Source organism: Odontesthes bonariensis, chromosome 22, assembly GCF_027942865.1.
Source record: "Odontesthes bonariensis isolate fOdoBon6 chromosome 22, fOdoBon6.hap1, whole genome shotgun sequence".
In the NCBI taxonomy this organism is placed as follows: Eukaryota; Metazoa; Chordata; class Actinopteri; order Atheriniformes; family Atherinopsidae; genus Odontesthes; species Odontesthes bonariensis.
This window is the reverse complement of record NC_134527.1, coordinates 32110155-32181794: the sequence shown is the minus strand read 5'-3', so window position 1 is coordinate 32181794 and position 71640 is coordinate 32110155. Positions and strand designations below refer to the sequence as shown.

General features: G+C 47.3%; 2 protein-coding genes across 2 annotated transcripts in view; both read left to right on the top strand.

The window, feature by feature from the left end:
* The first annotated feature begins 12567 nt into the window (after positions 1-12567).
* Positions 12568-36843, top strand: prrc1 (proline-rich coiled-coil 1). The gene is made up of 9 exons (XM_075455133.1): positions 12568-12643; positions 14603-14735; positions 14987-15379; positions 28062-28207; positions 29068-29170; positions 29260-29423; positions 31373-31476; positions 35009-35111; positions 35462-36843. The coding sequence occupies exons 2-9, from the start codon at positions 14642-14644 to the stop codon at positions 35669-35671; spliced, it is 1317 nt and encodes a 438-aa protein (XP_075311248.1). The 5' UTR covers positions 12568-12643; positions 14603-14641; the 3' UTR covers positions 35672-36843.
* Positions 36844-69005: 32162 nt separating this feature from the next.
* Positions 69006-71640, top strand: part of lmnb1 (lamin B1) — a 14040-nt gene continuing 11405 nt past the window's right edge. Inside the window, exon 1 of the mRNA XM_075455486.1 lies at positions 69006-69539. Coding sequence (XP_075311601.1) covers positions 69178-69539 — 362 coding nt within the window. The 5' untranslated portion in view covers positions 69006-69177. The remainder of the gene's footprint in view (positions 69540-71640) is intronic.

The window sequence follows — 71640 nt, the reverse complement described above, 5'->3', positions numbered from 1 at the left end:
TATCAGAGATTGTTCAAGACGACTTCCGGTCTGGCTGGCGAAGTGATGGCAGCATAGACTAACAGGTTCCCGATGGTCAAATTTAAACACGGCTTGGCTACGACTCGAAATTCCTCTGAAACGCACAAATCTAAATGCAAATGAAACAGGACAAAGATCATGCCCAGGAAAGCTAAGAAAGGTGTCACACAAAGGAAGGAAAATGACGACATGGAAGAAGATCGACTGTCGCAAGCTAGCGAACAACATGCTAGTGGACACGCAACCGCCTGACCCGGAACAGAGCCATGATGCTAATTTCAGAATTATCCTAAAACAGCTACGAGAAGTTATAAATGACTCTTGCCAGAAGCTGACCGACATCCACGAAGACATTAATAAGATTTACAAATGAGTGGAAGAGATGGAGGAGCGTATAGACGCAGCGGAGACTCGAATCCAGTCTTCAGAGGAGGTTTTGGCTGAGTTGGTGAAACTTCAGGTGCAAATAGAAGCTAAATTGATGGACCTGGAGGGGCGCTCCCGACGGGAGAATGTCAAGCCCCTTTCACACAGGAATAACCTGCGTTTAATCCGCGAACTCGACTCGCCTTTCGACCCGCGTCGGACCCTAGTCTTTTTGCCGAGCCGGGTTTGGTGTGAAAGCAATCAACGCGGGTCAGACGTGGGCGTGACGTGAGGAGTTTAAAATACAGATTGGACAGCTGATTCAGAACAACAGCGACAGGTGAGGACAAGTTTTACTCTGTTTTAGCCTACATCAAGTTTGAGACATTTTTTAATATGGCCAACTGGGGAGACAAGGAGGTCCGCGAGCTCCTCAGCCCCCGAGCAGAGGACGTTATTTTCCGCCACATTTCGGGGACGGTGAAGGATGGACCTCTGCTGGAAGGGCTGGCGAGAAAGATGGGAGAGCGCGGTTTCCCACGCAGCAAGACGCAGGTGACCAACAAATTAAAGGCCATGAGGAAAAAGTTCCATGCTGTTAATGACCACAACGGCAGGAGTGGCAGAGGGCGATTGGACTGACCATATTTTGACATGTGCCACGCCATCTGGGGAGGAAGCCACTCTGCCAACCCCATTGCCATTCAGGGCAGCATGGAGCTCGCACCTGCTCCTCTTCCCACACCACCGTCTCCTGTCCCCAGCACAGCATCCGTCGAAGATGCTAACGAAACAGCCAGCGGGACCAGTGAAAACTGCTCGGACAATCAGCTCGGTAGGTCTACATTGTTACTTTAGTATTTGCGTGTGTATGAAATATACATTTATATTATATTGACCGCTTCATTGCCAGGACAAACATGACTAATTTGAATTATTTTCTTTTTTAGAACAAGCGCCAAAGAGGCAAAAGAAAAAGCAGCAGATGATGGCTGACGAGACCCGTGAGATGATCCAAATGATGAGTCGTGAGGACGATGAGAGGGAAATGATGCGTTGGGAGGCGAGGATGGCACGCGAAGATGAGATGCGGAGAAGGAGAGCCGAAGCGCAGACAGACGAGACGAGGAGTCAGAAGGTGCAAGCTATGTCGACCGAGAAGGTAAGAGTAATCGAAATGTACCTGGGAGCGTGAGGGGTCTATTTGTTTTTGCGGTAGGTGTGCCAGAAAGCAAGTCGAAGTACTTCCGCTCAGCTCCCGGGCCGCTCCAGCAAAGTTACATAGCGCAGTTTTTCCAAGTCAGACCCCCGAAGGGCATAGGAGACAGGCCAATCGTAATATTAAAACTCATTCCAGCCGCACAGTTTTTTTTCAAGCTGTTATTTTAAGGTAGAAATGTTACATAGTATTGCTTTAAAGCGGGGAACTGTCCCTTTAAAGCGGTTGATTGTGCTGTTGAAACTTCAAAGGACTGGCTGGGCCACTAATAGCCTTGTTTCTATGGTAATTAATCTCCCTCCCCAGCTGCTGCTACACTAATTATTTGAGACTCAGGCTTCTCAGAGCCAAAAAACCTCTACGAACAGATGCTTCCCATTCGGAAACCGTAAGAGCTACGGAAAAAATTCTCGCAGAATGAGCGAGGGACGCCTTTGGACTTCAATATTCCCGCGTTTCAGATCTGTAGCACATTCACAGTGAAAGCACGGATGAGAGAAAGAAGGGCTGCAGGAGCTGCTGAGATTCTGAGAATTGGATGAATTAAAATGGGGATTTGAGGTCTTTGAGCCCCGACATCACTTTGCTCTGAGGGGCTCTGAGAGCAAACGGTCAGCCCTAGATGAAATATGAAAACATTTTATGAATCCCAACATGCGTGCCTATATTATGACAGTACATAATGGCATTGGAGCGATATTTGTAGGCGTCAGGGCGATTCGAAAATGAATCTGAGGTCAGAACTCTTGCTCTTCCCACACTCTAATGAAATGGCAGTTGCGCTCTGTGGAGGGGGCGTGGTGCATCAGCTGCAGGAGAGAGGTGTGGAGAGAGCTCAGGGGAGCAGCACCAGGTGAGTGATTGGAACACCAGCATCCACTTGGCTAATCACTCTCCTCTATATAACACAGTAGCGTGCTGGAACCAGCGGGAGAGGAGGAGAACGAACCGGCTCGCAGCACAGGAGGAGACCGGATCGAAGAGATCTGAGCTACAAGCCGAGCAACTGAAAAGAATAAAATAAAACGCCTTAACTACCACCAGGTCTCAGTCTTCATCTCAGCTGATAGAACCCGCAGTGGCTGTAAGAACGCCACATTGGCGCCTGAACGGGGACCAGCGAAGACAGGAGATGACGGAACCACAACAGCCGATCACTATGCTAGCCCAGTTGCTGGCGGAGGTCGCAGCGATGAGCCGGGACCAGGCGGCTCTCAGCAGGCAGCAGCTGGCAGTGCTGCAGGATCAGTCTGAGCGTCAGACCCAGCTGCTGGAGGTGATGGTGGAGCAGGCCGGAGCGGGAACACCAGCTCCCCCACTCGCAGCAGTCTCGCTGCACAAGATGTCGCCATCGGATGACCCGCAATCGTTCTTAGAGATGTTTGAGGCAACGGCGGAGGCATGCAAGTGGCCAGAGGAAGAGTGGGCGGTACGGGTGCTTCCCCTCCTGTCGGGGCACGCCCAAACAGCGGCGCTGGGCCTCCCGGCCGCGCTCGCGACTACAAAGCAATCAGGAGGGCAGTGTTGGATCGCCTCGGCTACTCGGAGGACCATCGCCGCCGGTTCAGGGGGATGAAACTGGGCCCCACGGACCGGCTGTTTAACTACGCGCAGCAGCTAAAGGACGCGGCGACGAGGTGGCTGCAGCCGGGGGATCTAACGGCAAGGAGAGGATGCTGGAGCAGATAATCCTGGAGCAGTTCATGGAGGGGCTGCCAACGGGGACGGCAGAGTGGGTGCGCTGCCACCGACCGGTGGACCTGGCGACCGCAATCACCCTCACAGAGGACCATCTGGCGGTCTTCTCCCGGGGCCGGGCACCGGAGGCTCTGCCAGCAACGCCCAGCCATCCCACACCAGCGCCCCGAAGGGGGCAGTTCTCAGCCGAGCCCCCGCGCCACACAGCTGCCCGACCATCGCCACCCCCCCGCACTAACCTCTCACGTCTCTTCCCACCCCAGGTTCCAGCCGCTACAGGTGCTGCTCCCGACCCGCAGAGGGTCCCTCAGGCAGCAGTGCAGGAGTGTTGGAGGTGCGGGCAGCCCGGTCACTTTCGCCGCGAGTGCCCGCTGATGGAGGTCGGCCAGGTGATCCGGGTTGTCGGCCCTCCGGCACCCTCCGCCGGTCCAGGAGGGACGTACAGCGTTCCGGTAAGGATTCAGGGGGATACACATCAGGCAATGGTGGACTCAGGCTGCACGCAGTCCATAGTTCACCAGAATCTGATTCGACCCGGGGCTTTGATAGAGGCGGGGTGGGTGGATATTAGGTGTGTACATGGGGATATTCACAGATACCCGGTGGTTCCAGTGGAAATTCGCTATAAGGGAAAAAAGCATAGTGTAAAGGCTGCGGTTAGCTCCCGCCTGGTGCACCCCCTGATTTTGGGTACGGATTGGCCTGGGTTTGATAAACTGGTGGGGCAATGTGTGGGGGTGCGCTCACGACCAGCAGGGACATGGGATATGTGCGCGGTGCTCAGTGGTGACGCGAGGTTGTCCGACGCTGCAGACGGGGAGGGGGAGCCGGCAGCGCCTCCTCAGGAGAAGCCGCAGGCTCCCGTGTTCGACTCCATGGAAGATTTTCCACTTGAGCAGTCTTGTGATGATACTCTACGCTGTGCCTTTGACCAAGTGATAAAAATTGATGGTCACGTGATGCACCCTGACACACCGTTAACATATCCACACTTTTCATTGTGCAGGGATAGATTGTACCGAGTGAGTCGTGACACTCAGACAGAGGAAATAATAACACAACTTTTGGTCCCGAAAAGCCGCCGGGAAATGGTTTTCCAGGCGGCTCATTATAACCCGATGGCTGGGCATATGGGGTATGAAAAGACACTGAACCGGGTAATGGCCCGATTCTATTGGCCAGGCATTCGGGCAGACGTACGCCGCTGGTGTGCATCCTGCCCCGAGTGCCAGTTGGTTAACCAACCGGCCATCCCGAGAGCGTCTCTGCGCCCATTACCGCTGATCGAGGTCCCATTTGAGCGGATTGGGATGGACCTCATCGGGCCATTTCACCGAAGCGCACGCGGATATCGCTTTGTGTTAGTCCTGGTGGATTACGCAACTCGATATCCAGAGGCAGTGCCGCTGCGTAGCATATCTGCAAAGAGTGTTGCACAAGCACTGTTTCAAGTGATCTCCCGAGTCGGGATCCCGAAAGAGATCCTGACTGATCAAGGCACACAATTTATGTCACGAACACTGAGAGAACTGTACGGATTATTGGGCATCAAGTCGATTCGGACCAGCGTGTACCACCCTCAAACCGACGGCCTCGTTGAGCGCCTGAATAAGACTTTGAAGTCCATGATCCGTAAGTTTGTGCACGACGATAAACCAAAACCAAATTGGGACAAGTGGCTAGATCCTCTGCTGTTTGCAGTGCGCGAGGTACCCCAGGCCTCCACGGGATTTTCTCCCTTTGAACTGCTGTTTGGCAGAAAACCACGCGGGGTTTTGGACCTGGTTAAAGAAAGCTGGGAGGAAGGTCCGAGCCCCAGTAAAAATTAAGTTCAGTACGTCCTGGACCTGAGAGCAAAACTTCACACACTGGGTCAGTTGTCACGTGAGAATTTGCTCCGGGCCCAGGAACGTCAGCGGCGGCTGTACAACAGAGGATCGAGGCTGAGACAATTTTCACCGGGAGATAAAGTGCTTGTATTGCTCCCATCTTCCAGCTCAAAATTACTCGCCAAGTGGCAAGGGCCGTTTGTGGTCACACGGCAAGTGGGTGATGTTGATTATGAGCTTGTGCGATCTGACAGGGGAGGTGCAACACAGATCTATCACCTCAACCTCCTGAAAGCATGGAGGGAGGCGGAGACTGTCTCCTTGGCGACGACAATTGAAGAGAGGGATGAGTTGGGGCCTGAGGTACCAAAGTCGACCAATCCAGCCTCGCTCCTTTGTGAAAGCCACCTCTCACCGTCCCAGGGAACAGACATAGCCAAGTTGCAGCAGCATTTTGCTGATGTGTTCTCCCCCCTGCCAGGACGCACAAGCCTTATTCAACACCAGGTTGAGACTCACCCGGATGTGACGGTGCGTTCACGGCCCTATCGGTTACCTGAACACAAGAGAAAAGTGGTTCAGGCAGAATTGAAAGCCATGTTGGAAATGGGAGAGTCCCACAGTGCCTGGAGTAGCCCCATCGTTCTCGTGGTCAAGAAGGATGGGTCTATTCGGTTCTGTGTGGATTATCGCAAGGTGAATGCCGTTTCACGGTTTGATGCATATCCTATGCCCCGGGTCGACGAGCTCCTGGATCGCCTGGGCACTGCTCGCTTTTTCACGACGCTGGATTTGACCAAGGGCTACTGGCAGATTCCCTTGTCTCAAGAGTCCAGGGAAAAAACGGCCTTCTCCACTCCGTACGGGTTGTACCAATTCGTCACACTTCTGTTCGGGTTGTTCGGGGCCCCAGCCACATTCCAACGTCTCATGGACCGGGTGCTGCGGCCGCATGCTGCATATGCTGCCGCCTACCTGGATGACGTCATCATCCACAGCAACAGCTGGGCGGAGCATGTGCAGCAGGTAGCCGCGGTGCTCGAGTCACTGAGGCAGGCGGGGCTCACGGCCAACCCGAAGAAGTGTGCAGTTGGACGGAGGGAGGTACGGTATCTGGGGTACCACTTGGGCGGCGGGCAGGTGCGTCCACAGGTCGACAAGACAGCAGCGATTGCAGCCTGCCCGAGGCCCAAGACAAAAAAGGAGGTGAGGTGGTTCTTGGGGCTGGCCGGATATTACCGGCGATTTATTCCGGACTTCGCGGAGCTGACCAGCCCCTTGACCGACCTCACCCGAAAGGGTGCCTCAGATCCAGTCCAGTGGACGGAGCAGTGCCAGGTGTCGCTTGAGAGGGTAAAGCAGGCCCTCTGCGGGGAGCCTCTTCTCCACACACCTAACTTCGCTCTCCCATTTGTCCTGCAGACTGATGCGTCGGGCAGGGGGTTGGGGGCCGTTCTGTCCCAGCAGGTGCGGGGTGTCGACCGCCCAGTGCTTTACATCAGCCGGAAACTGTCCGAGAGGGAGGCCAGGTACAGTACGGTGGAGAGGGAGTGCCTGGCCATCCGGTGGGCGGTCGGCGCTCTGCGTTATTACCTGCTGGGGCGCGCCTTCACCCTCTGCTCGGACCATGCTCCCCTCCAGTGGCTCCACCGCATGAAGGATGCCAACGCGCGGATCACCCGTTGGTATCTTGCGCTCCAACCCTTCAAGTTTAAGGTGATCCATAGGCCGGGGGCCCAGATGGCTGTGGCCGACTTCCTCTCCCGCTCGCATGAGGGTGAGGGGGGGTGAGTGGGCTGGGCCGGGCGGCGCCTAAGTCGGGTGGTGGAGGTATGTGGAGGGGGCGTGGCGCATCAGCTGCAGGAGAGAGGTGTGGAGAGAGCTCAGGGGAGCAGCACCAGGTGAGTGATTGGAACACCAGCATCCACTTGGCTAATCACTCTCCTCTATATAACACAGTAGCGTGCTGGAACCAGCGGGAGAGGAGGAGAACGAACCGGGTCGCAGCACAGGAGGAGACCGGATCGAAGAGATCTGAGCTACAAGCCGAGCAACTGAAAAGAATAAAATAAAACGCCTTAACTACCACCAGGTCTCAGTCTTCATCTCAGCTGATAGAACCCGCAGTGGCTGTAAGAACGCCACACGCTCTAAAAATTCAAATTTAGCAGATTTTGGCCAAAACTTTGGGTCGCTTGGAGGCATGCTGTGGGAAATCCGTAGCAGGTATCGACATGGCGTCTTCACTTCTGAACACAGCACGGACGTATCTACAAACTGACATTTGAATGGCGTTTCTAGGTTAATGCATGATGACACAGTAACTGCTCAAAATTTTGGGCTTTTATGATTTTTCGAGGTCATCCCCCTGTTTATTCCTAGGGGGGTTTTGGGGGGCTGTTTTTTCCTTATTAAGTCGCCATGGTAACTCCAATCTTCAATAAAAGTAATAGCCCGCGAAAACTCATCGAGCCGGTCGTTTTGATATATATATTGTTGGGATGTAGGCCCGCATTAATGTGGACGGAAGAATAAATATAGCCTACCTATAAATAAATATATAAATAAAGAGACACGTTTTCAATGTTAAATCCCATAGACTTTTGCCAACGGAATAGTAATAGGTGCCTTGCCATGCATTTGCATGGAGGCACTGCAAAGCATTGCGAAGTGCTCTCCTATGCAATTCTATGGCAGGCCCCAATAAAATGACCCTCCTTTTGTTTTCAAGATTACAGACTCAAACATGTACATATAATTTCTGTAACTTTGATACAGACAACAATGAATTAAATTCTTTATAAAAAATGTGTTTTTTATATGTTTAATTTAACAATGACATTGTAGAAAGAAGTGGTTACCATGGGCGGCGGGTGATGAAGGCTGTGCCTTCCCAAATGTTATGCTGGGAATTTTGCAAAATGTGTGCAAGTTATGACCTCAAACATGTGCCTAAAACAGTAAACTTTAAGTAGCCATGGACAACAGGTTTTCAATCAAACTATTGTAAAAAGAAGAATACTATTGCCAATTAAGACAAGCTCAAATAGTTATGTTTAGTGATAATATATCTTTGATTAGAGTTGAACAATTATTTAAAACTTTCATACTTATAGGATGGGAATAAATGCATTACAAAGTTAGAAATATTTTTCTTTCTCTTATTTAAACAGGAACAAGGAGACATTCTCAAATAAAAGATGATTTACTATGTTTTATTCATTTAAACAGTTACAATACTTGTTGCCCAAATAAATGAAGGAATAGATAAACTGGGTTAATGATAATGTGTTTGTTGTTTTGTCAGAATGAGATGAATATAAGATTATTTTTCTTTTATCGTGTTAGACAGAAATATTAAAAAAATGCGGAAGTCGAGGCTGACTGCTCACATTTGAGTTAGCACCAGGGAAATGTGACTTTCTGGAGTGTTTAGCTTCACTGATCAACTTCCAAGTTCAGAGGTTTATTTTTCTACCTTATTGTTACTGTCTAATGTTTTCTTTCAAAGAAGATTTTAATTTAATTTCTTTTAATGCAAGGGGCCTAAGAGACAGTATCAAAAGAAAAGCTGTCTTTCTTTTTTGCAAACATAAGAAGCCAAATGTTGTTTTACTGCAAGAGACTCACTCCATAGAAACTGATGAAAAGTTTTGGTCTAACCAATGGGGCGACAAAATCATTTTTGGACACGGTACCAATCGCTCTGCTGGTACTGCTATTCTTCTGCACAACTTCCCTGGGAAAATTCTCACCACCAGAAAAGACTCTGATGGACATTGGATTCTTTGTGTTTTTTCAATTGAACACTCCTTTATTATTTTGGGAAACATCTATGGTCACAACAACTTAAGCCAAAATAAGGAATTACTCTCTGAAATCAGCAATATCATCACAGAAATGAAACTTATTTACCCTACAGACAACATTATACTGGGGGGTGACTTTAATATGGTTCATGATGAATGGTTAGACCGCTGCCCCAGTAAGTTTGTTAACCACCACTATAATCCTCATCTGTGTAATTTCTGTAACCTTCACAATTTGATAGATCCTTGGCGTTCCTTACATCAAGATCAAAAAGAATTCTCTTGGTTTAAGCCAGATGGCTCAAGTAGGTCCAGAATTGACTTCTGGCTCATCTCTGACTGTTTCAAAGAACTTATCAGCGACTGTTCAATTTCCGCTGCTCCTTTATCAGACCACTGTCTCTTAAGTTTACTACTTAAACCTTCCAATTCTGTTAAACGCAATAGAGGTTACTGGAAATTCAATGCCAATCTTTTGAATTCTGATGTTTTCTGCATAGGGATAAAGAGCATTATCAGAGCCATCTCTGAGGATGAAAGTCTGTCATCCTTCACTTGGGAAAATGGGAATATATTAAATACAAAGTCAGAAACTTTTCTATATCCTTTAGCAAACTATTAAAGTAGTCTGCTCAACTTGAGGAAAATTAATTATTAAGGGAAATTTATATATGCTGCAACAAGCCCACTATGTCTGATTCAGACAAAAGGAAACTACTTAACTTACAAACTAAACTAGACAACGTCTATACCAAAAAAGCCAAAGGCGCTTATATTAGGTCAAGAGCTAAATGGATAGAGGAAGGTGAGAGAAATTCTGCTTATTTTTGTAGACTAGAAAAGGTGTGACAGGAGAAAAATAACTTAGAAACTTTACTAATAAATGGCACTGAATGTTCTGACCCCAAAACTATAGCAAACGAGGTTTTCACTTTTTACAACTCATTATACTCAAGCAACTTCTCACCAGAGGTAGCTGACATCTTTTTTGACAAAATTAAAGAACACATCCCACATATCTCTGAAGATTTCAAACTAACTTGTGATACACCTCTTTCTCGTGAGGAGTTAGATAAAGCTATGTAATGTTTAATACCAGATCGTTCACCTGGTCAAGACGACCTCACAGCCAATTTTTACAAACATTTCTGGGAGGATATTAAGGATGTTTTATTCCATACTTTGAACGAAATTATAACTAACTTGTCACTGCCACACACCATGAAACAAGGTGTAATAGTACTTATTCCCAAACCTGGTAAAGATGAAAAAAGTCTTGAAAATTGGCGACCAATTACTCTCCTTAACAATGACTATAAACTACTAACACACATCTTCTCAAATAGATTAAAAAACGGTCTTCCTCAAATAATAAGCGAAACACAATCTGGGTTTATGAGAGGCAGATCTATACATAATAATGTACGTTTGATATTAGACTTAATAGAATATAATGACTTTATACAGGATGATGGTTTTATTCTCTTCCTTGACTTTTATAAAGCATTTGACACTCTTGAACATTCATTTATTTTTCAGGCTCTAAAGCGCTGTGGGTTTGGAACATTTTTTAGGAACATAATCAAATGCATCTACCACGACACCAACAGTTCTGTCTCTCTTTCAAACGGTACTTCCCCTCGTTTTAACATCAAAAGAGGTATAAAACAAGGGTGCCCCATCTCACCTTATTTATTCCTAATTGCTGCTGAAATCCTTTCTATTTTAATTAAAAATTCAGAAATTCAGCACATGACTGTTTTCAATACTAAACTTCAAATAAGTCAGCTAGCCGATGACACCACGTTGTTTCTGAGAGACCATGAACAAGTCCCAAAAGCCATAGAGTACATAAAAGAGTTCTCAAATGCCTCAGGGTTACAACTTAACCTTAATAAATGTGAACTTCTAGCTATACACAACTCCCCCCACTCGTCTGCTGACGGCATTCCCATTAAATCCTCTGTTAAATATCTTGGAGTACATATTACAAATGATGTGAAGCTCAGTGAATCGCTAAACCTATGCACTAAATTAGATGAATGCAAATCTAGATTGGATAGGTGGTTAAATAGGGACTTATCCCTCTATGGTCGCATCTACATAACCAAAATGGAAAGTATTTCCAGATGTATTTATCCTGCTAGCTCTCTGTCCTTTCCTAATAAAATGATTAAAGCCATAAATAAATTAAACTTTGACTACATGTGGAGAAGGAAAGTCCACTATTTAAGAAAGTCATCCATGGTGAAAAATTATGAAGATGGTGGGTTACAAGCTATTGATTTTGATTGCATCAATGGCTCTTTAAAAATCAAATGGCTAAAATCATTCCTTGTTAATAACAACAGTTTTTGGTTTTGTGTCCCTAGGGAAATCTTTAGAAAACTTGGTGGTATTCATTTTCTCTTGCGTTGTGATTTCATCCCAAATAAGTTGCCTGTGAAACTATCCTCTTTTCATTCTCAAGTCCTCCTGTACTGGAATCTTCTGTACAAACACAACTTTACACCACACAACACACCCATTTGGAATTGTAGATATATCCTTCACAGAAACAAATCCATATTCCTTGGCGAATGGTTGGAGAGGGGCATCTGGTCAACAACACACCTGCTAGATGAACACGGAAATATCTTACCTTTTGATAAATTCTGTTTAAAACACAACTTTCAATGCAACCGACAACAATACAACAAGATCATGAAATGTCTCCCTCCTGCTTTTCTGTCAATGGTCCAAAACTCAACACCTTTTGTTTCTACTCCAGACCTTCCTAGTATTTTAAGAATTGGTGAAGTTGACCTTATAAGTAAAGATATTTCTAACAAAGTTATACGTGGACTATTCACATCTTAACTTAATTCCTTTTCAATGTAAAAACAATCTCCAAAATATTGACTCACATACTCTTAAAAAGCTGCGTACACTCTCTTTAAATCTACCAATCCCTCCCAAGGCAAAAGAACTACATTTCAAAATATTTAATGACATATACCCCTCAAGGGAGCTTCTCAACCACAGGTTTAATATTGACATTGACAATTGCATATTTTGTTGTGAAGTTGTAGAAAGCACTGATCACTTATTTTTCCTGTGCATGTACAGTAACACTTTTTGGAATGATGTGTACGACTGGCTATGTGAATACATTCCAGCCGTTCCTCTCTTTGACTTGAATGTAATTAAATATGGGTGCTTACACAAAGATAAAAACATAGAACTCTTGATCAACGTTGTCATCTGTTTAGGAAAATATCTCTTACACAAATGTAAATGTATAAAGACAAGTCCTGTGTTCAGCGCATTTAAAAATGAGTGGTCTTTATACAGTAAATCCTTAAAGTGTATGAAGAGTAAAAAGAGCAACAGGCTAATTGAAATAATGTGTAGCCTTGATTTGATTTAATGTAATGTAGGCCCTCCTCTCTCTCTCTCTTGCTATTATTTATTTTATTTTATTTCATGTTATATTATTTAATTTATTTTTTTACTGTCAATATGCTTTGTTATTCATGAAAACTGCCAAAAAAAAAAAAGCTTCACTGATCAAACAGGCTTTAAACGTTTCCGGATTACCAGTGGCCACCGAATGGCCACTGGGAGGAGTCACGCGCGAGCAGACGTGGCAACATGTGACGTCATCATAAGTGGTCGGCGGTTCATTCTTCATGGGTGAACAGAGCAAGTTGAGCTAGCAGGTGAGAGCGAAGCTGCTTGTTGTGTGTTATTAAGCCGTTCTTTACTCTTACTGTCCGCGGAGGGGGACAAACGGCACGTTCCCTCATTCTGTCACGCTCAGTTTGATTTGAAAGTCACTCGTGCATTAGCTTCGATGTAAACTGCAGCTCCCAGCAACACTTTGAAAGTGCTTCGCTTACAAACAAAACAATGGCCATAAGAAGATGTATCCAAAGAAAGTCTAAATCAGAAATAAGTTCATTTTTGTTTTACACGAAAGCGACCGTGTAGGGACACGGCCGGGTGGTGGTGTGAGTTAACCTGTGAGTCTGCAGAGACCAGGAATCATTTAGGTTAGGGAAGATGTCTGTTAACTGACAACTATTCTGTGGTAACTGACAACTGTTTTGTGTTAACTGACAGCTATTTGTCTGTTAACTGGCAACTATTTGTCTGCATATGATGGAGGGAAGTCGGAAGTGGAGCTGCGTTAGTAGACGGGACCACCGGGCCTCCGCGGACACCTGTTCCCTCCAGTTGTGTTTTCAGGACAAAGATGTAATAACGTCGTTGAGGCCAGCTGTTGGAACAAGTTATCAGAATTTGGTCAAGTGTCGGAGCATTTACTGTGCTAAAGGTTTTCCCTTATTATCAGTTTGCACTGCTGGCCTCAAGGTTACCTGCATCTCTAAGAAGTGAAGTGAGCAGTGTTTGCTGAGCCGTCAGGGTTTCAGCTTTCATCTGGATGGAACAGTGGGAAACTTTCTCTGTCAAGTAACCAGCTTAGGAAATGGAATGATGCGATTTATTCATGTGCCTGAGCACATTTCTGACTGTAACTAATGTTCCTGCTGTGGCAACCGTCTATGCATGAGATGGTGAGAAATGATCAACTGTTTTAAATAGCTAACAGTCATCGTTCTGAGAAGAAAGAGCTAGTACAAAGAGGTAGTGTCTTTTAATGCGATTCAATTCTGTATATTCATGTAGGGCCAAATTACAACAAATATCATCTTAAGACACTTCAAAGGTACAGTCCAATTCAAGCCAAGTACAGTCCAATTCAAGCCAAGTACAGTCCAATTCATTGCGGTACAATAATAAGCCAATCAAATCCAATGAATTAAATTCCAACCAGATTTTATGCCAATGCTTTCGTGTCTGTTACAAAATGCATGAGCTGATGTTATGAACCACTCAGTGGATCTTCAATATCAATATAAATATTATTATTGGTTCTTTTAGACTTTCTAAGCTTTAGACACAGTAAATGCATGACAAGCAGACAGATGATATAACCTGTCAGTATTTCAGTAGCCTGCCTTGGGAGGCAAAGAGTCATTGTGGTGCACTGCATCTACCACCCGTGAGACTACCATTCCCTTCCTGTCAGGGGGCTCCTATCTGCTGCATCTGGCTCACACTGTGAACACAACAGACTATTGTCTCCTTGTCCAGTGAAACTCTCCATCTGTGAGAAACATTTAGTCTTGGTCGTTGACATGTCCCCGGTACTTGTGCTGCGTTATCAGATAGATTTTAAGATTTAAAGTCCTCAAAAGGATAGAATATCATGGAATCAGAAGAAACCTGCTCACCTCTTCTTGTTTGAAATAATCACTAAATGTTAATAGTGAAACAGATTTTAATACTATGTTATTGTAAATGTTCTGTTGTAAATACTGCATGCAATGAATTAATATTCACATCATGTGACATGAACACACTGCTAGCTAAAACTGAGCTGGAGGCTGAATTTCTGCACGAGGTGATAGCTTTTATTATCACCTGATTTTTATATGGAGTGTATATCGTCCAGGCCTAATCCTCTTCATGGTTTTATTTGGATCAGGGAATCTCAAGTGCTTCCTGGCGTTCCTTCTCTGAAGGCTCCCATACTTGCTTTGTTTAGAGGAAGGAAGTGAGCAGAGGTGCTGCCCGCTGATCCCAGTCTGTTTCTTCATAATGTTCTCTTGCAGCCATATTCCCGGCCAGAGTTTAACTATAGCGCTGAGAAGATGATGGAAGAAAGTGGGATTGAGACGACCCCCCCGGCCAGCCCTACACCTCTGTCAGTAGCTGCTGCGGTCCGGTGCCCCCCGGTCACCATGGGTAAGACTTGATCTTTGAAGTGTCTCTGTGTGAGAAGCTCAGGTACACTGCTTTGTATTTCACCTACTCCACTCACACAGTCATTTCTTACAATGTGTTATGTTATAAAGACAAACTGTGGTTTCATAAACCATGTCAAACTTAAACTGACTTCAGAAATGAACAAGGAGACATCCTAATGATGAAGCCTGGGGAAATGAAGTGTACACTGAGTGAGCGCTATCTGAGATGTGACTTGTTTTTTGTTTCAGGTCTGTCTAGTCCTCTGTCTCTCCCAGGCAGCAGCTCCATCTCCATGGGTTCATCAACAGGCTCTACCGCTTTCCCCTCTGTTCTTCCTCCTCCTGTCCTCAGCACCCCAGGGGTCACACCCTCGACCTTTCCCTCCCAGTTGCCCCCTGTTTCTACACTTGTCTCACCTTTCACCAGCAGCTCTCCCTTCCCTCCCTCCACCTCCCCCTCCTTGCCGCTCATGGCCTCTAGCATTAGCCCACCTCCAGCACCTGGCATGCCAGCCCCTCCCACAGGCCCAGCTGTATCCAGCTTCTCTATGAGTGCTGGATATGACATAACTCGGGGTCACGCCGGTCGAACACCACAGACACCACTGATGCCTACATTTTCCAGCCCTTCTGCCATGCCAGGTCAGAGCCTCACTTCACCTGTAACCCAGCGTTTACACATCAGCATGTGCTTCCACAGCTGATTGTTTTGGGGTAGTACTTTATTAATCAATAAGTCACATTTACTTCTCAAAGTGGTTATCCAAAATGGCTTCTCTCAGTGATTCAGTGCACTGTAAACATAGTTTCTGTCAGTTCACAGGGTATGTAGTATGTCCAACCTTCATGTGGGCTCCATAATACAATCCAAAATGACCATTTACCTGAATACTATCCAAACTTTAGTTCCTGGGATGCAAAAATGTTCCATTTTGTAGCTGATGTTTATTTCTTCTTTAATCAAACTCAACAAAAAATCATATTTATTTTCCTCTGAAGACTGTTATTAAAGGTAGGGTAGGAGATCCTGGATTTTGAGTCCAGCGAAGCTGCATTTTGAAAATACACAGGTCAAAAGTCCCAACCCTTTTCTTCACTTTGCCCCCGAAGCCACGCCTCTAGAGTACATGAACGTGCACGAGCACGAAGGTGCACGAGCGCTGTTCTGACAGCAAGCATCGATCGTTGCCGTATTTAGTATTTAGTATATGCTAACTATACGTTTAATAATGCTAGGTGCTAGCCAAGCTGGCTCTAGTTTAGCTTCCTGCCAAGCTTCTGAACGTGTAATTCGTTCACGGAGCAAGGTACGCGCACAGGGGGAAGGAGGGGGAGGGAGGAGCAGGTTGCAGTTCGATAGACGGCATCAGAATCCAATTATCGTTAACGGTCCGTTCAGTATGATTGGATACTGTTTTTCCTAGATTGTATGTTCTAGAGGCCACTAAAACTTTTCATATTTGTGTCAAAACTTTTTTTTTTTTTTTTTAAACTTTATTTTGCAGCTTTTCAATAACAGACATACAGCTTACAAACACAGACCACCTCCCTCCCCTCCCCAAGGCTCTTAAACAAAGACAAAAAACAAAAAACAAAAAAACGAAAAACAAACAAACAGAAAAGTACAGGAACAATGCAAAAATAATCAGACAGGAACCTCTCATCATATGTTGAGTGAGCTGACGTTTCCAGCGTGACCATATGTTTATAACCATGTAATACAGCTGGTGTTAAGGTACATCATTGGAAAGGGAACCCTTCTACAAATTCTATAAGGGGACTCCAGGTCACTGTGAAATTCTTGCCGGCCTTATATAACTTACATCTCAGTTTTTCTAAAGGTAGAAAAGATAGTACATCTCTTAGCCACTGCAGAAATGACGGAGGTGAATTCGATTTCCAGTTAAAAAGTATAAGTCTGCGTGCAAGCAGGGAAGCAAATGCCAAGGCGTTAGCTTGTAATTTTGAAATTTTGCAGCCTAGAGGTGGTACCCCAAAGATGGCTATGTGGTACTCAGGCGTTATAGTCTGACCACAGATTTTGGAAAATACATCAAATATCTGTCTCCAATAGTCGTTGAGAGAGGTGCATGCCCAGAACATGTGTCCTATTGAGGCGGGTTCATGGTTGCACCTTGGGCAACCAGGATCTGTGGCGGGAAAAAGTTTCGATAGTTTATCTCTTGAGTAGTGCAGACGATGGAGTACTTTAAATTGTATTAAACCCTGACGTATGCACAATGAAGAGGAATGTATACGTTTTAAACTATGTTGCCACATTTCTTCAGAAATTTCAACCCCCAAATCCCTTTCCCATGCCCTTTTAGTTTTATCCCAGGATATCGGTTTCAAGTCTCCCAACATATTATAAATCACAGATACACGTTTCTTTCCATAAGGATCCAGTCCTAGTATTGCATCCAAATGATTCTTAGGCGGTGGGAAAGGAAACGACGGAAACCTCTTACTGGTAAAACTTCGTAGCTGAAGAAATCTAAAATAATGCGATCTGGGTATATTGTGGTCATTTTCAAGTGTCTCAAATGGGATAAACACATCATCAGGGTACAAATCACCAAAGAATATCAACCCATTTCTATGCCAATATTGAAATGCATTGTCAAACCCGGATGGGAGGAACAAGTGATTACTTGCTATCGGGAAATATCTGCTATATTGCTTTAAATCAAAATGCCTCCTGAACTGCAACCAAATCCGGAGTGAGGCTTTGACAACTGGGTTTGTGAGCTGTGTATTGCAACTGTATGGTAACCCTGTTGTGAGTATTGGTATAGGGCTGGGTAGTAGTTCCATGTGAACCCAGTCTGGACCCTGCTTATTTTCATATGTGTGAATCCAATGAGTTAGTTTCGCTATGTTAGCAGCCCAGTAATACCAGAGAAAATTGGGTAGTCCCAACCCACCCGCATCTTTAGGCACCTCCAGGTACATTTTTTTCATCCTGGGATTGGAGTTGTTCCATATAAATGTAGAAATTAGTCTATCTAACTCCTTGAATCTTGACATAGGGATGAATATAGGGATCATCTGGAACACATAGAGAAATTTAGGTAGGATTGTCATTTTAACTATATTTATGCGACCTGCTAGTGAAATTGGTAAAGTTGACCATTTCACAAGATCTTGTTTTGTTTGTTCTAATAACGAGTTAAAGTTATATTTCTCCAGATCTTCTATCTTTCGGGTAACTTTAATTCCTAGATATGTGAACATATTACATTCTGTTTTAAACGGAAATTCTGAATAATCTCTGTCTGCACTATCAATTGGAAAAAGCAGGCTTTTTGAATAGTTCAGTTTATAGCCTGACAGATGCCTGAAGTTCTCTAGAATCGACAATAGTTTTGGTATCGATACCGTCGGGTTGGATATATATAGAAGCAGGTCATCCGCGTATAGCGCCACCTTATGGACTTTGCCACCACGGGAGATACCGGTAATACCCTCTTCTGTTCTAAGGGCTATAGCAAGGGGTTCAACCGCCAGATCGAATAGATATGGGGAGAGGCCACAGCCCTGTCTGCAAGACCTGTGAAGGGGGAAATAGTCAGAGATATTATTATTAGTCCGTACAGCTGCAGTTGGTGCATCATATATTATCCTAATCCACATTAAAAATGATGGTCCAAAGCCAAATTTTTCTAAGACAGCAAACAGGTACTGCCACTCAACGCGATCAAACGCTTTTTCGGCATCCAAGGAGATCACTGCTTCTACGGGTTCTTCAGACGCCGAGTGCGGGGTGTACAAGATGTTGAGTAATCTACGCATATTATAAAACGACTGTCTACTTGGGATGAAACCCGTTTGATCTGGATCGATGATTGTTCGAATTACACTGTCTATACGGGTGGTTAATATTTTTGTAAGGATTTTATAGTCGCAATTCAGCAGGCTTATTGGGCGGTATGAGCTGCATAACAGAGGGTCTTTGTCTTTTTTGAGCAGCACTGAAATTATGGCCTGGGTCATGGTTTGTGGTAATTTCTGTTGTTTAAAAACGTCCCGGTACACCTGGCTAAGTATCGGCGCTAGCTTGTCAGCAAATTCCTTATATATCTCAATTGAGAACCCATCAGGTCCCCCCGCCTTTCCGCTCTGCATTGATTTAATTGCCTGTAATATCTCATTCGCAGTGATCTCTCTATCTATCTGTAAACTGTCCTCCGGGGTAATCGTTGGAATGGTCAGCCCCTCTAAAAATTTAATAATATTCGACGGGTCGTCTGGTGGTTCTGACCCATAAAGATTCATATAGAATTGCTTGAATTGGTCATTTATTTTATCAGGGTTAGTGGTTTTCTCCCCCAGCTCAGTGCGAATTTCGGGAATAGTGTTAGCAGCTGCGGACCGTCTAATTTGGTGGGCTAAAAGCTTTCCAGCCTTCTCCCCGTGTTCGTAAAATTTCTGTTTTGATTTAAAGAATAATTGTTCAGTTTGTTTAATAGAAAGGTTATCAAACTCGGTTTTTAACAATAATTTTTCTCTGTAGAGCTCAGGCGTTGGGGCATCAGCATATTTACGATCTACCTCTGCTATACTGTGAGACAGGTCGCTCAAGCGTTGTTTACGTTTCTTTCTCTCATAAGCTGTATAGGATATTATCTGGCCCCTGAGATAGGCCTTAAGAGCCTCCCATACCGTTGTTAATGGCATATCTGGTGTGCAATTGAATTCTAAAAAAGTATCAATTTGTTGAAAGATGAATTTTTTGAAATGATCTTTAGATAGCAACAGAGGATCAAACCGCCATGTACGGCGTGGTCTGACGCACTCTGGAAAACATATATCCAGCTGTACCGGGCCATGGTCAGAAATAACAATGCTGTTATACTGGCAATCCCTGACCATAGGGAGAGTCCTGTTATCTACAAGGAAAAAGTCGATCCTGGAAAAAGAGTGGTGAACTGGAGAGAAAAAGGAGTATTGCCTAACAGTCGGGTTATCTCTCCGCCAGGGATCAAAAAGTGCATATGTGTCCATAAATGACTGAATAACTGCACCAGAGTTTGAAATCTTACTATTAGGTCTGGGATTTGATCTGTCCAGTTTTGGGTGCAGAACGCAGTTAAAATCGCCCCCCAATATCAGCTGGTTGTTGTTGGGGTCTGGTAATGTTGCTATAAGATTAGTAAAAAAAACAGGATCATCCCAATTGGGTCCATATACATTAGCTAATGTTACTTGGGTACCATACAAATTGCCAGTCACTATGACATATCTACCCCTGGAGTCACACATAGTCTGTGATGGAATGAAAGGGATGCCTTTTCTAATCAGGATTGCTGTGCCACGTGCTCTGTCATCATTTTTTGAACAGAATAGTTGCCCTATCCAAGGTTTCTTTAACTTCGTACCTTCACTTGAACGCAAATGAGTCTCCTGTAAAAACACAATATCACTTCCTAATGTTTTTATATGTGCAAACACTCTACTTCGTTTCACTGGGTTATGGATTCCCTTAATATTCCAGCTCAAAAAGCGAATATGGCCTGACTTCCGTGTATTAGACATTGTACTTCTAGAATGAATGAGAAAAATGAGAAAACAAAAAAAAGTCCCTGTCTGACTACAAATCTAAAACTAAAACTGAGCCTTAAATCCCTATGCTGATCTACTGAACCTGTCGAGATCGCACACCCCTCTTCTAGCTTTGTGCTGCTGATAACCATCTAACCTATCCTTCTAACAGGCCCCGACCAGGGCGAACATGACATAGATTGGATTAAACATTGAATGAAAATTGTTTACATATAACCAACATCAGAAAACAAACCAGGATACCTCTACATGACCCACCCCTCTTTAAATTGTTTTCCAGGTACTTCATACTGACAAACACCTCTCTATTATATGTCCCTTAAAATAGAAAATGAAATAAAAAAAAAAAATAAAATAAAAATTCAGAGTGTTATGGATACCCATTCACACATGTTTGAAAAGAAAAGGAAAAGCCACTCCATAAAGCAAACGTAAATTTGCAAATGTTCATAGTGGGTAGGAGTAGCAAAACTACCTGAGGATATCAAGTTTTTATCAAGTATCCATGAAATAAAGTCTCAGTGTTACCTGGGAGCCCGGTTGCTGTAGGCTCAATAAGAGAGAGAGAGGGAGAGGGAGGAAATCCCGGTGTTCGGACTTTTCACATTTGGACCCACCAGATCCTTCCCGACGTCTAGTCATCATTGTCCTGTGTGGTGAATCAGTTTGCAATGTCCCTTGGCCTCAAGTTGTTTTTGATATACTCCATCGCTGCCGCTGGATCCTCAAACCGTCTCTCCTCACCAGACGTGTCGGTAATACGGAGGATCGCGGGGAACCGGACACCGAACCGAACATCCCGGCAGCTCCGGAGCAGACGTTTAGCTTCGGCAAAAGCCGCTCTTTTCTTCGCCACTGTCACCGTGTAGTCCGGAAACATGCTCACTCTCTTGTCGCGTAAGGTCAGCGGTGCCGCGCGGGCTGCTGCACGGAAGACCTCATCCCGTTCCCGTAGGTAATGAAATCTGACCACGATGACTCTGGGAGGGCCCCCCTCGTTAGCACGTCGGGCACCGCGATATGCTGCATCCAGGGTTGGGGTGAAATTGAGGCCCAACAGCTCCTGCAGTAGTTTAGCGATACCCGCGGTGGGCTGCTGTCCTCCACGCGATTCAAAACCTTCCTCTATCCCAACCAGACGTGCACAGAACCGGCGCTGCCCCCCGTCAATTTCCTCTACTCTCTGACGAAGTGATGTGACCTCCGCCTTTAGCTTGTTTACTTCGTTTTCAGTGGTAGCCGTCTTATCCGCGTATGTGTTCAGGCCAGACTCCAACTCTCCCAGGCGAGTCTCCTGACTCGCCACTTCTTCGTGAAGTGCGTCTATCTTAGTGTTCAAGTCAGCTGTACTTGAGTCTATCCGGGCCAGAATCCTGCCTTCACTGTTTGCAATGGCGGTCATGAGAGCAGATAAGCTTGGAGTCTCTGGGCTCTCCTCGTCTGACGGTTCCTCGTTTGTGGACGCGGTTGCAGCCGTGTCCGAGGCTTTAGCAGAGGCCTCGTTCTTGTTACCTTTTTGTCTGGGCATTTTGTCATTCGGCCGTGTATCACAACAGATGGAGCCGTCAGTACGGTACATTGGTATTACTCAGTTGACGGGGATGAACATGGACCGTCTGAAGTTGGTTTATAACCATCATTTTTCCAAAAAAAAGTTCGCCATGACGGGAGCTCTGCACAAGCACAACCTCACATATCGCCGCTCGCTAGCGCCCCCCTCCTGTGTCAGAACTTTTAATTAATTGGTTGCAATGGGGGTGTGAAGAGTATTTCAAGCAATATATAAAAAAATGCTCCAGAAAAAGAACCCCTACCCCGCCTTTAACAGTATTGAATAGAATATGTTCTAGGGCTGGGCGATATGGACCAAAAGTCATATCTCGATATATTTAGGTTGAATATCGATATACGATATATATCCCGATTTTTTTTTTCCGCAAAGTGAGAGCTGTGAAATGCTCAGTCAAAGTCAAAGCCAAATAGGAGTAGTTTTATTGAAAACTCACTATAAAATGTAAACATAAACACTGTATAACAAAGCTCCGTAAGGTGCACATTTAAATAAAAAAATGATCTTAAATAAAATTAGCCTATAAAATAAAATAGGTAAATCTTTTTCTGAGGGCAGCATTTATATATAAAGAGATAACAAAATAAAGTGTTCAGTTTAAGAAAAACGTTTTTAAACATCAGCTTGATTACCTGTTTCTTTTTGTTAACTTAATAGCTTCTCTGAACAGTCTCAACCAGTTGCCAAGCCGTTTTCATCTCCCAGTCTTGCATGAAGTGAACTGTCACGCTCATATTAGGTTCGCACAGGTTCTGCTTGACCACATATCGCTGGTCAACGCAAAATGGGTGACGTTAGCGAGCCGGCCCGCAACGTTCTGTCTGACTTCACTATACATTTGTGGCAGTGCTTCTCGTGCAAAATAGTTGCGACTGGGAAGCTCGTATCTCGGGCCCAGCTTTTTAATTAGCTCTTTGAACCCGACCTGTTCCACTGTTGCAACAGGGACCATGTCTTTGGCAATGTGAAAGGACACTTGTTGCTTTTCTTCTCATACGGCACACAGAGGGAAAATGAAGCTTGCAGTGAGCTTTGTTTTGGGGCTGGAGCTTTGTCAGGTTGGGGACGGCTTGTGCCTGTGGCTGCTGCAGCGCGCAGTTTCACACCTCTTCATATTGCACTTTGTGCTACGTTTTTAAGTGATAAAAAAAGATTCGTAGTGCTTCCACTACTGGCTGCAATGTGCTTATGGCACTCCCTACATATAGCTTGGTTTTGTTGCTCGTCTGACAATTTGCATCCGAACCATCTCCAAATGATTGAGCCACTGCTTTTTCTTTTACCAACCAAGGGGCTCTCCTCCGTGTGCTCTGCAGGTGTTGTTGCCTTCTCCATGTTTGTTTAAGAGTGCCGGAGTGTTCCTCCCCCTCCCCCCTCTGTGCATGAAAGAGGAGGGGCGGAGCCGGAGCGAGGGAAGCAGTGCAGAGAACTCCGATCAACGGCTTGCCTGAAGCAAGTATTACAGCGCAAATTTGAACAATATCGATATATGCGATATGGTCTAATTCCATATCTTATTTAAAAATCTATCGATATATCTTAAATATCGATATATCGCCCAGCCCTAATATGTTCAATAGAAAATATAATTCTGTGTTCATAATGGTGTTGATTATTAAAGCAACAACTTCAGATCAGGAGTCAGAGATATCAACATAAAACTAGAGAGAAAGGGAGACATTTTAAAACAAAGTTAGACAAGGTTTAAAACATGCAATAGTGGCATAAAAACTTAATGATTCCAGATAATAAAGAATTACAGTAGTCCAATCCTGAAGTAACAAATGCATGGACTAGTTTTTCTGCATCACTCTGAGACAAGATGTTCCTGATTTTAACAATATTACGAAGGTGAAAGAAGGCAGTCCTAGAAACCTGTTTTATATGCGAGTCAAATGATAAGTTCTGGTCAAAAATAACTCCAAGGTTCCTCACTGTAGAACTAGAAGCCAAGGAAATACCATCCAGAGTAACTATATAGCTAGACAATTTCTCCCTGAAGCGCTCAGGTCCAAAGAAAACTACTTCAGTTTTGTCTGAATTTAGAAGCAGACAGTTCTGAGTCATCCAGGTCTTTATGTCTTTAAAGGGATAATCCGGAGTAAAATGCGCTTTAGATCAATTTACGGGATGTTGGGAGTACATACGTTGAGTTGACATCAAAATCATGTCATTCGGATGTGTTTTGAGAATTTCGATTTGACCGTTTTTAGCCAAAAGTCGTTAGCCTGGAAGTGAATGGGGCAAATCATGTCACTCACCGCTACAAAACGCTATTTTTATACCTCTTCTACAGCTCCAAACAACATAACACTTACGTGGTAGTGAGTAGAGGGTCCCTAAAGCCAAACCGAAGTGTTGCGAGACCACGGTCTTTAGCGGCAGCTGCAGCAGACACATTTCCGGAAAGGTACTGGGTTGATTAAATTCATTCTGGACTCTATATCCGACCACATGAAGACCTCGCAACACTTCGGTTTGGCTTTAGGGACCCTCTACTCACTACCACGTAAGTGTTATGTTGTTTGGAGCTGTAGAAGAGGTATAAAAATAGCGTTTTGTAGCGGTGACATGATTTGCCCCATTCATTTCCAGGCTAACGACTTTTGGCTAAAAACGGTCAAATCGAAATTCTCAAAACACATCCGAATGACATGATTTTGATGTCAACTCAACGTATGTACTCCCAACATCCCGTAAATTGATCTAAAGCGCATTTTACTCCGGATTATCCCTTTAAAGGGGAACTCCGGGGCATTTGAAGCGCGTTTCCATTGCTAGAGGTTGTCAAATACTGATAGTAGGACACAGAGAGGTGCAAATCTGCGCTCCCTGTGCGGCGATCGCGCTGTTCGGACACCCTGTCATGCGAGGCTAATACGTGGTGGCTAAGGGGCAACTGCTAACCCTTCCACGTAAAACAACAACTTGCACACTGCAGAAACGTCACACCACTTTATAAACCATCCGACAATAAAGTCACAAGCCTTACCATCAAAACCATATGCATGGTTCTCACATTACTGGCATGGGGACGTTACAAAACAACTTTATAAACAGCATGTGACTCACCGGTTGTCGGTATGCGCGCGCATGTGAAAGCCCAAAAGAGTCAATAGACGATAATCCCATATACAAAACAATTATCTTCTCTAGAAAAACTGTGTTCAAGTATTTAAAACATTACAACAATACATGCCCAGTAATATTGTTGTAATGTTTTAAATACTTGAACACAGTTTCAGCAGTGCAGTTTCTGTGCTATGATGCACTCTGAATCCTGACTGAAACTCTTCAAACAGATTATTTCTATGGAAATGATCACAAAGCTGAACTATTAGCCCTTTTTCCATCAACGACATGATTCGCTTTAATTTGATGCGCATCAAGAAGTTAGTGCGATACATGTGATGGAAAAACGGTTAAATCGCTAGAACGCCTGTTTTGTCGCATTAAATCAATTCGCTCGAAATAGGTGGTTCAGGGCTAAGTTGTATCGCTACAGAAGTGATGGAAAAGGTTAATGCGATTCAGACTAGCCACGCATGCGCAGATGGTATTGGTAAAGCGCGAGGATTCGAAGGTTGTTGTTGAGCCGCTCAGCCGCCCCATTTCACCTATCCTGTCGGTATCAAAACAGCAGCAACAACTAGTAACAACAATGTCCGATGATAAAAGAAACAACTGGTCGAGAGCAGAGACTGCTTTTTTTAAACACAATTCGGGAGGTCCTGAAGCAGCATAATTAATTCTGCTGCGGATCCTGCGGATGAAGGATCCTCCTTCTTAAAGGATAAGATCGGTTTTTTGACATTGGGCCCTTGATTTCACATTATAACATGATGTTCTACTCACCCCTGCTTGTTGTTGAACATTTGGAGCTGTTCCGAAGATATTCGCGAGGCGTCTGGCTGCTCTCTTGAGATATTCGGCCATGAAACGGTTTCCTATGGGCAAGTTTATACAGGCACAAACTATGCTGTTTATAATTTATTAATTACTCTACACTAGCACTGATAACGTGGAGGTGCGTCGCTTACTTAAAAAAATCCGGGTTGTTGTAATTTTGATTTTTTTGTCGTAAAGTGGGTGTTACTGACGTCATCGTCGTGCTACTGCCACAGACAGCCCACAGACCTGCTGCCTATTTATTCATTCGGCTAAAATTCAAAATTAGTAACCCGGATTTTTTTAAGTAAGCGACGCACCTCCACGTTATCAGTGCTTGTGTAGAGTAATTAATAAATTATAAACAGCATAGTTTGTGCCTGTATAAGCTTGCCCATAGGAAACCGTTTCATGGCCGAATATCTCAAGAGAGCAGCCAGACGCCTCGCGAATATCTTCGGAACAGCTCCAAATGACCAACAACAAGCAGGGGTGAGTAGAACATCATGTTATAATGTGAAATCAAGGGCCCAATGTCAAAAAACCGGTCTTATCCTTTAAATTTCTGACGGCTATTATAAGCTGACACAGCAGCACTAGCAGCATGTTTAGTCCTATCCTACGGTCCATAACTCTAAATAAGTAACTAGCCTAATAAATAAAACGAAAGCCGGTGGTGAAAAGGTACGCAGCCTTGAAAGTTATAGCAACTGTTATAACAGGAGGCTGACAATAACAGCGCGAGCAATTAAATTCCCGCTACCGAGCATTCTAATTCGCTACAATTCGCCACTTTTGTAATGGAAAATCATCTGGTCGAGTCAGAATAATGCGCATCAGCACGTTCCGGTGATGTCATTTTATTTCGCTAGAATCGTTCTGTTTGATGGAAAACCAACCGAACGCATCTTATTTCGCAACAAAGTAATGCGATATAACTTTTAATTCGCTACAGAATCTGATGGAAAAAGGGCTTATTTTTGCAACTATTCTTTGACTAAACTTTACCATTTTATGAAGAGGTTGAATGTAGATATATCAGTAAGGTAACGTACACAGTTGAATCAAACTACAGTTTTGGCTCTTGTATCAGAATACATGCAGCAGCAGAATCAAGTTATTATCTTAAAAAGTCCGTCTGAGGCTGTGGACTGTGAGAGAAAACATTCAAGATATCCTGCTGCCTCTAACCTCCTCTGTGGGAGATCAAGGTAAATGGAAGTTCAGCTGAATTCACTGCACAGACGCTGTCTTTGAGCTACTTTAATGGGGATTCTGTCAGATGAAGCTGCGGTTATGAAATCAGGGTTTTATTAGAGCAGAGCGACAGTCTGGAAATGCTTTAAGTGAGCTGACACGTAGTCTTAATGGGCTGACTTTCAGTCTCAGTTTCTGACAAGAGACAAAAATATGTGAATGAGAGCCGCTTTATGGGGAATTCGTCTGTGTTGATATATACTTTACTGTTTTTATAAAAACTTGCAGAAAGCTGGAACTCTGGGGCATATAAAGAGCACCTTGGCCCGTTTGAGTCGAGTTGAGCATTTATGTGCATTTTATCCCCAGCAGCGTTATCTAGATGTTTGTACAAAGTCAAGATTCTCAAAACGGTATTATTTCCATTAAACTAGCACTTGTTTTGTGGTTTTAGTCTGGTTTTGGTGTTTAGTTGTTGTTTTTTTTAGTCATGTGGATAGGGTTTATAATTGGAAAAAACATCATTAATCAGGAGGAGCCTTTGTTAATAAGTGTTAAATTTTAATTACAGGGGGGGAAAGCCTGCGTTGGTGGTCCGATCAGATGTTATGTGAAAGCATAATTCAGTAGTTTGATTATGATGAGCTTGAGAACACATGATGAGGGTTCAGATGCAGCAGCTGTTGAAGTCAGATCAGTTATTTGTAGAGAGAGAGCAGAGACAGAGTGTGGATCGTTGTTTGTTATGCAGTGATGAGCTATATCAAGTCTGTTAGCTCGTCAAGTAATTGTCTCAGCTGTACGTGATCTCCTCTGTAGAAGTGGTAACCAGACACAATCCCTGGCATTTTAGGACCTGGAGCTTGTGGCTCACTGGTATACTTGTGGAAAATGAAAGAAATGCCAAAGATGGACATATTATGTGCCTCTTTTCAAAGAAAGCTCAGAGCTAATTAGATCTTTAGCTTGGTTAAAGTCAGGGTCCAGAGGTGAGACAACAGAGAAAAGAGCCTCTCTGAATGCAACACTGATGTGAGACCCTGCTTTTTTCAGTGTGAATGCTCCCTCTCCTTTTACTTTGGTAAAAAGTAAGTGTATTTTTTCCAGGAATGGTGTCTAACACCATGGTTCAGCAGCCGGTCATGATGGGAGGAATAGATGCTGGATCTCCAATCACTTTCCCAGAGGAGCAGGAGGACCCTCGAGTGTCTGGAGATGCCAACACTGGGGGAGGCATCTGGGGCTTTTTCAAGGTAATAGCATGAGGTTCATTCAACTTTAAGGTTTATTTAAAAAAAAAAGTGACAAAAGTAACAATACATTTATATTTTCTAGCCTTTTTCACAGATTAGGCACCACTTTGCCTTTTTGGTCATTCACACATGGCAAACAGAGGTGGCTCAGCGCCACATCGGGGTGTGTTTATGAGCCAGCATGGCAGAATTAGCTGAGTGATGACAGATTGTTGGTTGGAGCGGTGTGTTCTTTGGGATGCTTTTGAGGGATTTGTCCTGGTAGACACAAAGCTCAGTTTATATTGATTGCATGCACAAGAGAGCTTTTATCAATAATATATATATTTTTTAAAAATCCCTGATCATCAACATTCATCTGAACAAAGGGGGGCGGGGTCAGTTGTTACCTGACTGAGGGCTCCGTCCACAGTTCTCCCCCCAGCCCGGTGAAGGTGTTAGGCCGATTTCAGACCAGAGCGTGGCGTGGCGGCAGCGTAACGACGTCAGTCTTACGCCGGTTATCAGGCGGTGTGTTCAACTTGGCTTTTCACACCGGACAGTCCGCGGCCGCGGTAGTTCTGCTCCAGCCCTGTCTGCATTCCCCATTCATTTCAACGGGACACCGCCGGCCGCCGCCGGCCGCTGCCGTCCAAATTCCGCTCGAGTTCTATTTTCCAAAAGCAGCGCGGGACGGAGGCGTCTCCGCGCCGCTACCGCCCGACTACCACCGCGTCGGTGTGCAAGGACAGATCTGTTTCCATGTATTTTCACCTCCGCCGGTGAAAATCGCTTCCGTTCCGCCACGCTTTGCCGCCCTGGTCTGAAATGGCCCTTAGGATGTGAATCACTGAGGTGTGTGTGTGTTTGTGTGTCCTCAGGGAGTCGCAGGTAACACTGTGGTGAAGACCGTCCTGGATAAAACCAAACACTCAGTGGAGTCCATGATCACTACACTGGACCCCGGCATGGCTCCATACATCAGTAAGTGAGCCTACTCCCTGCTCACCACGCCATCACCCCCTAAATGCAAAAAGGGGGCTCAACTTGCAGACATTCTGACTTGTGTGCAGGGTCTGGTGGAGACATTGATATTGTGGTAGCCTCAGATAAGGAGATGAATGTGGAGGCAGTCAGAGATGCCTTCCAGGAGGTTTTTGGGATGGCTATGGTCACTGGAGAGCCGGGTCAGTCCAACATCGCCCCCCAGCCGCTGGGCTATGCAGCAGGTGTCAAGGTCTGTATTATATATTTTCTTTACCAAATAACCCAAAGGGATGAAGTGCAGTGGCACAGCGTTCCAGAATAATCTGTCGTCAGCTTGTTTTTCAACCAAATGTTTTTCTCCAAAGTCCTGTGTAGCGTGGAGAGGGACCTTCTAATGAACTGCAGATAAGAAAGATAAATGTTTCAACCCAGTGTAGAGGAATCCGCTGGATGATGACACCATTGTTGGTTAGAGCGGTGGGATGCTGATTTGCACACACACACGTGCGCGCACGCACACACGCACACACACACTCTCGCACGCACGCACACACGCACGCACACACACACTCACACACGCACACACACACTCTCGCACACACGCACACACGTACACACACACACACGTACACACACGTACACACGCACACACACGTGCACACACGTGCACACACACTCACACGCACACACACACACACACACACGTGCACACACACACGTACACACACGCACACATACACACGTGCACACACACTCGCACGCACGCACACACACACACACACGCACACACGTGCAAACACACTCACGCACGCGGGCACACACACACACACACACACACACACACACACACGTACACACACACTCTCACACAGGCCATCACAAAGCTGCATGTATATGCTAGCTGGATGGGTCTTTGCTGTGAGCATGGCAGCACCGGGGCGCCGGCTGTTGTGATGTCAGTGTTGGCTGCACCACAGCGAACATGAACTAAGCATAAGCATAGTGCCAATTATGGGGGGTTTGACCCCCCCCCCCCCCCCCTAATTACAACTTCATCTCCCCTTAAAAGAGGTACAAATAACAGATACGGGGGGGTTTTGAAACATTTATCTTTCTTATCCGTAATCATAAATATTACAATACACAGTATATTCCATATTCATGGCAGGAAGATGCTTGTAGTAAAATGTCAGACACCCCTGAAGCGGACTGTACCATTTCATTGTCTGTCTGTCTGTCACTGGCTCACGTCCAAGTCGGCACTGCACGAAAAAAAATTTGTGCCAGAGTGCTGTGTTGCAAGTAGCTGTAGATGAATGTAAGAAGCTATCTAACTGGTTTATTCCACTTAAGTTTCTCACTTTCAGAGCTATATTGTGTCAAGTGACCCCTTCAACAACCCCTTTGATTAAAATAGTTTAATCTATTTGGGATGTTGAACAATTAACATCCATATGTACTGAAAGCTGATTAATTTGAGTAGTTGTATTCGTTCAAATGTTCTTTATTGAACTCAGTTTAGATTTGATTTCTGTTTAATTATACAGTGACCAATTATACAGGGGGGTTATCCAAAGTGACTTACAGGTAGGCAGGTAGGGGGTCTTGCATAAGGACCCCTACTGGAGGTAGTATCAAATCATGCAGGGGATTTGAACCCAGGTCACTTACTTACCACTACACTATCCAGTCCTATTTACAGAGTCCAGAGGAAAGGACACATCAGGCACTATTTTGGTGCCAAAAAGAGTAAGAGAGAGTAAGCTGAATCTTAGGAGCTAATCATGCTGCCTGTTCTGTGCTTTTTATGAATAATAAGCATGAATAGCTTTACATGTGCTGTGTAGTTTGGGTCTTTGTTGGTGACTGCTGACTGCAGAAGTTGTGTGTGTGGTACATTATGTGGCCAATGAGCTGTAAACGGTGTAAAATGTGCTCCATCATCATCTGCAGACAGCAGACATTTAGTTGAACAAGCCAGATACTGTAAGGATTGGAAGACTTCTGTTTCCTGAAGCACGTGCATGGGCTGCTCTAGGTTCGCCCCCCCAACTGTATAATTCTCACACTGCAGCATAAGGAGGTGTGAGTGTAATTCCACAGCTTGGGTATCTGAAAATCTGGGGACCTTTTGTAGTGATCAAACTTTTCTGTTTAATGTGTGTGTGTGTGTGTGTGTGTGTGTGTGTGCGCGCACAGGGAGCTCAGGAGCGCATTGACAGTCTGCGTCGAGCCGGTGTGATCCATGAGAAGCAACCAGTGGTGTCTTTGGAGAACTTCCTCGCTGAGCTTTTTCCTGACAAGTAAGAAAGAAAGTTCAGAGTGACACACACACAGAATAGCCGCATTCGGACTGTAGGAAGCTTTGGCAGTTCCTAAAACCTTTTAATCCACGGGCCCGTTTTCTCCCGAACATACAGGAACTCGGGACCATCGCCCTCAGTTCCTATAACCATTTCAGCTCCTTCCCCTCAGCTGGCTCTGTTCTGGGTTCTATAGGAACAAATCTGACGGAGGTGTTTGGTGGTTGGTAGCTCCGCCCCTTGGTGGTCGGTAGCTCCGCCCCTTGTCATGTTGTCAGGCTGAAATGTTTCCTCATACGACACGGACACAACCTTGGCGTGTTTAATAAGTTAAACCTCCACGTGGTCTCCTTTGTCTGTGGCGCTCTACTCTCCTTCCTTCATGAAACCAAGGCCCAATCCCAATTCTATTTTCTACCCCTTCGCCTACGCCTCGCCCCTACCCCTCGCCCCTTCAAACGTAGGGGTAGGCGAAGGGCTAAGAATGTCACCCCTTCGAATTGGGACAGCACTTCACACTCACGAACGTAATAAGTCCGCGCCGTCAGTTGTTACGTAACCAAAAGCGACAGCTTTAGCCAGAAGTAAACAAACATGACCGGTGCTGTGGTGTTCGCGCTGTCCTGGGCTATTCGGATATTTTTAGAAATATCTGCGTCGAATCGACGGAGTGCCATCAGGCGAAGGCGTCTTCGACATCTGGGAGCATTGCTGGATCTTGTTACGGTATGTAGAATGATAAATTAATTTAAATAACGTGTGTGAGTGAGCAGCTGGTAGCTTCCAGAGCCGGCGTGTGAATATGATAGTGTGTGTGTGTGTGTGTGTTTGAAAGTGTTTCTAACTGTACATTTGTGATATCGTGTAATATAGAAACAATTTGCTTGTCTCGTTGGATTTGCTGATTTATTGATTGGGGTAGTATCCTAACCTGGCTAACCTAGCTGAAAGCATAAGCTAACGTTTAGCCTTTGTTACTCGCCTCGTTCCGTTTGGAATAAACATGCAGCTCATGCATTTTTGAAGCGGTTTTCTTTGTACCAGGTTCAGATTTGATGACTTAAATAAATGCACTGCATTGTGTGTGCTATCAATGTGTTGGTTTGGGAGGATGAAAGCCTGATCTTTCCATGTTTTTCTTTCCAGCAGACGGGTCGTCCTACAAATTATTGCCCATTGGACCACAACATGTACCCCAATTTTTTTGTTATCCCTTGTATAATAAATCTCTTCATACCAATATCCGTTCCAGTCGTTAATATGATGTTGATGTGATAATCATGCTCACAAACCTTTTGTCCTTAATTTCTTTTATTAGGCTCACATTACAGACTGGTAAGGCAGCTTATTTTCAGAAATAACAGCTTAAAGTGTCTGCTGTAAAGTGTGTGGTGCAAATATGGACAATAAACAGTATGAATATAAACAGTATGAATACAAACGGGCAACAGTGCAATCATCAAGAACGAGATGACTGGAGCAGGAACAGCGAAGGTGCATGGCACATCGGAGGTGCTGCATGGGCTCAGTGATGTTCTGGGGGAACAAGACATGACATTATAGCATGTACTTTCATCCATTGTAAAAAAATTTAAAAAAGGTGTTTCAGAATGCGGTAGTGGTGGCTGTGTGTACAATAGGTGCATGGCGCATCAACTCACCATAAAGTTGGTCTATCATGCGCTCAAACCGAGCTAAAAAGCGCTCCGTTTTCTCCTCGTGGCGCTTCTGCTCCTTCAGGCTCTCCTGTATCAGGTAATCCATTATGGGATTGGACTTCCTACTTCTTTTTTTGGATGGGGATGACTTTAGAAACAGATCTTCGTTTTCGGCGCTAAACCTGATCAGGCTCTTTGTGCTTGAGTCCCTGTGAATCAGTCACATATATGAATACTTGTGATAATAGGTAGCGAAATGACGCTCATGTCACTCAAAAGGAACTTATCTATGGTTAACCAACTACATTGCTTGTAAATACTCATGTTACAATTTAAAAAAAACAACTCTTTCGCAGCACCTTCACATGCATTGACCGATTACTCCATGTAAAATAGCGTCTTTTCCCATGTGCGTTTATATCAGAAAATAACTACACATTGCCACCATGTTAAACTCACACAATACACCAGTTATCACAACCTAAAACGATTAAAACAGTTAAATTATGGCAAAAAGATAGAATAACTTACATTTGTGTGGTGCTCTTGCTTCTGCCATTTTTAAAAAGACTCACGATCTCCCGGTAGTCGCGTTGTACTCTGGGAAATATATCATACCCCTTCAAACGGAGTCTGCCTGGCCGAAGCCCTACGTTTGAAGGGCTACAACGGAGGGGTAGGTTTAAGGGGAAGGGCTTTGGAAGAGTATTGGGACAACACTACCCCTTCACGTGAACGCGCAAAACGGAGGGGAAGGGGTAAGGGGTAGGGCCAAGGGGTGAATTGGGATTGGGCCCAAGAAATATGGCCTGCGCTCCATCCTGCGTCTCCTGACTTTCTCTGTGAGCTCTTCCAGCCTCCATGTTAGACGCCTGATGTGATCGTCCATGATTAATATCACCATCATGCAGACCATGAACACGGTGGCCTCCCCGCTCTCCATGTTAGCTTCTTGGTGGTGTTTTTTCTTCTCTCCTTACTTTTACCGGGTTTTGTTTTGTTGTTGAATGTGGCGCTAAAGTAAAGGCTCTAGCATGGTTGCTGCGTCTGCTCACGCGAGCGGTGTTGATGACGTCACGAGTTCGTGCCCGCCATATATAGTGGCGCAAGTCGATGCGCCAGTATTTGCAATCTTCTCCGTCACAGAGGTGGCGCTGCTACGTGAAGGTTACCTCTACTCTACAACCACGAAAGTCGAGAATAAAAAAATGCCGCTGTCAAGAGCAGGAATACTGTCATCAATGATACTGCTGCAATATTCGGATCATTTTAATTTTTTAATTCAGTTAATAGAGGTGAAGGTCTGAAGCCCCCGGCATCACCACTTGGAGTCTCTGCCCTCTTCGACTGGTGCACGACAACGCGCTGCGCCGTCTTTTCAAGGGAAGCGCCAGGCCTGATACGTCATTTTGACGTCACGGTGCGACACCGCCGTGACAGACGCGGCAACCATGCTAACGCCTTAACACGTCGCTGTCAGAGACGGCTGCGCCGCATCAGTCTCTATCGGGTCCGACTCATGTGGGAATGCAAACTGAAACAGTTCCGCTGGGGAAGGGCAGTTATCAGAACGAAATTCGAGGAGGACCGTTCTTAGAACGGCTCTGTCCGAAAGCGGCTAATGTGAGCTGTTTCCCTGTTAGTTCAGACTGACACACACACACAGAATGTTATCCCAGTTTCACAGGATCTAATATGGATGCTATGACTTCCGCTTTCACCCACTATCAAAGACGAGCACATGGACCCTGTCCAGTTTATCTTGAGCCTTTTCAGCTTTGCTGTTGGCACTGAAGCACAGACTTGCTTGCCATCATTTTGATGTATTAACTTATGAAAGCTGTGACTTTTCCAAATGCTCTTGCTGTCTTCAGGTGGTTTGACATTGGCTGTTTAATCTTGGAGGACCCAGGTCACAGCATTCACATCGAGGTCTTCACTCAGGCGACTCCTCTGGCACTAGCTCACATCCAGCAGGTACAGATGAAAACCAGACCCCCGACATTCACCTTCCAATGGGATGTCATTAGGTTCCAGACTAAATGAGCATTTTACAAGAATAGGACTTTTATTTTCAAGGGAAAGTACAATTCACCCTCAAGTTCCTATTATTTAAAAACTGTCACTACAAGAGTTTGATCATAACTGACACATCTACACTGACATTTGGTCTCCAGTGAGTAATTAACTGATATGCATTTCAGTTTAGTAAGCAAACTGAAAATATGTTAAACTCTTGGTCAGTTTATTTTCTGAAGCCCCTCAGCATCAACTGGCATGGGCCTCAGCCGTAGAACGACTCTGTTCCTGTTTGTGACCCCCTGCAGGCTCAGTCCCTGACCCCTCCGGACTACAGTCTGCGCTGGTCTGGCCTGGTTGTTACAGTGGGGGAGGTTCTGGAGCGCAGCTTGCCCAACATCAACAGAACAGACTGGCACCAGGCCGTGACAGGAATGACCCAACACCAGATGATCCAGAGCGCTGCCAAAGCTCTCGCTGGAATGTACAAGCAGCAGCTGCCTCCCAGGACTGTATGAGGCGGAATGGTTCACTTTTCTGTCACATGTTGGGAACAAGTGATAAACCAGCTGGTGGAACAGTCATGTTCTTTGTATCTCTCCATCTACCCTGTCTGGCCTTTCGGGGCAAAAAAAAAATGCACGTTTCTTCCAATATTTTACCTTCATATGACATTCCAGTGTGTTTTATTGGAAGACTATTGCAAATCATATCAATACTGTGTAGCCATCTCATGTTTTAAAGAAGTCCTGAACAATAAGGGACCACGTCTTCATCCTTCTTACTCATCACTTATATTGGTATTAATAAGTCATTGTGATACTTTTTAGTTTTCTTTATCAATTCAGATGCAACTGTTGATACTGTGTCCCAGCTGTGCTCCATATTCCAGTTGTCAGCGCTTACAAAAAGCTGAGATATGGAGAAACAACATGGATGTAATTGGCCTGAACGTAATGTGGGCCTTACTTGGGTTACCTGCAGCTTCAGCACCTGTAGATGCTGCTTTGTGCACTACAAACTTCAATTCAGTGTTGACAATTGGTGTAAAAAAACCTAGTGAAATTCTTGTATTCTCAGGAAATGACACCAGTATCCTGATATTGACTGCCAAATTTTTGGGTTCCAGGTTAATTGTCTTTCCAGACTTTATCAGCTGTGGCTTGTCCACTTTTTTCTTTCTTTCTGTGAATAAAACCTCTTTGGTAATATCCCTTTGCCATGCTGGTTAGCAAAGGGCCTCCAAGCCTAAAATGAGCGGCTGAGTCCATTAACACACAAATCCAGCTTCTCTCTATGCATTACAGCTGTGTTCATATGCATCTGCTGGATAGAAGTCATTTGCTGTGTGGTAATTCATATAAAGACGGCATGTTTTGACCTGGGTTGTATGACGGATGGTAGTGCAGGACCCACATGAAGACTGTCTGCTTTGATGTGTTTTCTGTCTTAATGGGGTCTTGTCCGTGGTCGTCTTTTAGTCTGCATGTGTCTCTTCCAGTGCTTGCTTTCAGTCATTTTTTTCATGCATACAGTCCCATCAGAATGAACATATGGTCTATAACTGGGACACAGTTGTAGAGTCAAGAAATGTTTGACATAATGACTTAATCTTGAGATTTAACACTTTCTTCCTGGCTAATGGGTTTAAAGAGTATTTTATTTGAATAAATGTGCCTTTTTAAACAAATAGCTGTTATATCATCGATCAGTGCTCTGCCCCTTCTCTCCACATACAGATGCCCCCCCCACACAGGCATGGGGCAGCTGTAGCCACATCTGCCAATCAGAGGGTTGGGGGTTCAACTCCTGCTTTCCTATAGGTCAAAGTGTCCTTAGTTAAGACACTGAACCCAAAGTTACTGATGCATCCATCGGTGTGTGAATGTGCGTGACAAAGGAAAGAGTTGGAGGATGTGCAGTAAAAGTGAATGTGGGTTGTAGTAAAAACACTGAGTGGACTAGAAGAGCACCAGATAAGTACAGTCCATTTACCTTTGGAACGAGGCGTTTAACGTGAGGGTTGCAGATCCTGTGGATGTTGATGAACAGAAAAGCTTATTCTCATGGTCTTCAGAGGATTATTTATGATAACAAAAACATGATACATGGATGATAGTACAGGTGGCCCTCGATCCTCATGCAGTGTCCACTCAAGTCCTGACCAACTTCTGACTTGTTTGATATGAATCAAGGGATTTTATTTCATCCCATGGTTCCCACTGGTCACAGAGGGGTTGTCTTGTTTAATAGGATGTTCTGCAAGTATATGGGCTACTGCACTGTTTTAAATGTGGATGGGGCTTTGAAACTCCATGTAAAACTTGTTGGGGGACTAGTTGTTATTTAAACAATATCTCATCTCTTCATCTTCAGTGTAAGTTTGGGACTTGATGAATGAAGTATTGTGGTATTCAATTGAAAGGAAAGGACTTCTCTGCTTCATTTTCAGTAAACTATCTGCATTAGCAGAGGAAATGGCAGTAGGCTGCAAACCGACATGAACACAGTCATCACAGAGGCTACACAGCTCTTCAACATGCAGTGCCAACCCAGAGAATTCAACCTGCCTCAGCAGCTGCTGATCTAATCCAACACCAGTATGTGATAGTGAGAAACCGAAACTGTCAAGGCACGACATTTAGCCTCAGTTCAAGTCATCATAACTGGCAGCAGATTTTATATTCCACTATGAGATGCTTATCAACTTGATGCATGAAGCGGTTACAATGACAAGAATCAAAAGTTTGAATCACTCAGCTGATAAGAACGTTCATTAGTTCAGTCCAGTTATTTGAGCTTTCCAATAAATCTGATTTATACTAATCGTGTTACATAATATAATTCAGTGTTGGTGGTTTGCATCAGAATCAACAGAATTATCCCAGAGATTAGCGAATTTCTGAATAACGTCCGAAAACACTGGGCTGTGTGCCTGCGCATATACGGAGGTGATGAAGCAGGACACCACCCAGCGCCGTCAGGAAGCAGCTCTAACACTGGTAGGCTGCGGAGCCAGCAGCCTGGGATGGCGCCGTGACAACCCAGTCTCACAGCAAAACGTGTAATAGCTACGTTGGTCAACAAAGGAAAACCTAGTATTGTCACAATTTGGCCCCCAAAATTGTGACAATACTACGTTTTATTTGGCCTTTTCATTTATAGTGCCTTGCAACCAGGTCACGTGACTACCAAGTTTCCCTCCGCGGAAAAAAGAAAATGGCCGACTGTCGGCCTATTTTTTGTGAAAAACATAAAATTTTAAGAAAGCATCTGCATTTGTATGCATTTCGATGGCATTTCTAGCGAGAACTATGCATGATATTTTCATAATCTGCGTTCATGGAATGTAGACGAACTTTAATTTTATTAGTTTCGCCGAAGATTTTAGTATCACCTTGAAAAAACGTAGGAATAAAAAGTTTTGTACCGTTGTTAAGGTGGTTGCTATGGACGCTGCTATCTCTACGTCACCGACCTGCGCCAACATTCCTTGTTCTTTGTTTAAAAATATATATATATAATTTTCTTTTTTTTTTTATATAGCCACACAATATCTGCGTGGTGCATGCGCCAGTGGCTGAGGCACGGCAACCCAACTAGGACAATGCGAAGGAATTTAGGCTAATGTGAAGGAACTACAATTTTATTTTGGGTCGTTACATATGAAACAACTATGGAAGACCGTTTCCGCCATTTAATACAAATAAAATTAGAAATACTATCTCATAATTTTGACTTAGTATCTCATAATTATGAGATAGTATCTCATAATTTTTTTGGGGGGGCTTTTTATGCCTTTAATGGATAGACAGTTGGAGAGAGAGATAGGAAGCAGGGGGCAGAGAGATGGGGAAGACATGCAGCAAAGGGCCGTCCGGTGCGGGACTGGAACCGGGGCCCAGGGGCGCCGCCAGGCGGGGAAAGGTGGTAACGTTTCTAAGGGCCCAGCGCAGCCTGGGGGGCCCTCGGAGGTAGTGAAAATATAATATTAATATTGTTGCCCATTCTTAGAATTTTCTAATGAATTACAACATTTTTAATGGAAAATAAACTAATTAAACACAGTTTTCGATTTCAATAACTTTTCTTTAGTTCTTTGGCATATTGACATTTACTCGGCCCTCCCCCTCTTGCAAAATGGTGCAGTCCAGTTCTGATCGAATTGTAGTTGAACGCATCCGAAATGCAGGCAGGTGTTCGGAGCAGCTGTCTGAAACACATGATGGACGGTGAGCTGACTGAAATAATCTAGAATGAAGTCGCGTTATCAGAAGCGGAAAGAAAGACGAGAGGGCCAGTAGAGGCAGGCAACTGGTCACTCAGTTTTTCTCAAAGAAAGGTAAGTTCACTCACTGACTTTGAGCTTTCAAACGCTAGATGTTAGCGAATGGTAGGCTAACAAAATTGATTCACAATAAGATGTTTCCCTTCTTTTAAGGGTTACACTTTTACAGCTATTAAGTATGGAGTTAATTTGAATGCATCTAACTTGCATATGCATTATTGTAACCCATTGCCTGCATGCATCTAAATGTGTCATGCATTTATTAACTAAATCCCATCTTAAACCACATCTGATACAGAGCCAGGCTCCACATCAGGCAATGTTGCAGCGGCCAGTGACACCACCACTGCCGAAGTGCAGGAGGACAGGACGAGGACCAGCAGTGAAGATGGTGAGAAAGTAGCAAAGAGTACCATGTCACTTTCAAATTGATTCACAATAAGATGTTTCCCTTCTTTTAAGGGTTACACTTTTACAGCTAAGTATGGAGTCAATTTGAATGCATCTAACTTGCATACATAACTGTAACTTGCATGCATTTAACTTTTCTATGCATTAACGTCCATGCTTCACTAACCTGCATGCTTTAACTAAACTCCATTTGAATCCCTGATACTCCATGAATGGGAAAATAAAAATCAAACTGACAATTGTAGTATAGTTTATTCAAGCTGCTCACAGACAATTTTAGCGCAACACTCAAATTTCTGTCTTGGCAGAGTTTGGTTTGAACACACCACTTTTTCTGCGAATCCGTACTGTACACAGCTTTCTACCCAACACAAAAATTAATTGGATTTCCATAGGTATTTATGTTGTGTGGAAAGCAGTGTGTTTGGACTGTACATGACTGCTGCCTAAAAGACAGTATAAATACTCAGTTGATTACTTCCATTACATTATGTCACTGAATGTAATAAGTGTATAAGTAAGTAAGTTCATAACTTTATTTAAAATCACACAAACCCATGGTCCATGAATGGGCAACGAAAAGTATGACAAAACTGCTATTTTGATGGCGGGCTATGTTTGGAAAAGCCGGATAGAGATGGTGGGGGGTGGGGGGGTGGGGGGGCAAAATTAAAATCTTTCATGGGGCCCAAAATTCCTGGCGGCCAGCTGGACTGTAGCCTCTGTACATGGGGCGGCTGCTTAACCCACTACGCCACCGACCGCCCCAGTATCTCATAATTTTGACTTAGTATCTCATAATTATGAGATACTATCTAAATTTATTTTTATTAAGTAGCGGAAACGGGCTTCCATAGAAATGGGCTTCTATACACAACAGAACTTCTGTTGTATATGCATTCTTATATACTTTACTCTGTTCATTTTACATTTTTTGGAACTTGGGTTCACAAAAAGCAAAAGATCATTTTTTGATCATAGATAATAATATAAGTATATCTATCCACCTGATTTGTCTGTTATCAGTCTATTCAATAGACATTATCAGCACACATCAGTCCCATTTATATGGGCTAGTAGGGGCCTACTAAACCTACTGGTAGGCTAAGTTTACTTTATGGAAGATCTGATCTTTTGGCACCACAACGCGTTGACAAGGACTTCAAATTCCCTCAAGTGGCCTTTTTTTTTTTGTTGGATTGCCACTACAATAATAATAGCTTGCATTTTATAGCGCCATTCAATGGATCAAATGACGCTTTACAGACGATGTACGTCCGAGCGTAAAGACGTGGTTGTGCCACGCTATTTTTTTTAATCAGGTTGCCAGATCTCGTTCCCGTCTTTTACGTTTAGCTTTCCTATTAGCTATTGTAGCAGTGTAGCTGTTGACCTAATAGAGGCGGACTGGTCACGTAATGCGTAAAAAACACGGGTACTAGCAAACCTGGCAACCACTCCGAGCTGGTTAAAGAGCTACTTACCAAAAAACATGACTCCTATTTATGTATGTATGAATCATTTAGATTTTACATCTTGAATGTGTTAGCAAACCACTTTTAGTGATATACATCACATCGACTAGTTGTCGTCTTAAGCCGACATAAACATACATATGTCTATTTGGTTATATATGTATCTGATATGATGGAAGAAGTTGGGCTGATTAATATAGGGATGAAAGAGTAGTAGTATTATAGTAGTATTATAGTAGTGAATATAGCGGACAAATAACAGACACACACACACATATGTCTGTCTTTACAGAAGATGTATTGCAGGTGCAGGGCAGGATATTTGAGAGTGCTACCTGTTGAAGAATGATCTTTATTGTTATTATTTATCATTTTTGTGGTGCATGACTTGACTGTATGCTGAATATGTTTTAGTGTTAGGCAAAATAGGGCAAGTGAGTGCCCTGCCGTGGGGGTATGGGATGTTGACATGCCCATGCCCAGGGGCCCATTGTCACCCACCTATGGGTAAAATAAAGTCTACACTGGTCCAAATCCAAAATTATGAACATGATTAGGAAAATCATCAATACCTTGAAAGTTCTTTCTGACCAAATATGAAAAACAAATCCAGAGACTTGATTTCATCCAGGCTGGATGGTGAATGGTCTTAGAAACCACACCTGAAACACCAAACAGAGGTGGAAATGAAACTTTGTTGGAGGACAAAATGAAAGACATTTTTGAAAAGACCTTGACCTGGTGAGTAACATATGTCAGTGTGAAGATTATAAATTAGTCCTGCCTTGAAATAATGACCTCTGAACGTTGACCTCAGTGCAGTTTGGAAGGCTTGTTAATCATTAACAGAAGAGGCTACAGATATATATAGCTTTGACTTGCGCCATTTCCGTTCGGCTCTCCGGCACTCCCTTTTCTGTGCCCTGACCGACTCTTCTTTCCTCCATGGCGCCCTTTGCCTACTTTTAACCATTCTAACCTTGACAGGAGCAATGGTATCCAAAACATTTAAGAGACTTGATGTGTAAGAGTTCAACAGATCATCAACATCAGAACACAGGGTGTTCTCAAACCTAATCATTTCCATAAACTGTGTCCCTGTTCTGTCATTTATGAGTCTTCCCCGAACAACTGCAGACCCAGCTGGTGTTTTGGGTAAAGTAGATAGGTCGAAGAAAACACAGAAATGATCAGATAAAGCAACATCAACGACATTCACGTTTGAAATAACAACCCCCCTTGAAATGAGCACATCTAGAGTGTGCCCTCTGTTGTGGGTGGGCTCAGTCACATGCTGAGTTAGACCAAACATTTCAAGGACAGCAGTGAGCTCTTTAGCTTCCTTGTTATGCGCTACGTGCACATGCACATTCAAGTCCCCTGTTATGACTAAACAGTCAAAAGCAGTGCACACAACTGAAAGTAGTTCAGTAAAATCATCAATAAAACAATTCTGTGGTGGTTTATAAATGGTGATATAAAGTATGGAAGATTGTTTTATCTCCATTTTGAATGACACATACTCAAATGATGAAAAAACCCCAAATGACAACTTGTGGGTGGGTATATTGTCCCTGAACATGGCACAAACACCCCCACCCCTCTGGTTGTCTCGTGTTTCAGACACAAAATTGAAGTGAGGTGGACCAGACTCAATCAGGACTGCATTTGCTGTGTTTCTGTCGAGCCACGTCTCAGTTAAAAACATAAAATCAAGATTGTGAGAGGAAATAAAACTATTTATCAGGAATGATTTGTTACTTAAAGATCTGACATTGAGTACTGCGTGTTTGAGATTAGTTATAGTTGAACTGGACGCTGTGTTCTTGCAAGGGATATGGACAAGATTTCTCTGATTGGACAGTCTGATTGTCCCTCTCTTCACTCCATCCTTGGACCTCTGGTTGAGATGGTGTTTACCAACACAGAGGCCCTTAGCGTCCTAGACAACAGCATTGACGCTGTTGGAAATGACAGCTGTGGGCACCGGTGGTGGGGGCCAAGCTGGGGGGGCTTTGGTCGATGGAGTAGGCTGGGGAGGGAGAGGGGCTCGATGCTTCTTTGAGGATAGAATTCTTGATCTTGCCATGTTTGGCGTGAGAGGAACCATTTTAATCCCTGATTTCACCAAGCTTTCAAGGTGATCAGGAAGTCTCATGGGTGACGGTGGAGAAGAGAACGATGGTGAAACGTCTCTGGAGGGTGTAGATGCAGCAGGTGGGTCCCAGGCCTGTGGTGAGGGCCGTGGTGAAGGCGATGGTGGAGCTGCTGAACCCTGTGTTTGTGGGAGAGAAGTGTCATGACATTTGGCCTAATTACACCGTGTGCCTAGTTGTTCGGTTCATATGAATATTGTTTAAGGTTAGAATGAGCTTTGTTTATGATAATGGCGAAAGCTAGGCGCCTTAGAGAGATTGGGTTTGAGCCACGTACGCATTGAATGATACAGAACGGTATAAAAGCTTGTCACAAACTGAGGTCAAAGGGAATTTCCGGACATTCTGAAATGCACATGTCTCTGTGACGGTTCGATCAATAAATTCTCCATGAGAGGCTGACTACGGCGCTTCTGACTCCTTTTTCTCCACAACATGTTCAGGATGCTGGAGGTGCTGCTGTGGCTGCTGTGGCTGAATCCTTTGCTGGGTCCTTGGGTGGCGAGGCAGGAGCTCTTCTCTCGCTCCTCTTCTCTCTCGGCGGCAGCACAGGACCCGGCCCTGGCCCTGGCCCTGGCCCTGGCCCTGGCCCTGGCCCTGGCCCTGGCCCTGGTCCTGGCCCTGGCCCTGGCCCTGGCCCTGGCCCTGGCCCTGGCCCTGGCCCTGGCCCTGGCCCTGGCCCTGGCCCTGGCCCTGGCCCTGGCCCTGGTCCTGGCCTCTTCTGATGCCTCAGAGCATGGAGAAGATTATCCGTCAGTCGTCTCACTCCACCTCTGTTCAGGTGTGGGCCTTTTCTTTGAAAGAGATCATCTCTTTGCCAGAAAAGATTAAAGTTTTCGATGAAATGAGGTCCTCTGGACTCACAGACTTTGGACAGCCATGTGTTCAACTGAAGCAGCCGGCTGAATTTGTTGATCCTCCTGTCGATGTTTGGGAGAGGTCCACTTATGAATGTTGGTATTGTCACTTTATCAAGACTCTCAAACAGTTTCTCAAAGTCTTTTTTTAAGATTTCAGACTGATTCTCTCTGATGTCCACTGCACCCACGTGCACAATCAGCTGTTTCACCCCTTGGTGTTTTGCCAGTACCTCTGGTAGTAATCTTGTGATGTCAGAGACAGCGGCACTTGGATAGCTGCATGTAACCATTCTCTTTATGTTTATATTAGATATGGCTCCGTCTCCTTTGACCTTGACACTCGGCACAGTTTCTCTGTCCATCTGCTATTTTGTACCGTCTCTCTGTCTGTTACACTCAGTCACATTTGGCTCTGACAGGTAAAAATCTGTTTGTTAACTTTATTCCGGCTGATGTTACATATTCTCTGTTGATACCAACAGTTTGACGATTCTTCGGCTTAGCACCAAGTCCATCATACGTGCCTTTACAGAGTCTTGGAAAAGACACAGTATCATTTAGCTTTAAGTTGGAGGTAGCAGTTTTTTCACCCTTTCCTTTGGAAGTAAATGTGGACTTCTTACCACTGGATTCCATTGGGAGCGTTTCATGAAGTCCCATTTCAGTTTCTAAGGCAAAAATCCTTACTTGTAGCGCACAAATTTCTTGTTGATATATCCGACAGCTTTCACAGGGCATGTTGAAAGGATTGTAGTCGCTGGCTCGTCAGATAAGTTTTAAAAAAGAATAAAAATGATTATAAAAAAGTCTTGGTTCACTTAAAAGAAAAAGAATAAAATTATATCCAAGACTTGTGGAAAGAAGTAAAATTATTTAAAAGCAAATAAAGCGATAAGCAGCAGGAGGAAGCAGAGACACGTCTGCACTCTTCAGAAGCAGGAAGCCTGGAGCACATGTGGAAGGGGAAAAGATAAAAAGCTTGGTGAAACCCATAACCTCTCCAAGCAGTAGGATAAGAGGTGAGTCCACAGGTTCTGATGTTCCCTGCTCTTTTCTTTCTACCGTTCACTTTAAATAATGTTGCCTGTCTGTTGAAATGCAGTAGTGTATTTTCCATCATAATATAAGATTTTAAATATTATGATCAGATCATTGATCAGATATGCTAAATGTGTTAGCACTTTGCATTATTGTTGGAAGCATAGTCCCACAGCCAGAGCTAACAACAGTGTTAAAGATTTAAAACCAGCAAGATTCCACATAAATGTTGTTTGTGAAATGAGTCTTTTTAAACTCGATGAACAGCTATGCTTTGGTCCCTTGTGTCTCCCCAGACAGCGAGGCCCATGGAAGGGGTTCAGGCTGGGTTCCAGTGACGGGGATGCCACATTACCTCTGTTCCAGCCCCGCTGTACACTTCTGGTTCTGGATTATGGAAGGAGAGCCCCTCACCTCACCTGTCACTTCTCTGCTGCACTCTGCTGGGGGACACTTTAGGCCTCCCTTCCTCCTCTTCCTTGTCTGATTCAGACATCACTGCCGTATTCCTGGAGCAGAAGACAACTTTTGCCTTGGTGATTCTCCTGCTTGTTTTCCTCCTCATCCTTATCGTGCCATGCTTCTGTATCCTGCTGGACCCCTACCGGAGTTTGCCAGCCTCCACCTGGGCAGATGGCCTCAATGGTCTGGAGAAAGGCCAGTTCGACTATACTCTGAACTAGGGTTTAATACAAAATACACACATTCCAGAACACCAGTGTAAATGTATATACACACATCAGGGGTGTGTTACAGTGTTTGCGTTGCCTTGTTTATGAAGGCAGTAAGAAACAAAAAAACATGTCACACTGCTGTTTAGTTCTAAACTACACAATCTGCCAAAAAACAAGTGTATTTTGTTCAAATGTCACTCTACTTGGATCAGAGGGACTTCCCAACATGCTTACCCGGCTAAGTGAATGCTTACCAAAAGAAAACTGTTGATTTAGCCAAAAAATGGCCTCTTCACAAAGTTGGTTGTTGGTTAGACAATCCAATGTCAGTCAGAGGAATATTTGTGTTGCTTTATTCGCACATTTCACTAATTCACATTCTTTCTTTCTTTTACCCAAAACCCAGACAATATTATAGAACTACTTCAAAGGCTTCTGAAAGTCATACCCTGTGCAAAATCCATAATATCTTTTGTGTAAATCTGGATTTGATATTTAATTTTAGGTCAGCAGTCAGAGTGGAGTGGATTGGTGGCACTGACTGTGTTAACTCCTGAAGTTGTGTCCACCTATCGAAACAGTGTTCAGATGACAAACAGGTGGATTTGATCAGTTCATCAGAGATATATGTAGAAGTATACTAGAAGTTGGCTTGGAGCAGAGAGAGGTATGTGATGAAATTAACAGAAAAGAGAATGCCACTATGGGTTTAATTTTAATATTCATGGAGGGGATATTGAAATATTCACCTGTGCTGGAGCTAGAGAGCTGCCCTGAATTTATCACTCTTTGACCAAGGAGAAGAACTTCATTACTAAGCAAGATGCTCTGGTTTGCATCCTGTTAGAGTACGATTTATACTGCAAAACACATTCCAAATACAAATCAAAGAACAGCAAAGAACTACTGAAAGACTAAAGACCAAGGAATGCTGATGGTCATGGACATTCTTCCAAAGTCACATGACCTCAAACCTGCTAAACATTTCCTGTGCTCTTAAAGCCACCTGACATTTCAGCAAGCTCAAAGGACCATGCTGGAATAACTTCATTTACGTTTTGTTCTGATGTGAATTTGAAGCAAGGCAAACATTTCACAAGTGACTGATCAAAGTTGGAGTGCATAAGATTATATGATAGCTTCTATATGATAGCCCTGATAGCTTTTGTTACAATCAGACCTACTATGATGGGAAAAGATAATTCAATTTCAATTCAATTCATTTTTATTTATATAGCTCCAAATACAACAAATGTCATCTCAAGGCACTTAGATAGTAAGTCCAATTCAAGCCAATTGGAATTCAATTAATTAATAATAATCATAATTCATAAAATAATCCAATTCGTTCATATAGAGCCAATTCAAAAACAATTTCCTAGCTAAGAAAACCAACAGATTGCACTGAAAACTTTTTGTTTTTCGGTCCAATCTCCCGGCCTGAGCGGCGTGCCTGAGGCGACTGTGGAGAGAAACGACTCCCTTTTAACAGGAAGAAACCTCTGGCAGAACCAGACTCAGGAAGGGTGGCCATCCGCCTCGACCAGCTGGGGTTTGAGAAGACAGAAAAAGGGGGGGGGAAGGGGGGGGGGATGGGGAGGGGGGCAGGGGGCCACCGCGACGGCGGCACTGTAACACCATTCAAAGGATATCTGTTGGAACAGGGAAACACGAGTTAATGACCACAATAATATCACATATACATAAAGAGAGTAAAGTGAGGAAAGGTGTGACAGATGAGGCCCCCCAGCAGTCTGGGCCTATAGCAGCTTAACTATGGGATGTTTCAGGATCACATGAGCCATCCCTATTCAAGGTAAACACAAGAAACTTGTGCTAACGAAAAAATAAATAATAAAATAAAGGACCAGACTCAGTGAGTAATTCCCTATACTCCCTATATAGATCTGCTCCTCACACCACAACAACCATCTTTTTACAGCCACAAGCTACCTCAGCCTCTCACCAACTGCACACCAGTCACAGCGGGGTGGGGATGCAAACCCTGGTTCGGGTAGGGGGAGAAATAAAAGAGGTAAGAGAAGCGGGAATGGGATTCAAACCCTGGTTCGGGTAGGGGGTAATGAAAGTATAGAGGGTGCCAGAGGTGGAGGCAGAACAAGACACACTAGCAGACACACTATCAGATTCAACAGACCTAACTATAAGCTTTATAAAAAAGGAAAGTTTTAAGCCTGGTCTTAAAAGTGGAAAGGGTGTCTGCTTCCCGGACATTTACTGGCAGCTTATTCCACAATTGAGGGGCCTGATAACTGAAGGCTCTGCCTCCCATTCTACTTTTAGAAACTCTGGGAACCTCAAGTAAACCTGCAGTTTGGGAACGAAGTGCTCTGTTAGGAAAATATCTTACAATGAGATCTTTAAGATATGATGGAGCTCGGTCATTAAGAGTTTTATATGTAAGGAGAAGAATCTTAAATTCTATTCTGAATTTAACAGGGAGCCAATGAAGAGAAGCTAAAACTGGAGAAATATGATCTCTCCTGTTAGTTCTCATCAGAACTCTGGCTGCAGCATTTTGGATCAACTGAAGGCTTTTCAGAGAATATGTGGGACAGCCCAATAATAAAGAATTACAGTAGTCCAATCTTGAAGTAACAAATGCATGAATTAGTTTTTCTGCATCACTCTGAGACAAGATGTTCCTGATTTTAACAATATTACGAAGGTGAAAGAAGGCAGTCCTAGAAACCTGTTTTATATGCGAGTCAAATGATAAGTTCTGGTCAAAAATAACTCCAAGGTTCCTCACTGTAGAACTAGAAGCCAAGGAAATACCATCTAGAGTAACTATATAGCTAGACAATTTCTCCCTGAAACGCTCAGGTCCAAAGATAACGACTTCAGTTTTGTCTGAATTTAGCAGCAGACAGTTCTGAGTCATCCAGGTCTTTATGTCTTTAAGACATGCTTGTAGTCTGACCAACCTATTGGTTTCATCTGGTTTTATAGATAAGTACAGCTGAGTATCATCAGCATAGCAATGGAAATTTATGCCATGCTGTCTAATAATGTTACCTAATGGAAGCATGTATAAAGTAAAAAGTAAAAAGAATCGGTCCAAGCACAGGAGATTTGATATGTAGATTTGATTTGATATGATATAATCAAGATTTGATATGTAGCCAGAGGGTTGACTGTATTTATAGAGATTGGAAAGTTGACATTTTCGCTTGAAAATTGGCTTTGGCACTGTACATGTATGTCTGTTCGCTGTCTCTTGGAAATAGTGAACTACTTCAACAATATTTTCGAACTGATGTATGTATGTGTATATGTCTTTTTCAACTAGAAAACAAGGCCCTGGACATGTTCGAGCTCAGTCACTCGTTTGTCCAACTGGCCTTTGGGTGACTTTCTCTACAGGGTAGCTATTTTCTTCAAGACCGTCTTTATCTGCTGCTGTCTCTGAGCTGTCTTTAAGTCTACATTGATGTGGTAAGGTGCCCAAAAAAAAGCAATCTTAAGAGGTGACTAAAAACTAACACTGCCTTTGAGTTAGTAAATTACATGCACACTCACATTGCACATGCACACTCTCACAAAGCATGAATTTTTATAACCTTTTTGTTTTGGGTTCAAGGTGTAAAGAAAGTTCTTTCAAAGGTGTTCCCTCTAGAAACATTTTTTATTTAAATTGGTTCAAAGGGAAAAGAACGGGGTTTCACAACAGAGTATCAGCTTTGAAATGGAAACTGAAGGCTCATAGAGAAGCATTTTCATATAATTATTTTATAAATTTAGTGGTTTGGATGACGACGACCAAAGAGTGGATTTCTTGGGTTTTAAAAGAAAAAACACATTTGTCAAAGGGGTTTGAAATGTAATTGTATTCCTTTTAGATGTCTCTTTCAGGATCACCTGAGCCATCCCTAACTATAAGCTTTATCAGAAAGGAAAGTTTTAAGCCTGGTCTTAAAAGTGGAAAGGGTGTCTGCTTCCTGAAGCCAAACTGGCAGCTGGTTCCTCAGAGAGGGGCCTGATAACTGAAGGCTCTGCCTCCCAAACTGGCAGCTGGTTCCACAGAGAGGGGCCTGATAACTGAAGGCTCTGCCTCCCAAACTGGCAGCTGGTTCCTCAGAGAGGGGCCTGATAACTGAAGGCTCTGCCTCCCAAACTGGCAGCTGGTTCCACAGAGAGGGGCCTGGTAACTGAAGGCTCTGCCTCCCAAACTGGCAGCTGGTTCCTCAGAGAGGGGCCTGATAACTGAAGGCTCTGCCTCCCAAACTGGCAGCTGGTTCCACAGAGAGGGGCCTGGTAACTGAAGGCTCTGCCTCCCAAACTGGCAGCTGGTTCCACAGAGAGGGGCCTGGTAACTGAAGGCTCTGCCTCCCAAACTGGCAGCTGGTTCCACAGAGAGGGGCCTGGTAACTGAAGGCTCTGCCTCCCAAACTGGCAGCTGGTTCCACAGAGAGGGGCCTGATAACTGAAGGCCCTGCCTCCCAAACTGGCAGCTGGTTCCTCAGAGAGGGGCCTGATAACTGAAGGCTCTGCCTCCCAAACTGCCAGCTGGTTCCACAGAGAGGGGCCTGATAACTGAAGGCCCTGCCTGCCAAACTGGCAGCTGGTTCCACAGAGAGGGGCCTGGTAACTGAAGGCCCTGCCTCCCAAACTGGCAGCTGGTTCCTCAGAGAGGGGCCTGATAACTGAAGGCTCTGCCTCCCAAACTGGCAGCTGGTTCCACAGAGAGGGGCCTGATAACTGAAGGCTCTGCCTCCCAAACTGGCAGCTGGTCCCACAGAGAGGGGCCTGGTAACTGAAGGCTCTGCCTCCCAAACTGGCAGCTGGTTCCTCAGAGAGGGGCCTGATAACTGAAGGCTCTGCCTCCCAAACTGGCAGCTGGTTCCACAGAGAGGGGCCTGGTAACTGAAGGCTCTGCCTCCCAAACTGGCAGCTGGTTCCACAGAGAGGGGCCTGATAACTGAAGGCTCTGCCTCCCAAACTGGCAGCTGGTTCCACAGAGAGGGGCCTGGTAACTGAAGGCTCTGCCTCCCAAACTGGCAGCTGGTTCCACAGAGAGGGGCCTGATAACTGAAGGCTCTGCCTCCCAAACTGGCAGCTGGTTCCACAGAGAGGGGCCTGGTAACTGAAGGCTCTGCCTCCCAAACTGGCAGCTGGTTCCACAGAGAGGGGCCTGGTAACTGAAGGCTCTGCCTCCCAAACTGGCAGCTGGTTCCTCAGAGAGGGGCCTGATAACTGAAGGCTCTGCCTCCCAAACTGGCAGCTGGTTCCACAGAGAGGGGCCTGATAACTGAAGGCTCTGCCTCCCAAACTGGCAGCTGGTTCCACAGAGAGGGGCCTGGTAACTGAAGGCTCTGCCTCCCAAACTGGCAGCTGGTTCCTCAGAGAGGGGCCTGATAACTGAAGGCTCTGCCTCCCAAACTGCCAGCTGGTTCCACAGAGAGGGGCCTGATAACTGAAGGCCCTGCCTCCCAAACTGGCAGCTGGTTCCACAGAGAGGGGCCTGGTAACTGAAGGCTCTGCCTCCCAAACTGGCAGCTGGTTCCTCAGAGAGGGGCCTGATAACTGAAGGCTCTGCCTCCCAAACTGGCAGCTGGTCCCACAGAGAGGGGCCTGGTAACTGAAGGCTCTGCCTCCCAAACTGGCAGCTGGTTCCTCAGAGAGGGGCCTGATAACTGAAGGCTCTGCCTCCCAAACTGGCAGCTGGTTCCACAGAGAGGGGCCTGGTAACTGAAGGCTCTGCCTCCCAAACTGGCAGCTGGTTCCACAGAGAGGGGCCTGATAACTGAAGGCTCTGCCTCCCAAACTGGCAGCTGGTTCCACAGAGAGGGGCCTGGTAACTGAAGGCTCTGCCTCCCAAACTGGCAGCTGGTTCCTCAGAGAGGGGCCTGATAACTGAAGGCTCTGCCTCCCAAACTGGCAGCTGGTTCCACAGAGAGGGGCCTGATAACTGAAGGCTCTGCCTCCCAAACTGGCAGCTGGTTCCACAGAGAGGGGCCTGATAACTGAAGGCTCTGCCTCCCAAACTGGCAGCTGGTTCCACAGAGAGGGGCCTGGTAACTGAAGGCTCTGCCTCCCAAACTGGCAGCTGGTTCCTCAGAGAGGGGCCTGATAACTGAAGGCTCTGCCTCCCAAACTGGCAGCTGGTTCCACAGAGAGGGGCCTGATAACTGAAGGCCCTGCCTCCCAAACTGGCAGCTGGTTCCACAGAGAGGGGCCTGGTAACTGAAGGCTCTGCCTCCCAAACTGGCATCCTGTTCCTCAGAGAGGGGCCTGATAACTGAAGGCTCTGCCTCCCAAACTGGCAGCTGGTTCCACAGAGAGGGGCCTGGTAACTGAAGGCTCTGCCTCCCAAACTGGCAGCTGGTTCCTCAGAGAGGGGCCTGATAACTGAAGGCTCTGCCTCCCAAACTGGCAGCTGGTTCAGCAGAGAGGGGCCTGATAACTGAAGGCTCTGCCTCCCAAACTGGCAGCTGGTTCCACAGAGAGGGGCCTGATAACTGAAGGCCCTGCCTCCCAAACTGGCAGCTGGTTCCACAGAGAGGGGCCTGGTAACTGAAGGCTCTGCCTCCCAAACTGGCAGCTGGTTCCTCAGAGAGGGGCCTGATAACTGAAGGCTCTGCCTCCCAAACTGCCAGCTGGTTCCACAGAGAGGGGCCTGATAACTGAAGGCCCTGCCTCCCAAACTGGCAGCTGGTTCCACAGAGAGGGGCCTGGTAACTGAAGGCCCTGCCTCCCAAACTGGCAGCTGGTTCCTCAGAGAGGGGCCTGATAACTGAAGGCTCTGCCTCCCAAACTGCCAGCTGGTTCCACAGAGAGGGGCCTGATAACTGAAGGCCCTGCCTCCCAAACTGGCAGCTGGTTCCACAGAGAGGGGCCTGGTAACTGAAGGCTCTGCCTCCCAAACTGGCAGCTGGTTCCTCAGAGAGGGGCCTGATAACTGAAGGCTCTGCCTCCCAAACTGGCAGCTGGTTCCACAGAGAGGGGCCTGATAACTGAAGGCTCTGCCTCCCAAACTGGCAGCTGGTTCCTCAGAGAGGGGCCTGATAACTGAAGGCTCTGCCTCCCAAACTGGCAGCTGGTTCCACAGAGAGGGGCCTGGTAACTGAAGGCTCTGCCTCCCAAACTGGCAGCTGGTTCCTCAGAGAGGGGCCTGATAACTGAAGGCTCTGCCTCCCAAACTGGCAGCTGGTTCCACAGAGAGGGGCCTGGTAACTGAAGGCTCTGCCTCCCAAACTGGCAGCTGGTTCCACAGAGAGGGGCCTGGTAACTGAAGGCTCTGCCTCCCAAACTGGCAGCTGGTTCCACAGAGAGGGGCCTGGTAACTGAAGGCTCTGCCTCCCAAACTGGCAGCTGGTTCCACAGAGAGGGGCCTGATAACTGAAGGCCCTGCCTCCCAAACTGGCAGCTGGTTCCTCAGAGAGGGGCCTGATAACTGAAGGCTCTGCCTCCCAAACTGCCAGCTGGTTCCACAGAGAGGGGCCTGATAACTGAAGGCCCTGCCTGCCAAACTGGCAGCTGGTTCCACAGAGAGGGGCCTGGTAACTGAAGGCCCTGCCTCCCAAACTGGCAGCTGGTTCCTCAGAGAGGGGCCTGATAACTGAAGGCTCTGCCTCCCAAACTGGCAGCTGGTTCCACAGAGAGGGGCCTGATAACTGAAGGCTCTGCCTCCCAAACTGGCAGCTGGTCCCACAGAGAGGGGCCTGGTAACTGAAGGCTCTGCCTCCCAAACTGGCAGCTGGTTCCTCAGAGAGGGGCCTGATAACTGAAGGCTCTGCCTCCCAAACTGGCAGCTGGTTCCACAGAGAGGGGCCTGGTAACTGAAGGCTCTGCCTCCCAAACTGGCAGCTGGTTCCACAGAGAGGGGCCTGATAACTGAAGGCTCTGCCTCCCAAACTGGCAGCTGGTTCCACAGAGAGGGGCCTGGTAACTGAAGGCTCTGCCTCCCAAACTGGCAGCTGGTTCCACAGAGAGGGGCCTGATAACTGAAGGCTCTGCCTCCCAAACTGGCAGCTGGTTCCACAGAGAGGGGCCTGGTAACTGAAGGCTCTGCCTCCCAAACTGGCAGCTGGTTCCACAGAGAGGGGCCTGGTAACTGAAGGCTCTGCCTCCCAAACTGGCAGCTGGTTCCTCAGAGAGGGGCCTGATAACTGAAGGCTCTGCCTCCCAAACTGGCAGCTGGTTCCACAGAGAGGGGCCTGATAACTGAAGGCTCTGCCTCCCAAACTGGCAGCTGGTTCCACAGAGAGGGGCCTGGTAACTGAAGGCTCTGCCTCCCAAACTGGCAGCTGGTTCCTCAGAGAGGGGCCTGATAACTGAAGGCTCTGCCTCCCAAACTGCCAGCTGGTTCCACAGAGAGGGGCCTGATAACTGAAGGCCCTGCCTCCCAAACTGGCAGCTGGTTCCACAGAGAGGGGCCTGGTAACTGAAGGCTCTGCCTCCCAAACTGGCAGCTGGTTCCTCAGAGAGGGGCCTGATAACTGAAGGCTCTGCCTCCCAAACTGGCAGCTGGTCCCACAGAGAGGGGCCTGGTAACTGAAGGCTCTGCCTCCCAAACTGGCAGCTGGTTCCTCAGAGAGGGGCCTGATAACTGAAGGCTCTGCCTCCCAAACTGGCAGCTGGTTCCACAGAGAGGGGCCTGGTAACTGAAGGCTCTGCCTCCCAAACTGGCAGCTGGTTCCACAGAGAGGGGCCTGATAACTGAAGGCTCTGCCTCCCAAACTGGCAGCTGGTTCCACAGAGAGGGGCCTGGTAACTGAAGGCTCTGCCTCCCAAACTGGCAGCTGGTTCCTCAGAGAGGGGCCTGATAACTGAAGGCTCTGCCTCCCAAACTGGCAGCTGGTTCCACAGAGAGGGGCCTGATAACTGAAGGCTCTGCCTCCCAAACTGGCAGCTGGTTCCACAGAGAGGGGCCTGATAACTGAAGGCTCTGCCTCCCAAACTGGCAGCTGGTTCCACAGAGAGGGGCCTGGTAACTGAAGGCTCTGCCTCCCAAACTGGCAGCTGGTTCCTCAGAGAGGGGCCTGATAACTGAAGGCTCTGCCTCCCAAACTGGCAGCTGGTTCCACAGAGAGGGGCCTGATAACTGAAGGCCCTGCCTCCCAAACTGGCAGCTGGTTCCACAGAGAGGGGCCTGGTAACTGAAGGCTCTGCCTCCCAAACTGGCATCCTGTTCCTCAGAGAGGGGCCTGATAACTGAAGGCTCTGCCTCCCAAACTGGCAGCTGGTTCCACAGAGAGGGGCCTGGTAACTGAAGGCTCTGCCTCCCAAACTGGCAGCTGGTTCCTCAGAGAGGGGCCTGATAACTGAAGGCTCTGCCTCCCAAACTGGCAGCTGGTTCAGCAGAGAGGGGCCTGATAACTGAAGGCTCTGCCTCCCAAACTGGCAGCTGGTTCCACAGAGAGGGGCCTGATAACTGAAGGCCCTGCCTCCCAAACTGGCAGCTGGTTCCACAGAGAGGGGCCTGGTAACTGAAGGCTCTGCCTCCCAAACTGGCAGCTGGTTCCTCAGAGAGGGGCCTGATAACTGAAGGCTCTGCCTCCCAAACTGCCAGCTGGTTCCACAGAGAGGGGCCTGATAACTGAAGGCCCTGCCTCCCAAACTGGCAGCTGGTTCCACAGAGAGGGGCCTGGTAACTGAAGGCCCTGCCTCCCAAACTGGCAGCTGGTTCCTCAGAGAGGGGCCTGATAACTGAAGGCTCTGCCTCCCAAACTGCCAGCTGGTTCCACAGAGAGGGGCCTGATAACTGAAGGCCCTGCCTCCCAAACTGGCAGCTGGTTCCACAGAGAGGGGCCTGGTAACTGAAGGCTCTGCCTCCCAAACTGGCATCCTGTTCCTCAGAGAGGGGCCTGATAACTGAAGGCTCTGCCTCCCAAACTGGCAGCTGGTTCCACAGAGAGGGGCCTGGTAACTGAAGGCTCTGCCTCCCAAACTGGCAGCTGGTTCCTCAGAGAGGGGCCTGATAACTGAAGGCTCTGCCTCCCAAACTGGCAGCTGGTTCCACAGAGAGGGGCCTGATAACTGAAGGCTCTGCCTCCCAAACTGGCAGCTGGTTCCACAGAGAGGGGCCTGGTAACTGAAGGCTCTGCCTCCCAAACTGGCAGCTGGTTCCACAGAGAGGGGCCTGGTAACTGAAGGCTCTGCCTCCCAAACTGGCAGCTGGTTCCTCAGAGAGGGGCCTGATAACTGAAGGCTCTGCCTCCCAAACTGGCAGCTGGTTCCACAGAGAGGGGCCTGGTAACTGAAGGCTCTGCCTCCCAAACTGGCAGCTGGTTCCACAGAGAGGGGCCTGGTAACTGAAGGCTCTGCCTCCCAAACTGGCAGCTGGTTCCACAGAGAGGGGCCTGGTAACTGAAGGCTCTGCCTCCCAAACTGGCAGCTGGTTCCACAGAGAGGGGCCTGGTAACTGAAGGCTCTGCCTCCCAAACTGGCAGCTGGTTCCTCAGAGAGGGGCCTGATAACTGAAGGCTCTGCCTCCCAAACTGGCAGCTGGTTCCACAGAGAGGGGCCTGGTAACTGAAGGCTCTGCCTCCCAAACTGGCAGCTGGTTCCACAGAGAGGGGCCTGATAACTGAAGGCCCTGCCTCCCAAACTGGCAGCTGGTTCCACAGAGAGGGGCCTGGTAACTGAAGGCTCTGCCTCCCAAACTGGCAGCTGGTTCCTCAGAGAGGGGCCTGATAACTGAAGGCTCTGCCTCGCAAACTGGCAGCTGGTTCTACAGAGAGGGGCCTGATAACTGAAGGCTCTGCCTCCCAAACTGGCAGCTGGTTCCACAGAGAGGGGCCTGGTAACTGAAGGCTCTGCCTCCCAAACTGGCAGCTGGTTCCACAGAGAGAGGCCTGGTAACTGAAGGCTCTGCCTCCCAAACTGGCAGCTGGTTCCTCAGAGAGGGGCCTGATAACTGAAGGCCCTGCCTCCCAAACTGGCAGCTGGTTCCACAGAGAGGGGCCTGGTAACTGAAGGCTCTGCCTCCCAAACTGGCAGCTGGTTCCTCAGAGAGGGGCCTGATAACTGAAGGCTCTGCCTCGCAAACTGGCAGCTGGTTCTACAGAGAGGGGCCTGATAACTGAAGGCCCTGCCTCCCAAACTGGCAGCTGGTTCCACAGAGAGGGGCCTGGTAACTGAAGGCTCTGCCTCCCAAACTGGCATCCTGTTCCTCAGAGAGGGGCCTGATAACTGAAGGCTCTGCCTCCCAAACTGGCAGCTGGTTCCACAGAGAGGGGCCTGGTAACTGAAGGCTCTGCCTCCCAAACTGGCAGCTGGTTCCACAGAGAGGGGCCTGGTAACTGAAGGCTCTGCCTCCCAAACTGGCAGCTGGTTCCACAGAGAGGGGCCTGATAACTGAAGGCTCTGCCTCCCAAACTGGCAGCTGGTTCCACAGAGAGGGGCCTGGTAACTGAAGGCTCTGCCTCCCAAACTGGCAGCTGGTTCCTCAGAGAGGGGCCTGATAACTGAAGGCTCTGCCTCCCAAACTGGCAGCTGGTTCCACAGAGAGGGGCCTGGTAACTGAAGGCTCTGCCTCCCAAACTGGCAGCTGGTTCCACAGAGAGGGGCCTGGTAACTGAAGGCTCTGCCTCCCAAACTGGCAGCTGGTTCCACAGAGAGGGGCCTGGTAACTGAAGGCTCTGCCTCCCAAACTGGCAGCTGGTTCCTCAGAGAGGGGCCTGGTAACTGAAGGCTCTGCCTCCCAAACTGGCAGCTGGTTCCTCAGAGAGGGGCCTGATAACTGAAGGCTCTGCCTCGCAAACTGGCAGCTGGTTCTACAGAGAGGGGCCTGATAACTGAAGGCCCTGCCTCCCAAACTGGCAGCTGGTTCCACTGAGAGGGGCCTGGTAACTGAAGGCTCTGCCTCCCAAACTGGCATCCTGTTCCTCAGAGAGGGGCCTGATAACTGAAGGCTCTGCCTCCCAAACTGGCAGCTGGTTCCACAGAGAGGGGCCTGGTAACTGAAGGCTCTGCCTCCCAAACTGGCAGCTGGTTCCACAGAGAGGGGCCTGGTAACTGAAGGCTCTGCCTCCCAAACTGGCAGCTGGTTCCACAGAGAGGGGCCTGATAACTGAAGGCTCTGCCTCCCAAACTGGCAGCTGGTTCCACAGAGAGGGGCCTGGTAACTGAAGGCTCTGCCTCCCAAACTGGCAGCTGGTTCCACAGAGAGGGGCCTGGTAACTGAAGGCTCTGCCTCCCAAACTGGCAGCTGGTTCCTCAGAGAGGGGCCTGATAACTGAAGGCTCTGCCTCCCAAACTGGCAGCTGGTTCCACAGAGAGGGGCCTGGTAACTGAAGGCTCTGCCTCCCAAACTGGCAGCTGGTTCCACAGAGAGGGGCCTGGTAACTGAAGGCTCTGCCTCCCAAACTGGCAGCTGGTTCCACAGAGAGGGGCCTGGTAACTGAAGGCTCTGCCTCCCAAACTGGCAGCTGGTTCCTCAGAGAGGGGCCTGGTAACTGAAGGCTCTGCCTCCCAAACTGGCAGCTGGTTCCTCAGAGAGGGGCCTGATAACTGAAGGCTCTGCCTCGCAAACTGGCAGCTGGTTCTACAGAGAGGGGCCTGATAACTGAAGGCCCTGCCTCCCAAACTGGCAGCTGGTTCCACAGAGAGGGGCCTGGTAACTGAAGGCTCTGCCTCCCAAACTGGCAGCTGGTTCCACAGAGAGGGGCCTGATAACTGAAGGCTCTGCCTCCCAAACTGGCAGCTGGTTCCACAGAGAGGGGCCTGGTAACTGAAGGCTCTGCCTCCCAAACTGGCAGCTGGTTCCTCAGAGAGGGGCCTGATAACTGAAGGCTCTGCCTCCCAAACTGGCAGCTGGTTCCACAGAGAGGGGCCTGATAACTGAAGGCTCTGCCTCCCAAACTGGCAGCTGGTTCCACAGAGAGGGGCCTGATAACTGAAGGCCCTGCCTCCCAAACTGGCAGCTGGTTCCACAGAGAGGGGCCTGGTAACTGAAGGCTCTGCCTCCCAAACTGGCAGCTGGTTCCTCAGAGAGGGGCCTGATAACTGAAGGCTCTGCCTCCCAAACTGGCAGCTGGTTCCACAGAGAGGGGCCTGATAACTGAAGGCCCTGCCTCCCAAACTGGCAGCTGGTTCCACAGAGAGGGGCCTGGTAACTGAAGGCTCTGCCTCCCAAACTGGCATCCTGTTCCTCAGAGAGGGGCCTGATAACTGAAGGCTCTGCCTCCCAAACTGGCAGCTGGTTCCACAGAGAGGGGCCTGGTAACTGAAGGCTCTGCCTCCCAAACTGGCAGCTGGTTCCTCAGAGAGGGGCCTGATAACTGAAGGCTCTGCCTCCCAAACTGGCAGCTGGTTCCACAGAGAGGGGCCTGATAACTGAAGGCTCTGCCTCCCAAACTGGCAGCTGGTTCCACAGAGAGGGGCCTGATAACTGAAGGCCCTGCCTCCCAAACTGGCAGCTGGTTCCACAGAGAGGGGCCTGGTAACTGAAGGCTCTGCCTCCCAAACTGGCAGCTGGTTCCTCAGAGAGGGGCCTGATAACTGAAGGCTCTGCCTCCCAAACTGCCAGCTGGTTCCACAGAGAGGGGCCTGATAACTGAAGGCCCTGCCTCCCAAACTGGCAGCTGGTTCCACAGAGAGGGGCCTGGTAACTGAAGGCCCTGCCTCCCAAACTGGCAGCTGGTTCCTCAGAGAGGGGCCTGATAACTGAAGGCTCTGCCTCCCAAACTGCCAGCTGGTTCCACAGAGAGGGGCCTGATAACTGAAGGCCCTTTCTCCCAAACTGGCAGCTGGTTCCACAGAGAGGGGCCTGGTAACTGAAGGCTCTGCCTCCCAAACTGGCATCCTGTTCCTCAGAGAGGGGCCTGATAACTGAAGGCTCTGCCTCCCAAACTGGCAGCTGGTTCCACAGAGAGGGGCCTGGTAACTGAAGGCTCTGCCTCCCAAACTGGCAGCTGGTTCCTCAGAGAGGGGCCTGATAACTGAAGGCTCTGCCTCCCAAACTGGCAGCTGGTTCCACAGAGAGGGGCCTGATAACTGAAGGCTCTGCCTCCCAAACTGGCAGCTGGTTCCACAGAGAGGGGCCTGGTAACTGAAGGCTCTGCCTCCCAAACTGGCAGCTGGTTCCACAGAGAGGGGCCTGGTAACTGAAGGCTCTGCCTCCCAAACTGGCAGCTGGTTCCTCAGAGAGGGGCCTGATAACTGAAGGCTCTGCCTCGCAAACTGGCAGCTGGTTCTACAGAGAGGGGCCTGATAACTGAAGGCCCTGCCTCCCAAACTGGCAGCTGGTTCCACAGAGAGGGGCCTGGTAACTGAAGGCTCTGCCTCCCAAACTGGCATCCTGTTCCTCAGAGAGGGGCCTGATAACTGAAGGCTCTGCCTCCCAAACTGGCAGCTGGTTCCACAGAGAGGGGCCTGGTAACTGAAGGCTCTGCCTCCCAAACTGGCAGCTGGTTCCACAGAGAGGGGCCTGGTAACTGAAGGCTCTGCCTCCCAAACTGGCAGCTGGTTCCACAGAGAGGGGCCTGGTAACTGAAGGCTCTGCCTCCCAAACTGGCAGCTGGTTCCTCAGAGAGGGGCCTGATAACTGAAGGCTCTGCCTCCCAAACTGGCAGCTGGTTCCACAGAGAGGGGCCTGGTAACTGAAGGCTCTGCCTCCCAAACTGGCAGCTGGTTCCACAGAGAGGGGCCTGATAACTGAAGGCCCTGCCTCCCAAACTGGCAGCTGGTTCCACAGAGAGGGGCCTGGTAACTGAAGGCTCTGCCTCCCAAACTGGCAGCTGGTTCCTCAGAGAGGGGCCTGATAACTGAAGGCTCTGCCTCGCAAACTGGCAGCTGGTTCTACAGAGAGGGGCCTGATAACTGAAGGCTCTGCCTCCCAAACTGGCAGCTGGTTCCACAGAGAGGGGCCTGGTAACTGAAGGCTCTGCCTCCCAAACTGGCAGCTGGTTCCACAGAGAGAGGCCTGGTAACTGAAGGCTCTGCCTCCCAAACTGGCAGCTGGTTCCTCAGAGAGGGGCCTGATAACTGAAGGCCCTGCCTCCCAAACTGGCAGCTGGTTCCACAGAGAGGGGCCTGGTAACTGAAGGCTCTGCCTCCCAAACTGGCAGCTGGTTCCTCAGAGAGGGGCCTGATAACTGAAGGCTCTGCCTCGCAAACTGGCAGCTGGTTCTACAGAGAGGGGCCTGATAACTGAAGGCCCTGCCTCCCAAACTGGCAGCTGGTTCCACAGAGAGGGGCCTGGTAACTGAAGGCTCTGCCTCCCAAACTGGCATCCTGTTCCTCAGAGAGGGGCCTGATAACTGAAGGCTCTGCCTCCCAAACTGGCAGCTGGTTCCACAGAGAGGGGCCTGGTAACTGAAGGCTCTGCCTCCCAAACTGGCAGCTGGTTCCACAGAGAGGGGCCTGGTAACTGAAGGCTCTGCCTCCCAAACTGGCAGCTGGTTCCACAGAGAGGGGCCTGATAACTGAAGGCTCTGCCTCCCAAACTGGCAGCTGGTTCTACAGAGAGGGGCCTGATAACTGAAGGCCCTGCCTCCCAAACTGGCAGCTGGTTCCACAGAGAGGGGCCTGGTAACTGAAGGCTCTGCCTCCCAAACTGGCATCCTGTTCCTCAGAGAGGGGCCTGATAACTGAAGGCTCTGCCTCCCAAACTGGCAGCTGGTTCCACAGAGAGGGGCCTGGTAACTGAAGGCTCTGCCTCCCAAACTGGCAGCTGGTTCCACAGAGAGGGGCCTGGTAACTGAAGGCTCTGCCTCCCAAACTGGCAGCTGGTTCCACAGAGAGGGGCCTGATAACTGAAGGCTCTGCCTCCCAAACTGGCAGCTGGTTCCACAGAGAGGGGCCTGGTAACTGAAGGCTCTGCCTCCCAAACTGGCAGCTGGTTCCACAGAGAGGGGCCTGGTAACTGAAGGCTCTGCCTCCCAAACTGGCAGCTGGTTCCTCAGAGAGGGGCCTGATAACTGAAGGCTCTGCCTCCCAAACTGGCAGCTGGTTCCACAGAGAGGGGCCTGGTAACTGAAGGCTCTGCCTCCCAAACTGGCAGCTGGTTCCACAGAGAGGGGCCTGGTAACTGAAGGCTCTGCCTCCCAAACTGGCAGCTGGTTCCTCAGAGAGGGGCCTGGTAACTGAAGGCTCTGCCTCCCAAACTGGCAGCTGGTTCCTCAGAGAGGGGCCTGGTAACTGAAGGCTCTGCCTCCCAAACTGGCAGCTGGTTCCACAGAGAGGGGCCTGGTAACTGAAGGCTCTGCCTCCCAAACTGGCAGCTGGTTCCTCAGAGAGGGGCCTGATAACTGAAGGCTCTGCCTCCCAAACTGGCAGCTGGTTCCACAGAGAGGGGCCTGGTAACTGAAGGCTCTGCCTCCCAAACTGGCAGCTGGTTCCACAGAGAGGGGCCTGGTAACTGAAGGCTCTGCCTCCCAAACTGGCAGCTGGTTCCACAGAGAGGGGCCTGGTAACTGAAGGCTCTGCCTCCCAAACTGGCAGCTGGTTCCTCAGAGAGGGGCCTGGTAACTGAAGGCTCTGCCTCCCAAACTGGCAGCTGGTTCCTCAGAGAGGGGCCTGATAACTGAAGGCTCTGCCTCGCAAACTGGCAGCTGGTTCTACAGAGAGGGGCCTGATAACTGAAGGCCCTGCCTCCCAAACTGGCAGCTGGTTCCACAGAGAGGGGCCTGGTAACTGAAGGCTCTGCCTCCCAAACTGGCATCCTGTTCCTCAGAGAGGGGCCTGATAACTGAAGGCTCTGCCTCCCAAACTGGCAGCTGGTTCCACAGAGAGGGGCCTGGTAACTGAAGGCTCTGCCTCCCAAACTGGCAGCTGGTTCCACAGAGAGGGGCCTGGTAACTGAAGGCTCTGCCTCCCAAACTGGCAGCTGGTTCCACAGAGAGGGGCCTGATAACTGAAGGCTCTGCCTCCCAAACTGGCAGCTGGTTCCACAGAGAGGGGCCTGGTAACTGAAGGCTCTGCCTCCCAAACTGGCAGCTGGTTCCACAGAGAGGGGCCTGGTAACTGAAGGCTCTGCCTCCCAAACTGGCAGCTGGTTCCTCAGAGAGGGGCCTGATAACTGAAGGCTCTGCCTCCCAAACTGGCAGCTGGTTCCACAGAGAGGGGCCTGGTAACTGAAGGCTCTGCCTCCCAAACTGGCAGCTGGTTCCACAGAGAGGGGCCTGGTAACTGAAGGCTCTGCCTCCCAAACTGGCAGCTGGTTCCACAGAGAGGGGCCTGGTAACTGAAGGCTCTGCCTCCCAAACTGGCAGCTGGTTCCTCAGAGAGGGGCCTGGTAACTGAAGGCTCTGCCTCCCAAACTGGCAGCTGGTTCCTCAGAGAGGGGCCTGATAACTGAAGGCTCTGCCTCGCAAACTGGCAGCTGGTTCTACAGAGAGGGGCCTGATAACTGAAGGCCCTGCCTCCCAAACTGGCAGCTGGTTCCACAGAGAGGGGCCTGGTAACTGAAGGCTCTGCCTCCCAAACTGGCATCCTGTTCCTCAGAGAGGGGCCTGATAACTGAAGGCTCTGCCTCCCAAACTGGCAGCTGGTTCCACAGAGAGGGGCCTGGTAACTGAAGGCTCTGCCTCCCAAACTGGCAGCTGGTTCCACAGAGAGGGGCCTGGTAACTGAAGGCTCTGCCTCCCAAACTGGCAGCTGGTTCCACAGAGAGGGGCCTGATAACTGAAGGCTCTGCCTCCCAAACTGGCAGCTGGTTCCACAGAGAGGGGCCTGGTAACTGAAGGCTCTGCCTCCCAAACTGGCAGCTGGTTCCACAGAGAGGGGCCTGGTAACTGAAGGCTCTGCCTCCCAAACTGGCAGCTGGTTCCTCAGAGAGGGGCCTGATAACTGAAGGCTCTGCCTCCCAAACTGGCAGCTGGTTCCACAGAGAGGGGCCTGGTAACTGAAGGCTCTGCCTCCCAAACTGGCAGCTGGTTCCACAGAGAGGGGCCTGGTAACTGAAGGCTCTGCCTCCCAAACTGGCAGCTGGTTCCACAGAGAGGGGCCTGGTAACTGAAGGCTCTGCCTCCCAAACTGGCAGCTGGTTCCTCAGAGAGGGGCCTGATAACTGAAGGCTCTGCCTCGCAAACTGGCAGCTGGTTCTACAGAGAGGGGCCTGATACTGAAGGCTCTGCCTCCCAAACTGGCAGCTGGTTCCACAGAGAGGGGCCTGGTAACTGAAGGCTCTGCCTCCCAAACTGGCAGCTGGTTCCTCAGAGAGGGGCCTGGTAACTGAAGGCTCTGCCTCCCAAACTGGCAGCTGGTTCCTCAGAGAGGGGCCTGATAACTGAAGGCTCTGCCTCGCAAACTGGCAGCTGGTTCTACAGAGAGGGGCCTGATAACTGAAGGCCCTGCCTCCCAAACTGGCAGCTGGTTCCACAGAGAGGGGCCTGGTAACTGAAGGCTCTGCCTCCCAAACTGGCATCCTGTTCCTCAGAGAGGGGCCTGATAACTGAAGGCTCTGCCTCCCAAACTGGCAGCTGGTTCCACAGAGAGGGGCCTGGTAACTGAAGGCTCTGCCTCCCAAACTGGCAGCTGGTTCCACAGAGAGGGGCCTGGTAACTGAAGGCTCTGCCTCCCAAACTGGCAGCTGGTTCCACAGAGAGGGGCCTGATAACTGAAGGCTCTGCCTCCCAAACTGGCAGCTGGTTCCACAGAGAGGGGCCTGGTAACTGAAGGCTCTGCCTCCCAAACTGGCAGCTGGTTCCACAGAGAGGGGCCTGGTAACTGAAGGCTCTGCCTCCCAAACTGGCAGCTGGTTCCTCAGAGAGGGGCCTGATAACTGAAGGCTCTGCCTCGCAAACTGGCAGCTGGTTCTACAGAGAGGGGCCTGATAACTGAAGGCCCTGCCTCCCAAACTGGCAGCTGGTTCCACAGAGAGGGGCCTGGTAACTGAAGGCTCTGCCTCCCAAACTGGCATCCTGTTCCTCAGAGAGGGGCCTGATAACTGAAGGCTCTGCCTCCCTGGCAGCTGGTTCCACAGAGAGGGGCCTGATAACTGAAGGCTCTGCCTCCCAAACTGGCAGCTGGTTCCACAGAGAGGGGCCTGGTAACTGAAGGCTCTGCCTCCCAAACTGGCAGCTGGTTCCACAGAGAGGGGCCTGATAACTGAAGGCTCTGCCTCCCAAACTGGCAGCTGGTTCCACAGAGAGGGGCCTGGTAACTGAAGGCTCTGCCTCCCAAACTGGCAGCTGGTTCCACAGAGAGGGGCCTGGTAACTGAAGGCTCTGCCTCCCAAACTGGCAGCTGGTTCCTCAGAGAGGGGCCTGATAACTGAAGGCTCTGCCTCCCAAACTGGCAGCTGGTTCCACAGAGAGGGGCCCGGTAACTGAAGGCTCTGCCTCCCAAACTGGCAGCTGGTTCCACAGAGAGGGGCCCGGTAACTGAAGGCTCTGCCTCCCAAACTGGCAGCTGGTTCCACAGAGAGGGGCCTGGTAACTGAAGGCTCTGCCTCCCAAACTGGCAGCTGGTTCCACAGAGAGGGGCCTGGTAACTGAAGGCTCTGCCTCCCAAACTGGCAGCTGGTTCCTCAGAGAGGGGCCTGATAACTGAAGGCTCTGCCTCCCAAACTGGCAGCTGGTTCCACAGAGAGGGACCTGATAACTGAAGGCTCTGCCTCCCAAACTGGCAGCTGGTTCCACAGAGAGGGGCCTGATAACTGAAGGCTCTGCCTCCCAAACTGGCAGCTGGTTCCACAGAGAGGGGCCTGGTAACTGAAGGCTCTGCCTCCCAAACTGGCAGCTGGTTCCTCAGAGAGGGGCCTGATAACTGAAGGCTCTGCCTCGCAAACTGGCAGCTGGTTCTACAGAGAGGGGCCTGATAACTGAAGGCTCTGCCTCCCATTCTTCTTTTAGAAACTCTGGGAACATCAAGTAAACTGCAGGTTTACTTGATGTACACCTTCAGTCTATATTAATGGGTCTAAACACAAGTTACTGATTTGCCTACATCATGAAGTGATATACAAGCAAAGTAAACTTCTGCACTGCTGTTACACAGTGTATATGGGAAAGTGTATTTAGAAAGTCATGCTTGATGGCTCAGAAAAAATCTGAATTTGTTGGGCTTTCTGACAATTGAACAGAGAGTCGGGGCAACAATGGGTGACACTGCTCTCTCTAGGGTGGTGGGAGCACATGTGGATGACTCTGATTACCCCCAAGCTAAATACCGATGTTTTTGTGTAACTCACAACAACGTGTTCATTTCACACTTTACGCACGGGGTTATTAACATTTACCCACAGAGACGATCAGGGGCTTGTTAGAAAGATCTTAAGCTGAAGTTTAACCAGCAAAAAACAGCAAGAAACCAACTTTAACCTCTGACTATGATGCTGTGAAGGCGGGATAGAAACTGGGGGCGCACATACTCAATGCACGTCATGGGAAATAATATTAGGACAATTACACAATAAAGTTACTCACCAAGAAGCCAGCCATCGCGCACAGTGCCAGCTTGTAGTCTGTTCCCAACGATGCTGTTACTCAGAATGTATGAATCGTGCGTTGAACCAGGCCACCTCGCCACAATGTTGGTTAATTGCATTTACGCATCACATATGATCTGTACACCGATCGAATGAAAATGTTTCCTGTTAACATACAAATTCATCATGTGATGGCGCTTTTATAGCAATGTGTGTGCAGTCGATAGCTCCGTTACATTAGGGAAACTGGCTCTCGCTGCAAATTGAGCTTTAATGTTGGCCTGTTCAACTGCATTGTGGGAATTTGATATATGTGCCTGAGGGTTAGGGTTATAGGGTTACCCATTTATCCATTTCATTTGTCATTCATTTTTATTTCTCATTGTCTTCTGTATGTAAAACTACTTATTCTCTATAAAATGTAGTTTTTGTTAATATTTTTGGGTGTCTGGAACGGATTAATTGTATTTACATTATTTCTCATGGGAAATATTGCTTTAGTTTTCGGTTAATCACGAAAACCAAGGTTCCACTGTACTTTCCTTCAAATAAACTAACCTATATTAGGTTCCCGGTTTAATAAAGAAAAGTCCCACTCTCAAGTCTTTCTTGCAAAAGATTTCGCAAAGTATATGTCTCTTATTGTTGGATCAGAAGCAGAAATCTTTTTTTTTCCCCACAAGTCGTACCATTTAGTGAACAATCAAGTCTGATCCCTCACCAGAACCAGTTTGACATACAATCTGATATAGAATGCAGTGCTTATGTATTGTGACGTTCTCACCAGTTAAGCTTCAGATCCATCCAGCTGCTGTTACCTACGTGTTCATGGTGGCTGCATGTGGACTACACAGGCCTATGAGCAGTTACTCTGAGAGCGGAGACTGTTTCTAACGTTAGGTGAAACGGCAGCTGCATTATCAGCCTCAGTCAGCTCATAACATGTGCAGGCCCACAGCACCGGTGCTGGGAGGGTGTGCCACTGTACACACTTATGTCTGTTCTGTTCTGATCTTCAGTTTGTGCAACAGAATAAAGCAGTTTCACTGTAGAGTGTTGGCTTCTTTTGCTGCTTTTTATCAGCAATCATTACTGTGACATATCTGAAGGTGTTCTGGAGTGTGTGGTAACGGGACCAAAGAGTTTCGCTAAATGGTAAGTGTCAAAGTAACGACCACGTGAATTTCATAGTGCAGGCTTTCAGAAACCTTTTGAATGAAATGAATAAAAACTGCAGTACCTGCAGTAACATGAATGAAACAACATTTCCTTCTGGGCAGCATGGTGGTTAGCAGCACTGTCACCTTCCTGGTTTAAATCTCTGCTGAGTTCTTTCCGTTTGGAGGTTCCCCAGGTACTCCGGCTAAAAACATGATTATTCAACTAAGAGTGAGTGTGAGTGCATAAATATGATGAAGTGGGTATAGAAAATTAATGGACTGACACGGTGGATGGATCTTAGTGTTGGATTACTGTTAACTTTCATTAAGACTTTGGTTTCCGATGTAAACCGTCTTATTCTTTGGTTAGGAGGCAAAGCTTTAAGTTTCTTAGAATAACCAACAAAAATATATTCTATAAATGGAAATCCTGCAGTTTTAAACTCGACTGGATATATTCCCTTTTTTTCCATGTGGTGCAGTGTGAAAGAGGAAATCAGGAAATATCCACCCATCGGGAAAGTCTATGACTGTTAAACTGTGCTGGGAGTTGGCTTTTGATGACAGTCCCCATCACTGCATGGGACCTCTGGGATTTATCCTCAGGTCTTGAGTCACATACGGACCTGTGTGCCCATCACATACAGTGGGTAGCTTTTACTTTGCTATCTCACTGTCCCTGCCAGCTGGATTAGATTAGATTAGACATTATTTATTTATCACCATGGGCTAAAGTGTCTCTTTCCTGCTAAAGTTTGCTGTGAACTTTCACAAATCCTCTGACATGATCAATAATGTCACATATGACTGATCAGTTTTCACGTCTTATATTATTATTATATCTAATATATTCTATCATATTGCATGTTCTTTTTTTAAGATGCTTTATGTAGAACAACATAAAGTAAAAATATCTCCTAAAACACGTTAATTTTAGTGGAGGCACTTTCAATATTTTAAGAAGCCAGAATATAAGCTGTTAGATGGCTTTAAGAGCCAGAGGATTTTCATAGAAAAAGACTATATAAAATATATATAAAGTATTTCAACTGAACAAAAAAGACATAAAGTAAAACCAAACTGATTCCCATCTTATTCTGGGTCTGTCACATTTTATCTTTACAGGTTTTTCTTCCATGCTTCACCTATTTGTTCCTCCTGTGAAAGACACGATACTATGAAATGAATTCATTTCAGGCTCAGCCGTTACCGAAAATTCCAGGCGAGCTTGTTGTGTATACGAGGATGCTCGGATTTAACAAAAGGGCTTAACAGATAAAAGCAACACAAGAGGTGTATGGGGGGAGTCGACTCCGCCTGCTCCTGAGCATGTCGGCAGACGCCGGTTACATTTTCCAACGTACCCAAAAGTTAAAGTTGAAAAAACGCATTGCGTCGAGCGACCCCATTGGCTGGTGCTACACACCGTAACATTTTCAATAAGCCGCCATATTAGGAAGCCAACCCCTCTTTCATTCGGCTAGGAAAAGACAGAATATACTTCCAGGAATTGTTTCAAGAATATTCAACTTCCTGGATTTGAATCGGCCTACTTTAATAGGCAGTTTATCTGTACAGTTTGGTAACTATTTTTTACACGGGTTATTAAGTCACTCTTTTAACAATGGCGACCATGGCTGCAACTCCTACCGGCCAGAGAGGCACGTGCGGCAGCGGTAGCGGCACGCCGCTGAGCCCGAGCAGGATCACCAGGCTGCAGGAGAAGCAGCAGCTCAGGGACCTCAACGACCGCCTGGCCGTTTACATAGACAAGGTCCGTAGTTTAGAGTCTGAAAACAGCGTCCTCCACCTACAAATTAGCGAGAAGGAGGAGGTAAGAGGTCGGGAGGTGAGCGGACTGAAAGCCCTGTATGAGACGGAGCTGGCCGACGCCAGAAGGTGTCTGGATGACTCCTCCAAAGAGCGGGCCTGGCTGCAGATTGAGCTGGGCAACACCAAATCCGATCATGAGCAGCTTCTGCACAAGTAAGCCTCCAACCCTTTAACCATGCTATTCAGTTCAGAAGGAAAAGCTAAGGACTTTGTGCTTACTTTGATTTTCGAGCCACTTTTGCAATCTGACGCACGCGACTCATTGTAGGCGGTGACTCGTTGGCTGAAGTGTTCAGATTTCATCCCACAGTGGGGATCATGCTCCCTGATACAGAGCAGGCCACTCAGTGTTTTATACAAGTGTTAAACACATTTAAAATGTTTGTGCTGCTCAGACACTGACATGGCAGAAACTGTAACTTTATTAAAATAAATCTCAAAAATAGACTAAAAATGCTGACTTCAGTGAGCCAGTGTAACACGGTGGTGCCCCAGGGGCAGAAACAGGTGGGCTCTGTGTTGTTTTCTTTAGTTTGAAATGATGCACTGAATCTTCTGTGGGAAGAGGAGATGTGTCCAGACAGGTGAAGGGCAAAGGGTCTGCTGCTGCTGGAGGGGGGCAGTAACTGCTGCTGTGGGGGAGGGGGGGGGAGGGGGGGGGGGGGGGAGGGGGGAGGGGGGGGGGGGGGGAGAAGAGTAACTAACCACTGCTGGGGCACACAGACATGTGGTGTGGCGGGACAGGTGTGGAGCTGCTGTGGAACACAGGAAGTATTCTGCTGCACTTTGAGCGGACTCCAGTGTGGGGCCGGGCCCTCTGAATGGTGGGATTAAATGTTTGGTATTTGAGTTGTGGTGAGGTCTCCTGATTGCACAGTGTTTACTCTGACAGCCGGGGCCAGCTGGGAAGAATAAAAACCTGATAAAGGTGTACGTTCCGGGATAGTGTCCCAGTTAATAACCGTGCTCCACTGGGATGGGATGAATCTATTCCAAACTGAAAGTCGGTGTGTGAGTGGGTCGTTGCCTGTACTTGGGCTGCTCATATACACCTGAGTACGGTGTGCATGTGCGCTGTTTGTGTAGCTGATTTCAGCATGTGTAGCTGAAAATGCTGTTCAGCCCCAAAAACATGGTCGTACTTTTGAAACTGCCCAGAACTTTGTTACAGTGAACAATTCTGATTGGTCGAGTATTTGCAGTGTTCAATTCCCCACTTCCTGTATGATATCCACAGCAGCTCCTAAAAGCAGTTGACTTGAAGCTGTACCACAGGGGCAGGGGCAGGGGCAGGGGCAGTTGTAGTTGTAGTTGTAACTGTCTGTTCCACAACACAAGATGGCACTAATGAGCATCAACCCTGTGGGTAAACTCTGGACTTCCCTGTGACGCTGCTGATTGAAGACGTCATGATGCCGTATGCAGCGTGTGTGCAGTGGTTTGGTTAGGAGGGTTGTCAAAAATATTGAGTCCTATGATGATAAATACTAAAATGTAGGATCTACATAGATATTCATTTGCAACAGCATGAATATCAGTTTTGCTGTCTGTGCTGCCTCAGCTGATGGACCCCCTTTGGTCCCTCCCCCAGCAACAGCTGAGCAGACAGCTGTCAGCTCCAAAAATTAGACTATTGTCAGAAAGTGAAACCATACTGTATTATATAGATTCATTACACACAGAGTGAAATATTTCAAGCCTTTATTTCTTGTAGTTTTGATGATTATGACTTGCAGATAATGGAAATAAATTCAAACCCCAATCATCCACATGAAAGGTGGCAATCTTATCACTACACTATGCAGTTGCAACTAATTAGGTTAATTGATAACGCATCAGTAACATGATATTGGAAGAATCTATGGAAAAAAAGCTCTGTAGCGAGGTAGTTTCTGAAGTAAAGATGGGCAGCTGTTTAGCAATCTGCATAAAACTATCCACAAATTGTGAACAATTTCAGAAAAATGTTCCTCAGTATATATTTGTGAAGACTTTGAATATTGAATCCTCTACAGTACATAATGTCATGAAAAGAGTCGGGAATCTGCAGACTTTTCTGTGCACAACAGATGCAGCTGAACATCAGTCCTGGATGTCTGGCCTCAGGCCCTCAGGCAGCTCTGCATTACAGACACGATTCTGTCCTGGACATCACTGATGGGCTCAAGAACACTTCTGGACAGCTAGAACTTTTCTTCGGAAAAGAATGGAACAACATTCCTCTCCCAAAGGTCCAGCAGCTGGTCTCCTCAGT

What these genes read in the sequence shown, in the direction of transcription:
- prrc1 (XM_075455133.1), top strand. Translation starts at nt 14,642, where the DNA reads ATGATGGAAGAAAGTGGGATTGAGACGACCCCCCCGGCCAGCCCTACA. An exon ending in CAGCCCTTCTGCCATGCCAG is followed by an intron (nt 15,380 to 28,061) that starts GTCAGAGCCTCA and finishes TATTTTTTCCAG; the next exon opens with GAATGGTGTCTAACACCATG. An exon ending in CACTAGCTCACATCCAGCAG is followed by an intron (nt 35,112 to 35,461) that starts GTACAGATGAAA and finishes GACCCCCTGCAG; the next exon opens with GCTCAGTCCCTGACCCCTCC.